Source organism: Martes martes, assembly GCF_963455335.1.
Source record: "Martes martes genome assembly, chromosome: 1".
In the NCBI taxonomy this organism is placed as follows: Eukaryota; Metazoa; Chordata; class Mammalia; order Carnivora; family Mustelidae; genus Martes; species Martes martes.
In genome coordinates, this window is record NC_137888.1 from 75,484,542 (window position 1) to 75,556,630 (window position 72,089).

Consider the following 72,089-nt stretch of genomic DNA (forward strand, 5'->3'; position numbering starts at 1 on the left):
GCTAGAGAGAAGGGCAGCAAGGGTGCCACACTGGACAGGACATATCCTCTTGTCAGCAGAAGCCTCTGTAACTCTAGGACTCAGGTAGCCCCACGCGCTTGTCCGGTGTAATGGAAACTCTGCCTTTGAGCTGCAGCGTGCCTCTTACTTGATATCACTGTCGCAGGGTCTGGAGGCAGTAACTGGAACAGTACTTAGGGCTTGTCTCTCAGGGAGCTGGAGATGGACAGTCTTCTCAGCGATGTTCAATAGCCGTCCCCTCTGTTCTACTTGATTCCGGTATTTTCCTGAGGGGTTTGTGACACCAAATCCTCAAGGGTCTCCCCCACCTTGGCAACCATCTTAGAAGTCCCATTTCTGGGCTCTGGTTCCTCATGTGGCAGTTGTTCGACGCAGGCCTGAGTCACACTCTCCTCTATCCAGATTATCTCCCCCGGTCTTCTTATCCCCTCACAACTTAAACACCATCCATATGGTGGTGGCCTCTGAAATGATACCTCCAGCCTGGCCTCCCCTCAGAACTCCAGACTTAAGCAACTGTCTGGGTGCTGCCTTCACCCATGTGCCTCTCTGGATTCTCCTTTAAACCAGCTCTTTCCCTGGTCTCGTTCACGTCAGCAACCAAAACTCACCTCGTTTCTAAGGGGAGAAACCTAGGAGTGATCACCTTTGGTTCTTCCCTTTTTCTTATTCCTATAACTACTATTCCACCCCATTTCCCCATTACCCCATCTAATGCTTTAGCAACCTCTGCCAACTCTACTTTTAAGACTCAGCCCAGGGGCGCCTGGGTGGCTCAGTGGGTTAAAGCCTCTGTCTTTGGCTCAGGTCGTGATCTCAGGGTCCTGGGATCGAGCGGGACCCTGCTCCCCCCACCCCTCTGTGCCTTTCTGCCCACTTGTGATCTCTCTCTGTCAAATAAATAAAGTCTTTAAAAAAAAAAAGACTCAGCCCAAATCTGGGGTGCGTGGGTAACTTAGTGGAGTGTTGGACTTTTGGTTTTGACTCTGGTCATGATCTCAGGGCTGTGGCATTGTGCTCAGAGGGGGAGTCTGCTTAGAATTGTTTCTCTCCCTCTGCACCTCCCCCTCAGTACACACACACTCTCTCTCAAATAAATGAATACATTAAAAAAAAAAATAAAACCCAGCCCAAATCTGCCCATTTCTGTTTAGCTCTCCTCTGCCCATCCTTGTCCAAGCCATAATTATGTCTCACAAGCACAAATGCAATAGCATCCTAAATGTGTGCCTTCTTGCTCACTGTAACCATTTTTCTTGCTGAGCAGCTAGAGCCAGTTTTAAAAATCTAAATCAGATCACTTATGCTCCTTAAAATTTTCCAATGGCTTTCCATTGCACCTGGAAAGAAATCTAAACCTCTAGCTTCAGCCTCACGAGGCAAGGATCTATCTTCTTACTGACCTGCCCTCAAACTGTCTCCCCTGTGACTACTGTGTTCCAGCCACACTGGCTGGTTCTACCACAGGCCTTCTGTACTTGCTGTTCTCTTCTTCCCTTGTGCTTCCCTCCAGGTGCTTTTTCCTTGGCCTTCTGTGGCTGCTCAGTGTGATACAGGCACCTGGTCATTTCTAGCACATCCCTCCATTTCTGTTGTCTGTAGAGCAGTTCTTACTCTCTACTATTTTCTTGTTTATTTTGTTATCTATTGTTCATCCCCTGACTTGAATGTTCATTCCTTGAAAACAGGCATGGGCCTGTTTTTGTATACTGCTTTATCCCCAAGACCTAGTATAGGGCCTAGCACACACTCGGTGCTATAGGGTCTGGAATTTGTTTGGTTTTACCCAATTTATAAGCTAGTAAGTTAGCCTTTTACTAGTCCCTGGATGCTGGAGGAGACATGAGACTCCAGGGTCAGAAACACAGGACTTTATTACTTCCAGGACAGCAAGCACCATAGTACCAGCATGCTTGCCTCAGGTTCCCTTGCCTCCAGTCCTCACGGGAGATGTCATGTAGGACAGATAGAGGCTGTCCGTGCAGTGAATTTGTGTCGCAGGTGCGGAACACCGAACTTGGGGAATTCATGACTTTTATAGTAAGCAGTAAGCAAGCCTACTCTTCGTCCCTGGGGAAGGCATTACTTCATCTCTCAAGGTTGCTTGCTGGCAACACAACCCTGAGAAAGGGCCCAGGTAAAGAGCAGTCAGGCCTTGTATCCCCGGTATACTGAATAAGGTAGGCAGGAGCATGAGAGCTCCTTAGAGGAGTATCTCCACAAGAGGTATGTCACAAATATTTGTTGACTGGATGAATGAATGAAAGAAACCTGGTCTCAGTGCCTAGGTACCAGGTATTGATGCCTGCCGGTGGACTCACCTGAGGTCAACACCTGCCTGGATCCCTGCCTATCACTTACTCTTCAATACCCTTCTACCATTGCTCTTCTCAGCCCTCATGATACCTCACTCCTACCTATACTACCTGAGGCGGAATGCTTGTTGAAATGGGTAGTTACTTCTGTGAATGCCTGAGCCTGATACCATCTGTGCTTGCTGGATGGGGCTTTCCCCCCATGTTTGTGACTGGGTCTGTCTCTTCAGAACCTGCCCTGGCCTACTACCACATTGCACTGCTGTTAAATGACGTAAGATTGGCCCTGTGTAACTACATGACCTGAGGAATATTCACAATGGTGCTCATAATGGCGTTTTCTGGAACCTATTGGGTATGTAAGACCGGAGGTGTCTGTTGTAGTCCTCCTGCTCCTCAGCCTAGAAAGTACTCCAAGGAAAGATGTTCAGTGGCCTTTCTCATAATCCAGAGTCCAGACTTACACATTTGGAAAGTTCAAACTGACATTATCCTGGGTTGACAGAATTTAGTGATGCTGACTGACGAACAGAGCTCTCAGAGAATGAAGACATATTTGAAAACCAATTAATTTAATTGGCAGAAAGGTTTAACTGTCAAGTAGTTGGAAATAATCTACCCAAAACATTCTCACGCTGTAAGCAAATTACATGGGAAGTTAAATTGTATTCAGAAAGCTGTCTGGCAGGCTCAGAATTAGACCCACACTACTGCAATGCTAGGTGATAGGGAGGTTTAATGACATCCTGCTTTGAAAGCCTGATGCGTCTGTCTTTATGTTAGAAACATACCTATCAGCTTGAGCCTTATTGTTTACCCTAAAGAGTTCTTGGTTCTGAGCCAATCTTTGCCTCTTGGGCTTTTCTTTTTCAATGTTTCTAGGTTGACAGTTCTCCCTTGTTGATCGATACATTCTTTTTTTCCCCCCTCTGGATTTTACTTCCAATTATTTTCTATTCATTTACTGCACAACTAATTTGCAAGTACATCTTATTGTGAAAGATTCAAGCAACATATACATATACAGAGAAAAAACACATGAAAGTTCTTATCCCTCCCTGCCACATCCCTCTGCCATTCTCCTCTCTTGTCCCACATTCAGTGGGACATCAGGGAAGTAAATGTATTGGTATCTGGAAGGAATTAGACAGGAAGACCTCAGTATGGATCAGTGATTATTTCTGGGAGAGGAGTTTGTTTTTGATTTTTTACTTTATTCTTTATATTTTTCAGTATTAAAAAGTTTTTTAAAAAATAATAACTCGAATAATCTATAATAAAATTTTTTAAAAGATTATTTATTTATTTATTTGACAGAGAGAGAGAGAGCACGAGTGAGAGAGCACAAGTAGGCAGAGGCACACAGGCAGAGGGAGAGGGAGAAATAGGTTCCTCGCAGAGCAGGGAGCCTGATGCAGGACTCCATCTCAGGACCCTGGGACCATGACCTGAGCTGAAGGCAGGTGCTTAACCAACTGAGCCACCCAGGCACCCAATAAAAAAATATTTCTTTTTAAAAAGGGGAAGAAAGCATGGCCTTCGGAATCCTGCAGATACAAGTATGAATGCTGGCCATAGTGCCTTCTGTCTCTGCGGCTATGTATATGCTAATCTGCCTCCTCGAGCCTCAGTTACCTAATCTGTAAAAAATGAATGTAATACCCCCTTCCTCCCTTATAGGCTGTTATGAATAAAGTATGTGAAAGCACCTGGCACATGCTTGTCATATAAATTTCCTTCTAATGAGAAGAAAAGGCATGTCGCCATGGGACCCCTCTACAGATCATTTCTAATTATATATGTGAAATGTTCCAAAGCCACAAAATCACAAAGATAGTGCGTATGCATATGTGTAGGTGTGTGCGAGAAGAAAAGGAAGGAAGTATATGGTTAAAACTGTTAGAAAGATGCAAAGTTATATGAATGTCCCTGATACCACTGAACTGTACCCTTAAAAATGGTTAACATGGTAATTTTATGTTAAGTATATTTTACCACAAAAAAAAGTTAGGGGAAAAAAAACAACAATAAAGCACTGCCAACACAGGAATGAGAACACCTTTCCTTTCCCACACTCTTTGAGCCCTGGACTTTCTCAGGTAGAGGTGCAAAGCCACATTTTGTGTTTTCTTAGTTTGCGTCACGGTAAAGGCATTTCTCCGGAGGGCCCATTTCCACTTGTGTTCATTTCCTGTGTAGTAAATACAGGTCAACATGCAGCATGGAAAGTGGTTTGTTTGTATGTTTGAAAAATACTGACTAAGTGAGGAGACATCTTTGACCGCTGGCACCAGCTGGCTGGAACAGACGGGGCGAGGGATGCAGGCTGGGGGTGTGGGGAACGCACGGAAGAGGATACCCCTTTTCACTTCCTTCCCTGTGGACTGGTTTTCAACTGCTTCTTCCCACACCTTTTCATCAGAGTCTTTTTTGTTTGTTTGTTTGTTTGTTTTTAAAGATTATTTATTTATTTATTTATTTGAGAGAGAGAGAGAGTACATGAGCAGTGGGAGAGGGAGAAGCAGAAGCTGACTCCCCACTGAGCAGGGAGCCCTACTCGGAATTCTACCCCAGGACCCTGGGATCATGACCTGAGCCGAAGGCAGATGCTTAACTGACTGAGCCACCCAGGTGCTGCATGTTCATCAGAATCTTAACCAAAGTCATATTAACACATTGGCTCCACACTTGGAGATGGCTCCGGAGGCAGGAATATCAATGGTGAAGCACTTTGCTCCTCGGACAGCCCACCTGACGGGCAGTCAGAGGACCCCCCGTTGGTCAAGGTCCTACTGTGCACACACGTCCTTGCCTCTGTGCCTTGCATGGGTGTTTCTCATAGTGACCCTCTAAGGTGGGTGTTAGCTCCATTTTATAAATGTGGAAGCTGAGGCCCAGGGAGGCTAGTGTTTTACCAAAAACCTCCCACTGCACATTGATGGCAGAATCTGGATCTCAGTGTTGATCTGCTTGGTCTCTGAAGTCCATACTCTTTTCCTTATCCTTGGTAGGTCACTTCGCTTATTTTAACTGCAGTGTACAAGGGAAAAATAAAAATAAGGTGGGTATTTGGACCAGATCAGTGGTTCTCAACTCTAACTGAATGTTGGACCCTCCTGGGAAGCTTTAAAAAGGCCACAGAAGCCTCCTGCTAGGGATTCTAACTCTGGTCCTCATATAGGCCCAAGTGGGTTGAGAACCCCTGGTCTTCCCCAGTGCGTCTCCAACTCAAATTGCATCCAAATCACCTGGAATTGTGTTAAAATACAGATTCGACTTGGTAGGTCAGGGGTGTGGCCAGAGATGCTTACATTTCTAACAAGCTCCCAGGTGATGCTGACGCTGCTGGTCCGGGACTACACTTTGAGTAGTGAGGGTCTGAATGCTCTTAGGTTACTGTCCCCGTCTAACATGCTGCGACAGTAGAGAAAGCAGTTTGAAAGCACAGGTGTACTCTATCCACTAAACATCTGCATCCCTACCTCCCATTCATCCCCCTCTGTTACAAACAAGCTGTATTCCTTTCGGTGGTCAAAATGCGTGAAAACCAAACATCAGTAACGATGCGTTGTGTAACACCGTGAAGGGCCACGGACTCTAGCCCCTGTTCCTATCCCGGTTCAATAGCTTACCGGCTGTGAGCTTAGGCAAGTTGCTTGAAGTCCCTGAACTTCAATTTCCTCCACTTCAAATTGAGGCAAATAAACCCTTATCCCCATTGGGATATGGGGAGGATTTAATGGGTTAATATAGACAAAGCACTTGGCACAAACAGGTGCCCGGTAAATGGCAACTGCTGTTATCTTGCTGAACTTCGCAAACTGATCCAATCTTATGATATAGTTCCCCGTAGGGTCAGAGGAACCTTCACCAGTGCCCTCTGCAAGAATCACCAGACACAGAGCAGAGTTTGCCTTGGATATGAAGGTCAGGTGACACTCTGACATAAGAAATTTCAGGGCATGAACTCTTCAGGCCAGCATTTCTGCCATTGCCTAGAGAATCACTGGGACAGAGAGACTATTTCCTCCCTTCACCGGGTTGTTCCATGTCCCCCTACCCCCACCCCCTGTCTCTGTTCCCTGCCTGCCTGAGGCAAATTCCCCAGTGATTTTTGATATAAAAACAGTTTTAACTCTTGAGGTGTTTCCTTTGTGCTGTCAGCAGACTAACATTGGTAGGGATTTATTCTGTCAGATATCCGTGGTGGGCCAGGTACCCAGGGATATGGGGATGAGCAAAAAAAGTCAGTCTATGTCACTCTGGAGTTTGTGGAGGGGAGGCAGACACTAAGCAAATAAAATATACAATTTTAACTGTGGAAAGTGCTATGAAGGAGAAGAACAGGGCACTCTGGAAGAAACTAGGGCTTGTGACACCACCAACTCTCATTTAAAAAGAGGCTCTGAGTTTCCATGTATAGAATGGATTGGAGCAGGACAAGACAGGGGACAAGCAGTGGGGAGCTCTTACAGCTGTCCAGACCTGGGTGGCATCAAGACTCGGAGCAAATACCCTTAATTTGTATTAATTATTATAAAATGTTAGCTTATAATTCTAATAGTTTTATAATTGCTCAATATAAAAGATACCATGTTGTCATCATGAAAAATTCTAACATGTGTGGCTTTCCTTCTGTACATCTTCTTCCTCCCTCCCCTCCCCTCCCCTTCCCTCTCTCTCTTTCTCTTTCTCCTTCCCTTCCCCTTCCTTCCCTCCTTTCTTTTCTTCCCCTTCCTTCCTCCTTCTTTCTTACCTTCCTTCCTTCCCCTATAAAATAGTGGTGGTGAGAGCAGGTGTTGGTATCAACAGGGTCTAACATTCTCCCTTGCTCTGTCATTTGGAGACTCCAATATAAATTAAAAGAATTCACAAATCCAAAATTTTAAGCTTCAACTTAGTAGCTGAAGCAGGTTGAACAATACAGAGAGTTAGATATCCTATTCTTTAAGAAGTCTTTCTTTCGGGCCAGCACAGGTCAGTGGAATTATAATCATACTTCAAGCACAGGCTGCATGAGTCAGGAAAGGTCAAGGCCACCAGCGTCTCAAGACAGAACTACAAAGCAAAAATGGTCTTTGTTCCCAGGCACCGTGCCTAGCTCTAGACTGTGGGAATCTGAGAGGCAGCTGGAGCATGAGTCACCAGCTAACACCGACTGACACATGCTGGGTCACAATTATCCCAAAATCACCTCATATAAAACCTGGTTGGCGTGATTTACACACCTCAACTTTAAATAGCTCAATTGTCTCATAGGAATTAATACTATAGTAGAAGCATTTAGAAAACAAACCTTCAAATGTTGCAAGTTAGGAAATGTGGCATCAGAGAGGTCAACTGACCAACCTCAGGTCACATTCCTGATATTTGGCAAGACCCCAGACCTGAAGTTAGGTATAGGCAAAATTTCCTTGGACGGTGTTGTAGGGAAGTTGCATGACTCTGCTGCTGAGACAGAGACACTCAGCCTTTCATCTGAATCTGCGGGTGGTTCCAGGTCCTACTTGATGATTGAACCCTCAGTGACCTCTCCTGTGAAATTCGTCATCATGTGCACTGAATAGTTCACTGTGGGCACATCACCCTCTTAATCCCCTAGATGTTAAGGAATCAGGGAAACCAAGACCTACTCCTGCTCACAGAAAGGCTGAGAATGCCTGATCTCAAGGTTAGTTGGTTTAAAAATTTTTTTGAAAGTATAGAATATAGAATAATACAAATACAAATGTAACATACACTCAGGTTTCTGAGTCCCAGAATGAACAACTATGGACATTTTTTCCCAAAGAATTTTGAGCATCTTTTTTCTTTAGGATGGCTCAGGCATCGGAAGACATGGCTTGAATCTACCATCTTGCTTGATCAGCCTGATTTCTATCAAATTACAATATAGAACTAGGACAGGAAAGGGAAAGAAATTGTTTGCTTTTTAAAAACAATATAGTACATAAGTGGACCATATGATGAGTTTTGACAAATGCCTGTCACTGTGTTTTAAATTGCCTTCGCAACCGGAACTACATAAAACTATGTTTTAATTTACATAATCTGTTTTGCTGTTTTCACTTCCTCTAAAACAGGGAATAACCTGGGGACTTTTGTTTGTTTGAGGGCTGAAAACGCTTAGTTTTTTAAAAGCCAGAGAGTAAAAGTTAAGCTTACAGATTTCCAGTGATAGAGACTAAAGGGAGCTAAATAACTCTGGAAAATAAAAGTTCAGAGTTTTGTTGCCTAAAACTTTACTTTCGTTTGTTGAGTTCTGGAAACACGTTTGAGCTGGGAGTGTGAATTCTAGAATCAGTGCCGCCACTAAGGCACTATATGGCTGCTGGCCCATCACTTTACTTCCTGGGGCTGAAAAGCTAAGACTTTATGCTTTAGGAATAACTTGATTCCATGATCTCCTTCTTCATGGGCTTTTGATTACAGCTTTCTTTACCTTCAGTACCTTGTCGACCAGCTGGTCCCGATTTTCCCCCATCACACAGAACAAGAGCGCTTGGCTAGGGATGTGAAGTAGTGACGACAAGCTAGGCTGGTTTATGCACAAAACACGTTGCCTGGGTGCTGTGTGCACACTGGACAGCCACATCTGGACCCGTTCTGGCTCTGAGGATCTAAATGCACCTGCTCCTGGATCCTAGTCTCACCTCCATAATACTCCCTTTGTCCTGGCTTGCGTGTGACTTCCTTGGTAACATGAGCTATAGTTCTCATTCATTTACGAACTCGTTATAAGCACCTTCTTTGGCTCACGGCACTATTTTTCACCTTTATTTGAAGAATAGATTAGAAGAGAAGTTATTTTAGCAATTCTTTAACCATGTCTGGTCTTTTCGCCATAAACATCTTTGCCACAGACAGCTTTGCCACAAGCATTTTTGCTGTGTAACTAATTGTCCATAAGGCAATTTTGCTGTAACAGATCAAATAACTGGTTTCATTTCTTCATTGACGAATCAACTGCCTTTGGCAGAGTTAATGCGTTGAAACTAGTTGTCTGTTTCACTTCTCCATTGACAGAGTTCCCATTTTTGTATGTTACAAATCTTAGCTAGCCCTCATAATGGTGTGTACAGGGACACATGGATGTGTTGGTCTTGAAATAGTGGGTCAAAATAAGTATGTAGATTGACTTAACCGAAAGTACGGTGATAAAAAACTTATGGGAAGTGTGAAATGAGTGTAAAGCCAGAGTACATTCTATACCAGAAAATGACAGCCCTTCATTGACAGCCCTTGATAACAAAGCTTAGTTACAGTGCATTATACCTTTAGCATTTCTTCCACGTTTCCCATACAACTTTAGAAGGTCTAGCAATGAACATGCCAAGAACAAACAGCAGCCTGGAGGTTTTCACAACATGATACAAAGCTCCATTACAAATATGAACCCTAGTATTGGGAAGCTGCTTCCTTTCTTAATGAAGGAAGAAATTTTAGCAAAAAAAGAAAAAAGACAATGCTGAACAAGGAACAACAAGCAAAAAGAAGTATAATACTATGAAGTAAAGACTTGAAGACCAGTGATTAGATATAATCCACCAAGGAAGATCGGTTATCTGTACAGTACTATGGTGAATGTACACACATTTTAAATGCATTAAAATATTTTGTATTCTGGGGTGCCTGGGTGGCTTAGTCAGTCAAACAACTGACTCTTGATTTCAGCTCAGCTCATGATCTCAGGGTTGTGAGATCAAGCCCCGTGTTGGGCTCCATTCTGGGCATGGAGCCTGCTTAAAATTCTCTCTCTCCTTTTACCTCTCCTTCTGCCCCTCTGTCCCCCCAGGACCCTGCTGGCACACTCTTAAAATATTTTGTATTCCACAATAGAGTCTTTTTAATTTTGTTATTTTTTATGTTTCATTATGTCCTTTTAAATGAGTGTCCAACTTTTATTTTTTGTGGTTTTTGTCTTTTATGGCAAAATTGCCTTATGGACAATTAGTTATGCAATGAAAAGTGTTTGTGGCAAAAATACTTGTGACAGAAATGTCTATGGCCTGTGTATAGCGAAACTTTCTAGAATCTTCCTTAATTGCCTACACTGTATCCTGGATAAAATCTCAACACTGCATCTCACCTAAAAAATAAAAACAACTCTAAAGTCATCCCTTCCTAGGGGGCTCGTCTAATGTCACTGGGCTCCTCAGTTAAGCACTCTCCTATCCCCACCAGGCTCATGGGACTATATTCTGAATTCCTTTGAGAGTCTGGGGCTGGGACGGTGAGAGTGGGTCACCTTGGGTGAAACCCGGGACTCCGGATAATAGCTCTAGCCATGACTCTTCCTTCTGATTCTGTTACACAGGGGAAATACTCTTCTTCCATTAGTGCTAGCACTTGAAAGAACATCTCCAAGGAAGAGACCAGTAACACCAAGGACAGTGCATGGTTCAGGGAAGTGAGTGTGGACCCCAGATCTAACACAGACCTGCATCAGGACCTTAAGACAAATGACTGTTTCTTCATGTGGAAATAGTGATAGTCCAAGGCCAAGGTAGTGGTGAGGTTTCATGCACCTGCACATGGTAGGCATCCAATAAATAAACATTATTCAACAGGGAAAAAGCAGCACGATATTCATTTTTGGAAAATATTTATTAAAAAACTAAAGTGAATGTGGCAAAAAACAACAACAATCCAACACATACCTTTAAATAGCAAGCATATGACACTGGTTATAAAGCTTTTCCAACTCTACTGATCTAGTCTTTCCCACCATCTACAGTCAAGGATGGCCTCTGAGGCAAGCCACATGTAAACAGGTCATCTGTACTAGTGATGAGCAAAAACTAATTATGTGACACCTATCAGTGGCCATACGATTCGCTTTCCTAGGCAATTCACCCCAAACACAAGAGAGTGACCAAATCTCAGGAGTGTGTTCCTGGGGATCTGCAGTTCTGGTTCTAATCTGGGCATGGTAGGTGGTGGGGGCATGAAATAGTAGAGAGACAAACAGTATCAGTAGAGGGCAATCGTAAAGCACCTTTAAAATCTGGACCCTTTCCACAATTTAACCCAGTAATTCTCAAACTTTATTGTCGAACAGAATCACCTGATAAGATGGTTAAATCCACAGGCTCCCCAGATCTGCATGTTTAAGATGAGCACTACAGGTGATTCTGTGCCTATTGGTTTGCCCTCCGGTTTGAGAAACACTGCTTAAAATGCATTTAAACAATTCCTATCCCCCCTAAAAACAAGGTAAAAGTTAAGGAACCTATCGACAGTCACTGTGCTTTTGTCAACTTGGAGGGACCAAGAGAGGGAGCCAGGCAGGAAGGAGCCTCCCATTCCTAACGTCCTGGTCTTCCGGAGCCCTGAGCCACCAGTCAAGTGCTGTTCAGGAAGTAAATAAAATGTAATAATAAAGTTGATTTTAGATCACAGAACAGACTCCACATGACTAACAGGCCAACCCCATTCATTTCTGTTTAATGAACTCTGCTGGGCTAATGCCAGATGGGAAGCTGCTTGTTTAAACAGAACATGGGGTAACTGGGGGTCTTGATCCGTGAAGACACAGTGAATAGAACACCTGTAAAAACCTTTATTCCCCATAGAGCACTGTGCCCAGATAATTGCAGCGCCTCACGGACAACACGTAGAAATGGTCACATTGATTCCAAGGTTGCCATTATCCGCAAACAGATGTGCTATGGCCGTGTCAAAAACAAGGCAGTCGCTGTTCATGATGGCCGCGGCCACACCGTCGTGGATGGACCGGGGCGTGGCCTCCCAGGTCAGTCTCCGCCGGTTCCCGTTCAGCTCCAGTCTGTAGGCAAAGTTCTCGGCTTGCTTGCGGGTGCCGATGAGCAGCACGATGGCGAAGAACTGCTGGTGGCCCTCATACTTCTCCTGCTTCTCCAGCACCAGCATGAAGTGGTGGCCGAAGCACGACTGCATCATCACCCAGTCGACGGCCCCCGGCAGGTTAATGTCCGTGGCCAGGAAGACGATGTCTTCTCCCTGCAGGGTGGTGATGCTTTTGTGGGCGTGCATGAGATGGGACATCACGGCTTCCAGGGACCCCTGCCACTTGCAGGAGGCCCCGGGGCAAGGGCAGGAGTAGGGACGGTATTCACAGATGTCTTCGTGTTCTGGCTTCTCCGTGTGGTGCAGGGTCAGGGAGCAGCCCGTGGTGGCGTACTGCAAGAAGGGAAAGAGACGCCGTGAGCCATCGCACCTGAGCCAAACTCCTACGGGGGCAGACCTCAGACAGGGGGTCACCCACGTGGCTTTCGGGGGCTTCGACTCTAGCCTCATTCCAACTCCACTTGCTGAAGGGGAGTTAACCAGGTAAGACTAAAGAGTCTCCGTTATTATTGGTCATCAGTACCGCCAATCCATAAAATCAGGGGAATTTTCTTAACGAGGAGCAGACTGCAAGCCATTCCAGCATTGCTGAAAACGTTCAAATGTAACATTGGAAACGTGAAGCTCTCTTACTATTAACTATTAACATCTCCAATACGACTGCTGAGCCATCTCTAGAAAACCTGGCCTGCCCCATTTTTTCTGTGATTTTAAAGAATTTTGTACAATTTACAATGGCTTAGGCAAATGGTTGGGCAAGGGATATGCTGCCTCTAGACTGGTTTTCACCTGAAGATAATTAGGAAAGCAGTATAGCTCCTCTTGGTTGTCCCCTGCCCCTTCTTCCTAGCTCAGATCGGTGACTGGCAGGAAGGCTGTGGGAAGGCTGCCCTTCAGGTCTCCGCTCTTGCCTGCTGGAGTGACCAGCCAGGGTAGAAGAGGGCTGGACTCCCTTCCCATTGCTGGAAACATTACCTCACTTTCTTCACCTTTTAATACCCCAATCCCAAGGGGCTTTGGACACTTTTGGGTACTAACTTGGGACCCTGTTGGTTAGTTTGGTTCCAGCCAGTGGAGGTTAAAATGAGAAGGGCCCAGACCGCTTCCTCAAGTCCCAGCACCCATCTTCATGACCACGTATGTCGGCCCTCATGACAGGCCCGGGAGGCAGGAGAACTGAAGTGGGTCCCAGGGTAGGCTCCCAGGCAGGGATTTTGATACAGTCAGTCCCTCAATGCTGCCATAATAGGGTAGGGACGAAACCTTTTTCTCCCTTGTTGAGATGACATTCCTGATGAATAAATCACACCTATCTTGGGAAAGGACCACACCGAAATGAATTAGACTCCTACTCCCAACCCTCACAAGAATGACAGTGTTAATTCCTAGATACCAGATGGGGAATCGGCCCACAAGTAGACACTTGTCCAGAAAACCACGCTGTTGTCTTACAAAGAATTAGAAGAGCTGAATCACCTTTTTTGGGTGAAACTAGGAGTCGGAGCACACAGTGGCAGGTGAAATGTCTGGGTTACCTCCCTTGGCTCCTACCCCTTCCTGAGACAGGAAGACAGCAAACGAGGGCAGGGCCGGGTCCAATGTCTAAGATGCTGTGACCACCTGCTCACAAAACAAAGCCTCACATCTGTTTTTGGTTGTCTCTATCTTGCCAAGGGAATAAACCCCTTATAAACTTTAAAGTCGGTCAAATTCTGACCTGTGCAGGTGAGCTCATGTAGCAACAAGCAGGCATCCAGTACCTTCTTCATACAGGACCCTAAGCTACAGTCACTAAGTGGAAGCTGAGAAGGCTGGCTCCATTCTTATGGAGATGTGTCTCCCCAACAAGGAAGAAGGGGGTGGCTTCAAGAAAGAAATGCAGCTGGCTCCTCCCCTGTTCCTCAACCTCAAGTCGATTATACCCACCTGTGGTAGATATTGGCAGAGGTAGTTCCCCATTAGGGACTTTGCCCCTAGGGAACGCTTACTCACCTTCCTGAACCTGAACCACGGACTGATTTTAAAAGCACGGGTATAAAAAACTTTAGCATCAGAAGGAGAAACAAATTTATTTATCCATATATATTTCTCCTTGGTGTTCCTAACAGGAAGGCCCTAAAACACCCCAATCCCTGTTACCTGTGTTTTAAATCTAGAGTGTGGCTAGAAATACACACCCTTCTGATGTTCTTCTGTGAGTGATGAGCGAGGCATCTGTGCCCACTTTAGACACACATATTCCATGCAATAAAAATAGCAGGAATTAGCCCAGAGCCCACCACATTTTCTGGTGAAATAAGCCCCTGATCTCTGGATCTGAAGAAGTTTCAGGATGGGCTGTTTACCACAGCTGCCCACAGAAAACTCTAGGAACGCAATGAACTCTGGCAAAGAGCGTACAGAAAAGTACCACTTGCATCTCTCCCCTGACCCAAAGCCCCAAAACCACTCCCCCTTCACGGACTCAGATGTATAACAAATATTTATCGTCCAGTGATTATTTTAGAACTTTTTCTTGTGGAGCTCAGGTAGGAATATTTATTTATATTCTGAATTATTTGGTTTGACTTACAAGCCACACACTCTTCCTTCAACCCAAATATAGAGAACAGGGTATCTGCCCCAATCGACATAAATAGAAAAGGCATTACTGAGCATTTGTGTGGACAATGACCTTACCAAAAAAAGGTCCTGCTACAGCCTCTATTAACTTAAATAAACATATTTTTAAAGTGTGAGGAGCTTACTCTGCTTTTTCTAAACAAGCTGAACTTTAAAGCCAATCTATTCCTTCTCTTTTCCATCATGGGTGAGGGTGTGTCTTCATGACCACTGGTGCCACTTTTATGATGACTGGGTAAGATATGATTTCTAAAAAGAAAAGATCTACACTTTAAATAGGCGTGCACTCACACGTGCATTAGATACACGCACTTTGACACCACACTGCATCCTTGTTACTGTCTCAGCATTGTTCTGGAATAGGGGCTCTCATCCAGGGGTCAGAGGGAGGGTTTGGGGTCCGTGAATTCCCTGATACTGCAGAACCGTCTAGGTGCCTCTGAGCAGCACACCCAAATTACCCTGGCGCCTGGCTTGGGTTTTCCTGACAGGTGCCCAGGGTTCCTAAGATCTGCCAATCTCTGTCCTAGAGCACACAGAGGGAATCAGCTGCAGATTCTCTCGTGGTGGTTCCTGTTGAGAAGGGCCATACCACTGAGCACCAACAAACAACTCAAAAATATCAAAAGTACAGACAGCTACATGAAGGGCGAAGGACGACCAGACCAAAGACGGTGACAGGTGATCTCCAAGTGGGGATGGGATGAAGAGTAGAGAAGGAAAGCTTCACTACGGGCAAAGTGGACGGTGGATGGAGCAGTTCCATCTGGTTCTAGCATGGGGTGGGCGGAGCAAAGAGTGGGGATAAAACCTAAATGAGAAGACAGGTCCAGATTCCTTCGGGGACTTGACTGACAATTCAGTTTATTTTCCAGGTTTCTCTACAGTAGCACTACAGGGTTTCCCCGATATATGAAAGTATAGTGCTCCCATGAAACCCTTTGGAAGACAAATGACAGAAGGCAAAGAAGCAACTACCATTAACTTATATGGAATATTTTTCAAGCATTCCTAGTCCCAGAAAATAACCCCTCTTGGGCTTTTCTGATACTTTAGGATACATCTTGCTAACAGATGCACAAAATCAATTGAGATAAAGCACAGATGCTCACAGATGCAGTTCAAAGTTACGGAGTCTTGATGCTGAGATGCTGAGTGTAGGTCCCAGGAAAGGAGCTTGGCGAGGCCACTCCTGCAGCTCAGGATGTGTACTGCAAATGAAATGCTGAGTGCTATTTTCCCTTTCTGCCTTTTTTTTTTTTTCCCTTTTTGGTAATAGTGAAAATCCTCTTCGGATTTCTTTTGGTTAACACAAACAGGTCTTCTGTAAAAGCAACGTCAAGTGACGTCAAGTGAACATTCAAAAAGTCGGGGGATGGCTGTACTGATGTTTTAGACCAGATAATCCTTTGTGGTGGGGGCTGTATTTGCACTGTAGGATGTTTAGCAGCATCCCTGGCCTCTATCCACTGGAGGCCAGTAGCACTCCTCCCCTCCCCCATTGTGACAAGCAGAAATGTCACAGGCATGGCCAAATGTCTGGGGAAGGGCAAAGCAGCCTGGGGTTGATTTTGATGGATGACAAAACCTGGCTGGGCAGCCACAGTGACAGCTGGGAGGAGGGGCCCACACCAGTAAGCAGGTCCAGCTGGTCACTGCCCCGCCCAGCGGGTGCTCCGCAGGAAGGCTCAGGAACGCCAGCTGAGACACAAGACTAGAACTTGGTGGTTTGCAAACCATGGAGGTAGGTTAAGGTGCTAGTCCTACCCGTTTTACAGCCTGACTGACTCATCCCGGCAAGGGGCCATTCACCACCACACTGCGGGCAGAGCCCTGCATGCCCCCCTCTTCCTCGAATGCTCTTTTGTGGTACCTGATCGCTGAGATGTCAAAGAATCAGCATTTGGAAGTAAAAGAAAGAATTCACATCTGCCTTGAGCTCCAGTCCCCAACTTACCCCACACAAAACCCAAGGCCCATGGACGAACTGCTTCTGGAAGCAGATTCTGATACTGACTTCTTCCCTGGGTTGCAAGGAGAAAGACAGCCCCGAGAGCGGAGCGCCTCTCCCTAAGGAAGGAGGAGTCGTGCCTCGCAAGTAAGTAACCAGTAATCGGGCCCTCCAGGCTTCCCTGGTACCTGGCAAGAAAGTGCTGAAGTTTCACTTCTCACACACTGGCTGGGGCTTTGGCCCACCACACAGGGAGGGTTCAAAGGATGCCACTTTCCTGGAGCTGCCTGGCTCTTCCTGCACTTTCTTCCTGAGACAAGGCACCTGGGCTGCCTGTGTGTCCTGGGAGCACATCCACAGCTATAAATGAGATTTCTCCACAGGGGAACAGCTGCTCCTTTCCCCCAAGGGTGGGGTGAGGAGGGAATTCGCTTTAAGTAAACCTCTTTCGGGGGAGGGGGGCCAGAGACACAACCAGGCACAGAAGCCCAAAGCTCAAGAAGACGGAGGGAGGGAGGGGAAAGATGACCCAGCAGAATGAGGAACAAATGTTGAAATACCATTTCGGGCTTCTCTTTAGAAACGCTTCAGGTGGTAGTGGCTCAAAAGTCTTGTGCAAACATGTTTTGCCACAGAGGGCAATGTGTGACCCGGTGCCTCCTTTTTAAGTCTTTGTAGAAAGTGGTGAATAGTGCCCATTCTTTTCCTGGGCATGGGGTATGAAGGTTGTATTTCAGTTTAATTTAAGGAGGGTTTTTCCTGTTTTGGCACAGAAACTCGTTTACACAGGAATGTGATGTGGTACGTTGGAGAACAAACACTAGACACCTGTTATTTACCTAATAAACACAGTCACATTGTATTTGTTTATGGAATGAGTAGATCAACAGAGTAACCTTGCTTCGCGGGGGCACTAGTGAAGGTCACGGATCTTGTGACTAGTTTAATTAAATGTGAGTCTGTGCAATGCAAGAACGATTTCCTGAGCTTCAACAACCAACAGTCTACTACAATGGCGGTGCCCTGAGCTCTGGGCGGAGGCAGTCCCTGCTCGGGGACCATGGGGTAACCGCCCTGCCTCCGCGTGCTCACCCCTCCTAGGAAACTGAAATTTATTAGCAAAGTTTCTGCCAGAGCCTCAAAGGACAGTGTCTCAGGAAAAACAAAGCACACTCAATATTCTGTTGTTGATGTCATAAACTTTTGAATTAAATGCAAGCAATGATCTTGTCTGAGGGTAACCACAAGCAAACTGTGCTTCTCTGTCCATCTCATGAGCTGTAATGATCACAAAAGGCACACATATGGCTGAATGTGATGCAGGACCCCGGACCGGGAAACCAAAACTGCCGCAGAGGGCGTTACTGGGGCAGCAACTGGAAGTCTGAATATGGACTGTGGATTCGATACTAGTATCTACCGCATGTCACATTTCCTGGTTTTGATAACTGGATCGTAATTATACAAGAAGATGTCCTTGTTTTTAGGAGAAACACAGTGCAGTTCTTAGGGGTAAAGGGGCAGGACGCCTGCATCTTACACTGAAATGGCTAAATAAATGTATGACTACAGAGCGCCCAAAATGATAAAGGCAAAAAGGAAGCAACTGGTGAATGTGGATAAAGGGTATATAAGAATAATTTTGTATTATTATGACTTGTGGAAATTTGAAATCATGTAAAAATAAAAACACGTTCAAGAATTCAGAGACTATGGGGTGCCTGGGTGGCTCAGTCATTTAAACGTCTGCCTTCGGCTCAGGTCGTGATCCTGGGTCCTGGGATGGAGTCCTGCATTGGGATCCCAATGCAGGATCCCTGCTCAGCGGAGAGCCCACTTTTCCCTCTCCCTCTTCTTCTCCCTACTTGTGTTCTCTATCAAAAAAAAAAAAAAAAAAAGGAATTCAAAGGCTAATTTGGCATATTTATCCTTTATGGCATAGAGATTCTTTTGGCAGAGTCCACTGAATGAATTAAGTTTTGAAATACTGTTTTTTTTTTTTAAGAAAATATACTTTTAAGTGTGTATCTATAGGTCAGCAGAAGGAGCCAATAGTTCTTCTTTTACTAGAAGCTCTTGGAACTCATTTTAGTGAACCAGTAACATTTTTCAATGAAGGAGACATCATTGTTATAATAACCAACACTTCTCTGACTTCCCTGCCCCCCATGGAAGATAAGCTTTCTCCATTGCTCCTCTGATCCTTTGAGTTTATGGGCACCTCACAAATCTGTGGGCCTGGGGGAAATAAATAAATAAATACACACACACACACACACACACACGTGCACGCGCGCATGCACACACGAATATATTTATATATTTACATATATATACGTGTGTGTGTGGGTGTGTGTATTCCCCCTGCCCCAGCCACTAAAGTTTCACTCTCCACCCCACTTAGTGGTCCACAGGAAACTCCTCTGTTTGACTCCAGACATGTCAGAAAGAGGCTCCAGGAATGAAGCTACCCATGTCCCCTTTAGCTCACACAGGTAAACCTCTTTTACTACTGCGGAGGTGAACCCATAGATGGAATGGGAGTTGTATGAGTTCAGCTAGAAGGATGTTCTCCTGGCGGTATAACTTACTATGTCTGACCAGCAGATAACTAGGGGACTATTGGTGGAAGTCTCTTATCCTCCACTCTTGAGACTTGTCCGAATGGGAGTTGTGGGTTAAGTCTCGTACAGAACCAAATCATGGTGAAACTTACATTTTTAAAATTAATTAATTAATTAATTTTAATAAACATATAATGTATTTTTATCCCCAGGGGTACAGGTCTGTGAATCGCCAGGTTTACACATTTCACAGCACTCATCATAGCACATACCCTCCCCAATGTCCATATCCCCATCACCCTCTCCCGTACCCCCTCCCCCCAGCAACCCTCAGTCTGTTTTTTGAGATTGAGTCTTTTATGGTTTGTCTGAAACTTACATTTTAACCAGAGGTTAAACTTAGATTTTACCACTTTTAAAAAGGACTTCTAGCAACTCAAACTAGCTCCTTCGTGACTAAAAGTGTATTAATCTGCTCTCAAAATATCAGTGGAGGATAATCCCACGTTATTTTCTCATTAACTTATGGGTCTACTCATTTTGTTTATTGATCTACTGATTTGTTGCCTGCTTCCCACCCACCTGATATGCATAGGTAAATGGATAAATATTAGATTTAACTGCAGAAGATGACTATTCTCCACTGCGTGTGTTAATTTTACTTTAATTAAAAGTCTTACTATGGAACTTAGAATTTTAAAAAATTCAATAGACCTTGAGATCATAGGAAGAGAAATGTTTCAGACTTCAGTCACTGTGGGTTCATTAGTTTTGATAAATGCTTTTCACATATTTTATTTACATAAACTATTTGGGGTGGGCATGTTTGAAGCTTTTCTGGAACCTCACATAGATGGACAAACAATGATACTGCTGTCATTCACATGGCTCTATATTCCTCTCGCCTAAAATGAGTTTACAACCACTGGTAGAATATAGTTAGAGCAGAGCGCCTGGGTGGCTCAGTGGGTTAACGTCTGCCTTTGGCTCAGGTCATGATCCCAGGGTCCTTGGGTCCACAGAACTGTCGACAGCTCATCCCTGGACTCTTATCAGGTTCAGATCTAGGCAGCAGGAGAAAGTGAACTCTCTTCTTGTGCCTTAATTGTGATGCTCACCCTGCATCTGTCTAGCATCCTTCTCTAAGAACCTTGGCGGATCTTCACTAACCCAGAGGGCAGATTCCTTACCTCCACTATGAGGTGGTGCAAAGAATTCTCAGCCAGTGAGGCCGTAAAGCTTCCGTGGATACTAATATGAGAAGACAATGTCACTCGGTACCAGGGCCCTCAAACAGTGTCAAGACTAAGAAAATACTGACATCTAACTTCACTAACTTTCTTCCAGAGGAGGTAATTCTAATTCAGATCTTGGGCTCAAAAATTCCTCCTCCTGCCTCAGGGAACCCTGACAAACCCCATGCTGCAGAGAGCTTTTTTATAGAAGGGGTAGAAGGCCCATTCTGGAGTTTCTGTCCCCGGAGCTTACAGACTACATGACTTCAGGCATATCTCTCCGAGAGGATACTGCGTCCTGTTTCCTTGACAAAGTAATTAGGAAACAAACGAGATCATATACCTAGTCCAGACAAGGTAAACAACATTCTGCATAAGCGGCTCCACCCGCCTCCTTATATGACCCCATCAGTATCTCCCATCCCTTCCTTATTCATGAACAAACTGTTGCTTGTCCTTCATAATGCAGACTTTCTCTTCTAAAAGCATAAAAGTATTAAAGAAATGAAAAAAGTTAGTCTTGTCACTGTAAAACCAATGCCAGGACCAATGTATTCAGCTATATGAAAATCTATATGATTGGGAGGAGGGAAGAGCCGCTCAGTGGGGGAATTAGTGGGAGAAAACAGAGTCTTTTTTTTCTTTTTCAAGTCTATGCCTGGACCTGACCTCAGACATTTGCCATTCGATTTCCGCTGGCTTCTAAATGTGCACATTTATGTAGTGTTTCTTCTGTGCTGGGCTGTGCTAGGCTCTTTGCATGAATTATTACCATGCTGGATCCTCACAGCAACCAAATCTGTACCCCATTTTACCAAGGACCCACTGAGGTTTGGAGAGGTCACCAAACCCGTGGTGTGGGGCTGGAGCAGGGATCTGGATGAGGAGGCTCAAATAGGGCCTCCCTCCAAAGTGCTAGAGGAAGAGGTAGCCTCGTGAAGGAATGACCCAGAGATAGTAACTTGTTGATTCAAAGTCTTAAAATAGGGCCCAGGCCGACACATTTAACACAGGTGTATCTTTCATCCATCTACAGTGTCTGTGGTTGAAAACTGGGGGTGGGTAACCTTTTTCTCACAGACACCATACAGTCTAAAAATCACTGCAGAAACTGGAAAGGAGAACCTTTTCTCAATTAAAAAAAAAAAAAAACTAATGGAGCATCTGGGGTAAAGCTGATGAAATTCTGCTAGTGAATTTTCAGTATCTCTCCTAAGCCTTTGAAAGTACACTCTCAGGTTTAATATAAAGATACATGTAATCAGGGAAACTTCTCAGTTTTCTTATTTTCTTTTCCAGGGTGTGCAGAGTGTTGTCACATTCTAATGCCCCATGTATGATCACGTCCTGCACAACTTGCCAGCAATACACAATGCCCCCGAAGGCCGGGCGTTCTCTTTAGCAAATGTGCACCTCTCTCAAGGAGTGGGGACCTTATGAGTTTGAATGAGAAACACCACTGTTCGCAAATTTTGTCAGGTGCACAGGTCTGGCTCTTTAGACACTTTATATGGAAGACTTACTGTAGTCGTATGTGGACAGCAGTTTGCATGGAGCTTCAATAAAGGGATCGAACACAGAACAGCAGAATCGATCTAATCTCAGGATGGGCATTTTACAGGCCACACCTGCTGTACCTTTTAGTTCTCCCTCTTTCTGGTCGTACCAAAGGTCAACTTCAAGTAACAATGATTAACTCCTAGCTGTAGGAAGTGACAACCTGTGAAAAGTGGCTGCCAATTATACAAAGAATTAGCATTAAATGTCAGTGCTCTGACATAGCATTCTAGTCCTTCTGTTTTTTGCTTTTTTAAGATTTTATTTATTTGACAGCACAAAGGGAGAAGCAGACTCCCTGTTAAGCAAAGAGCCCGATTCAGGACTCTATCCCAGGACGCTGGGATCATGACCTGAGCCGAAGGCAGATGCTTAGCCAACTAAGCCACCCAAGCGCTCTAGTGCTTCTGTTCTTAATTTTACACTGAAAAATTCTGTCAATTGTGTTCTAGAAAATCTTGTGCCTCACCACCAGTGTATGTGGACTGTGGTGCTTGCTAGCACTTGCTTTCATGAGTAAGCCTGTCCAGCTCCACGCAGTGAAGACCACAGGGACAATACCCAAAGTCAATGATTTTTGTCTTATGGGAAATTTTTAGATGAAGAGAAGGTCTCTGAAATGGTTCTGGTATCCTCTCAGACTTCTAGGTGACTGATCACCCATCACCTAGCAACCACCCTGCTACCACCCACCTTCCATTTGAAATGGTGAAGCAAAGACTTCCCAGCTCTAATCTGATCCCAGAGCACCCACCAGCTAGGTATTACCTCCACTCTTTTTAAATGATGAACAGACAAGCTCAGGGAAGTATGTACCTGGACCAAGGTCAAACCAAACAAGGATGGGGACCCAGTTCTTGCCTAGCGCTCTTTTTCCTGGAACAGTTTACTAGATTCTGAAATTTTAGGGCACAAAAAGATTAAAAAAAAAATTTTTTTTAAAGATTTTATTTGAGAGAGTGGGAGGGCGAGCAGAGAGAGAGAGAGTGAGTGTGCACATGGGAGGTGGGGAGGGACGGAGGGAAAGGGAGAAGCAGACTCCCTGCTGAGCAGGGAGCCCACCATGGGGCTTGATCCCAGGACCCTGAGATCAAGACCTGAGCTAAAGGCAGAATCTTAACCGACTTAGCCACCCAGGTGCCCCAAAACATTCTTGATATAATGGTTTAGTCTAGCTCTTTCTCTTAAAGACACTCAGGTCCAAAGAAACTCACCTGTTCAAAGTCAAAAATCTAGTCACTAGGACAATAGTTCAGGTTTCCCAGGGGCCCAGAATAGAATATTCTCTTGGCAAAATACAGATGAAAATAAGCTATAAAATCACCTACAGTTGGGACCTCTCAGAATTCCAAAGCTCACATACGGCAAGAGTAAAATGAGAACTTCCAGGCTCAGTGAACGCTTTCAGAGAGGGAACCAGATCAGAGGTCGCACACTGGCAGGCAGGATTTGGTTTGCAGACGTGGTGGGTTTGCCTTGCAAGTTCTGGCTTTAAATATGAATTTGGCCAATCTTAAGAAAATGGAGTGATCCACATTTTAAAAATTCAGCTTTCTGGCTTTTCTTGAAAACACCCAAAGGTCTGGCAGGCTGCATCCACCCTTCACCTCCCTGGTCCTCTTTAGAGGTGTGTTCTCTGGCTCCCGTCTCTGCTGCTCCTTGAGGTCTCCTGAACTCTGGGGCCATGTATCCGGTACCTCTCTCCCTCGAATCACCTGCCCCCGCTGGCCTTTAGGTTTGTCCACACTGAGGAGGCTTGGACTTTCCAATGGGTTATCTGACTTTTTATTTTAAGGAATAAGAACAACGCTGTCACGACCCAAACTCAGGGAAGACTTGTCTGGATGAGGCTTTCCAGCTCAATAATTATTTGGAGATGTACTACTGGAAACTTTTAGAGAAAACAAACAAAAAAAATGGAGAGAAAAATGTATCATAGTGTAAGTAGGCTGGAGTGGTTTAGCATTACCCACAGTTGTGGAGAGAAATACTTGGCTGATATTAAAATAAAATAAACTGTTGAGTGGGGGCACAGATGTGTCACCCTTCACTTCTCCCCCTACGCCCACACTCCACTGAGAAATGGTGGGTTTGAGATATGGGAACAGGATGTCAAAACTTCTCAGGTGTACAGCAAGCCATAGAATGGCCTAAAAATATCACAAGTGGAAGAGAGCCCTACTCTGACAGAGATCCTTTTCTTAGAAGGAGACTTGAGCTAATAATGCATGTGATGTCCTCTATCAAAGATGCTGGCAACACTCCAGCCATTAATTAAGTGGCCCCATACCTCTGTAAGGAACCTATTTGGCAACAAATCCATTTTTGGGCTAACTGAAGCATGGACAGTCCAGAGCTGGGATGACATGCCCCCCATATCAGGTTTGTAGGCTATTTCCCCCGGCTTTCCCATCATGCATGCCTTATAAAATTCCTGCCAGTGGAAGTCTGTAGCGAACATGTGTGCTGTCTCATTGGGATGCTCCCATCAGAGCCGGCAAATTCATCCAATTGGATGGTTTCTTTCATGAGTGGTGTCAACCGTAAGCTACAACATGGAGCCCTGGAATAAAGGCTCAGATGCAAAATCGCTACATAGCACACAGGATGCGCGCCTCTGGGACGCGGGCTCGTGACCTGGCCTACTGATCGTGACAAGTCACTTAATCTCTCTACAGGCATTTGTTTCTTCACCTGGAAAACGGAAAGGCAAACTAATAAACGGTGACCATTGCAAAGTAGCTGGCACACAGAAGCCACCCAGTAACCATTCCATATAGCCTACCTTGTTTCCATGGTATTCTAGAAGCTACGGGTCCTTAGACATCAAGCAGTTCAGTCCCTTTATTTATAGGTGAGGAAATCAAGGCCTGGGACAAGCGGTCTCTCAGGCAAACAATGGCAGCACCACGCTCCTCTTGAGACCTGGGCTCTGGTACTTCATCCAACGTTCTTTTTCTCACGTGAGGCAGACCACATGAGAGAGATTCTGAGAGTAGGCATAGTGACAGGGCAGTCCCTACGATTACTAGGAGCAAGCACAAGCCAAGGGCTAGCTAGCTACACAGACCTATTTGTTGAAGTCTGACATAGGTCTTACCACTCCCCATTTCCCTCAGCCCTCCTCAACTGACATATCTTTGGTGCTTGCTGTAGTTTATCAAAACTATCTGGCTGAGTGGTCCTGCTAATAATTCAAATGACTGGTCAACCAAAGTTGAGGGAAGCATTCTCCAGCGTCATAAATCTCGCATTCAGAAGTGACCCCAAGATCACTTTCTAAACTTGGCCCCTGGCCTGTAGGGGAGTGGTTGACCCTGTTTAATTTCAGCTTGCAAACTGATGGCTTTCCCCAATTGCATTCATACGGAATAGGGACTCGGAGAGTCACTGACATGGTCAGAAACACTGAGTACCCCTGATTCCCAAGAGAACTGTTCTTCGAGAACGGCCTCACTAGCATATGACACCTTAGGAGAAAACATGCTTCAGTGGAAACCAGAATCCTAGACCCCGAAAGTGAAATCACACTTTATGTAGCATAACTGTTTCCTTCCCTTCCTCCTGGGAGCAACAAAACGCTCTTATGAGACTGCTTTTTAAAAAATAAATTACGGAATACCGACTGATACGAAATGTTCATTTGTGAACTGTAATTCACCTAAAGCCATTTCTTCTATTAGTCACTGAAGGACTAGGAAAAAGTGAGTGGAAAAGACAGCTCCCCAGAAATCCTGTGGGGCACTCCTGACCGCTCCCAAGATACATCTCAAACATCCAATGCCCACTGATATGTCAACTATCACCAAATCTTCTCTTGATCACTAGGCTGCCACCTATTCCATGACCCTAAAAATTTATAGAAATATTTTATCCAGATTTCATGAGAAACAACTACTGGTCTGGGTAAATTAGTTAGCATTATAGGAGAAGTGGCTGAAAGCAGAGTTAATTTATTAAGGTTAACTGAAAACCCATAACCCAAACAGATTCAAACCTTTATTTGAATATGCTATTTTAAACTGGATTTGTGGCAGGGCACAGACCAAATTAAATCACTCATTTTACTGACTTCAGTCCCAAGCTTCAATTCTCTGGTGGACTATTTTTAATTTGAAAATAAGCTCTTGCCCTATAAAAATAAGCAGCACCAAGGAGAAATGCAAGACAGCTCAGATGGCCCAAGAGGCAGAACAGTTTCTTTTACAAAGAAAAAAGAAAAACAACTCAAAAGTATTAATGACATTATTTCCATTTCTAAGTTTAGAAAATGAACGTTAAGGTCTAGCTCTAAATTATAATGAGGTATAATAGAGAGGTATGTCTCTGAAACTACTCCTGAAGATTTTTAAGTGGTACATGTAAGTAAACAGATGCTAAAATATGATCACACAATGAAAAACTATGCAGCCGTTTAAAATACACTGAGGAAGAGCTAGGTTTCGGACATAGAAAAATATGTGTGATAATATGGCTTTAAAACAGCAATTTGCCCAGGTTATTTCTGGAGAATTTCGATCTACTGTGTGTGTTTATGAACCTTTTTGACACACACTGAATCCACGATTTTATATTCAGCTGTGAAAATGTATTTAAATATGGCTAGAAAAAAATCTATAAAGATACACAGTAAACCTAACAATGGTGGGAAAGGGGGCGAGAGGTCTTGGGTCTTTTCCTTGACTTTCCCGAAGACTTAGTGGTTTGCATTTTTTTGCAAGAGCACTGATAACTTTTTAAACTAAATAAAGTGGTGGGCTTCGAAGAATGGTAACAGTTCTCCCATGTCCTTCCAGTTAAATCCTGCTCAACTCTTGTTTTCACCCCCCACTTAGTACAAATTCACATCTTCCCAGTCCTTGGAAGGCTAGGAGAGGGAAAGGCGTGGCTTGCAGGGTTTTCTTGTTGCTGGAGGAAAACAGGCTGTAGGCGCCCTTTTTTTAGCTACACTCCTGAGGGCTCCCACGTGTCAGGCGCGCGCAGAGGGCAGGCGCGGGGCGCAGGACTCCAGTACCAATCCTTCCAAGCCGAGCGCTGGTAAAGGATGCGTACAGCTGGCCCAGTTCTTCCCTCCTCAATCCCCCACAGTCAGCTTCCCGGTCCAAGTTTCACTGGTGCAGCCTAGCCCTACCGAGCACACCAAGCACACTTCTGCAGGGTACGCAGGCACCCGGCGGCGAGAGCTGTGATGTGTTATAAAGCGATCGCGTGCCAATTAGTCCGGGGTCAGCGCTCAGACAACTGTCAGCTCAGAGTTACTCCCAAAGTGGACAGGTGGGCATGGGGGAGGGTGGACAAGTGTAAACATTTTTTTTTTTTTTTTTAAATAGGAGAGATATGCCACCTGCCTCTCAGCTCCTGTGAGTGGGCTGGAGGACACGGGAGTTCCGGGAGCTCGCCTGGAGGAGGTGCGCGGGTGGCACCTGGGCTTACCTTGCAGGGAAACAGGACCGCCGAGGCCACCTTCTCCATAGCCAAGTTCCTGATGCTGGGCGTCAGGGCGCCCCTGCACGTCGGGCAGCAGCTCAACTTCTGGCGGCATTGGTTACATACCAGGTGCCCGGCCTGGCACTGCAGGATGGGGGGCAGGACATAGTCAAAACAGACCGGGCACTCGAAGAGCGAGGTCAGCTCGTGGTGCTGCGGGGACACCGGGCCGGCCCCGCCGCCGCCGCCGGGGCCCGAGATTACCGCCGCCGCGGCGGGCACCGCGGACGAGCCGGGGCCCGCAGCCGAGATGGTGGCGGCGGCCGGGGGCGCAGCCGGGGACGGAGCGTGCTGGGGCTGCGGCGGCGGCTGCTTGCTGCAGGGTTTGTTAGCGCTGGGGCCGGTGGAGGACGGGCGGCTCATCGCGCTCCGAACCAACCATGGAACTGCGGGCGCCTGCCTGCCGCGGGGCCGCCGGGGTCAAGGCGGAGCACGCCCCGCGGGCGGCAGGCTCCGAGGCAACGCCACCGCGCCCAGCCCGGAACCGAGCAGCGGAGACTGCCAGCGCGGGGCAGGCCGGGGGCTGGGCTGCGCAGTCGATCCCCGCGGCCCCCGACGTTCCGAACACCCCTCCTCGCCCCCAGACTCCTCCTCCCGGCGGCGTCGCGGGCCCCGAACCCGAGCGGTGCGCAGAACCCCGGCCCACCAGCTTCTGGAGCGGCAGCTGACGCAAGCCCCGGGGGCGCGCGCGGACGTGACGCCTGGACACGTGTGCGGCCGCTCAGGCGCGCGGGGACTGGCAGAGCCACCCTGCGCTGGGGCGCCGGCTCCGCCCGAGTCCAGCTGGCAGCGCAGCGGGCTGCCTAGCGCGGGCCTCTCCTGCCCAGGCTGCGGGCCCGGCCCGCGCCAGTGAGCATGCCCGGCTCGCCGCGGCCGCGCGGGGGTCTGCCTTCCGGGTTGAGGAGGGGGCCGCCCTTTGGCAAGGCGTCGCCGAAGTCCTCTGGCCACACCCCGGGGAGCCACGCCGGCGTTTCCCCGGGCGCAAACCAGAAGGACAACTTAAGGCGGGCGGGGGCTTGGGTGGTGGGCGGGGCGGGACGCGGGGCCCCTGGACAGGTCGGAAAAAACCGTGAAGTTTCTTTTTCCCCGGGTTGAGTCACCCTCGCGCGAGGGGAGGAGTGCCGCCGCGACCGGCCGGGCTGGGTCTGGAGCGCTGGGTCAGGACGCGAAGCTTTGGGCGGGAGCAGGGCAAGGGGCTCGGGTTGGGTCGGCAGCGGGCACGGGACCTAGTGCTAGGCTGTTAAGGGTGGACGTGGACCACCCCTTAGTCTTGGTCCCTGGGGGAGCGGGGTGGGAGGTGGTGGGGAGGGAGGAGGTAAACTCTTTGATTTACCGGCTGACCTGGCGATGTTGATTTGAGCGCCTCTGACTTGATAGCAGGCCAGGGACAGAGATCATGGAAATCGTGGTTAAAAGGAGAATTCGAGATCACGCGGAGTGCCAGAAATGTGGGTTGGGTCTTGAGGCTTCAGGAAGGCTGGATGACCCTCCAATACAACGCGGTGCGTCCTCGTCTTTGAAATCCCGTGGAAGTCCAAGACAAGGTGTAGGCGCAGCGGAAGCCCTGGAGATGGTACATGATACTCCAGAGAGAACCACGCGTTAATTTAATGTATACTGTATGCGCCCAGTCTAATTGCTGTTCTGCCTAAAATGAACAACTGACGCTGGAATTGGGGAAAGGTGCTACCTAGATGGGAATCCGATATCTCGTTGTTGGACAGACCGTGCTAAGGAACAGAAGTCAGGACTGGGTGAAGAACGGTGCCTTGCCTTTGCCATCTGTGTGACTTTGCGCAAGGTCTTTAATGTCTCTGCAGTTCGGTTTCCTCATCTGTAAAAGTGGAATAAAAATAGCACCTACCTTATAAGTGGGACGGTGAGCATTAAATAAGTTTGATACATGCCAAAAACTTGGCCTATCCTAAGCACTTCTTCAATGTCAGGTATTTTTAAAAATATTATTAGTGAATATTTAATGAATAAAATCATGTAAGAAATAGGCTGTTAGAGCCCAGGAGAAATAAACTTTAATCTTGGGCACCCAGAAGGACTACATGCATAGAATTGGTGAAATTTGATCTTAAGCCTTGAAAAAAATTAATAGACATGATGTCATTCATCATTCAATAAATGTTTCCTGAACATTTATTATGTGCCAGCCATTGTGTGGGCTCTGAGAGTAGTTTTTGTCCAGTTTTCATTCTAGTAAGGGAGCAATGCCAATAACTACTCAAGAGGGAGGATTTCAGCTAAATAGGTGGGGTGGAATGGGAGTGAAGACGTTGTATCAGGAGCTAAAGGACAGGGAGAGAATGCTTTTGGGGATTTACTGAGACTTGGGGGAATTGGGATGGTGCGTGGGGCCTGGTAAGTCCTTTAAGTCTTTACCTACAAGAGAAGTGGTGACCACTACAGATTTTTAAGAATAGCACTATGACATGGCTGAATCTGAGTTTTTGGAAGGATACTCTGGGGGACTACAAACTAAAAACTAATATTTACTGAGTGCCCACTATGTGCCAGGCATGGATGGTTCTAAGGATTTTGTGACAGCGCTACATGATAGGTTACTGTTGTGTCTCCATTTTATAGTTGAGGAGACTGAGACACAGGGAGATTAATTTGCTCAAGATAAAACAGCTGATTATGTGGAAAACGCTCCAGAGGCCCCTTTTAACCACTAGTCTATAGCCCTTTCATTTGTACCCAACTCCTACTTACAGTCTAATTAAGGAGTTGAGATTAGCAGACTCAACACAATCAGAAAACAGTTGTAGAGCCTGTAATAAAGCACCGAATTTTGTGGGCACACTTTACATAAATTCTTTCCTTAGCTGATCTTGCGAGGAAAAAAAATGAAATTGTATTTATTTCATTTTTACCATTTCAGAGCATACAGAACATAATAGTGCCAACGATAGAACAAAAAAAATCACTCACAGTTTCACTTTTATTGGAGATAATATAATATTTTCTACTTTTAATTTAAAACCAAAGTGAGTAGAATTTATTACCAGAATTTATTTTCCTTCTCTCCACCTCTTGCCTCTCAGTGCAGGTACTCCACATTCCCAGGACTTATACAGGCTTTCAGTGGAGAAGCAGGCTTCCCACCCTGGCCATGTTGGCATGGGCTTCCAGTGTTCCAGCCAGCTAGGCCGTGGTGGTTTAAAAAGCAATTTGGTTTTGGAGACGTTGAAACAAAGAACAAGAAAAACAGTTCTCCGCAGAGACAATTGGTTTATTTTTCTAAAAATACAACTAACCCATCCACTCTTACCCTGTCAGATGCCTCCCATGGCATGAAGAAATTTCTTGTTTCCTCCTTTATGTCATTGCCTCTTGATGAGGTCGACCAGGGTAATTAAGGAAAAAAAAATCTCCTCTGAGCAGTTGCTGAGGGTAGGTGGGACAAGAGTGGATGGGCCTGCTGGTTGACCCACATCAGTGACCTCTCCATGTTGCCAGACTGGCCTTTCTGGTCCTGCTTCTTCCTTGTTCCTTCCTTGGGGCTTTTGAACCAGAGGAAGGTGGCCTTTGCACAGCGGCCACTGTGAGCGAGGACACTCTTTGCCATAAGGGGATGTGTGCTACGTAGAGTTGTGTGTATTTGCTCTTGGGAGTTGCTGTTGTCGCCAGGTTTGTTTTTATATGTGACCTTGGGGCCTCGGGAGGTGTTGGGGGTTCCCCCAGTCTTTCATGATCTCCTGATTCATGACTCACTTACCACATCTGCTGGATGACAGGTTGACCTCCTTCCCCCACCCACTGAGTCCAGATTGCACAAAGGGATACGTATGAAGCAGGGCACCTCTCCTTAACCCTTCTCCCCCTTTGTACTACTGTTTAAAGATGAGGGGTGTACTGAGTAGCCTTCTTTCTTTAAAATACGAGGATGGGTCTTGTTTTTTTTTTTTTTTTTTAAACAATTCCCAGGTGAGCCCCTAATCTCCCTTAAACTGCTGAGCACAGTGAAAAATGGTTCAGCTAGACAGGCAAGCTCTTGCTTTTCTTTCTGTAACTTACAAATTGTGTGGTTTTGCAAATTGGACAACTTCTGCACTCAGGGCAAATGGTGTGCATTTTCAAAGCGAAGTGTGGTTGGGCTTTTCTGTTGAGATTTGAAGATGACTCAGGAGTGCACTGAAGCTTGCTGCACAGAAATTTCTGATAAGGGGAAAGCTTGTGGGAAATTCTGGAGGTGACCGTAAGGCCTCCTGGCAATTATGGTAGGAACTTTTATAAAGTACTTTTGTTTCTGGGGTACTTTCTCATGCTCAAACTTGTGAGTAATTGTGCATATTTCTAGAACAACCATCACGGACTTAGGACTGTGTATTGAACAGTGTTATGTTATGCATTTTCACTGGTTTTGTATCCTGTGCCACTGTTCTAAGCGCTTTACATAGCTTAATTCTTTTAAACTTCACCATGACCTATAAGGTATATGTTTACAGATGATAAAACAGGTACAGAGAGTCCAAGATATTTGGCCCAAGTAGTCTTTAAGATGGCTCCAATGAGCCCTCCCCTTGGTGTCTGCACCCTATGTAATTCCCTCCCTTTGAGCGAGAGCTGGACCTCCGAACTCGCTTTAAATGACTAGAATATGGCCCAAGTGATAGAATGTCACTTCTGAGATGAGGTTTCAAAGAGACTAAGACTTCCATCTAGCTATCTATCTGTCTCTAAGTCCGCTCTGTGGGCAAGCCAGCCGCCATGCTGCAAAGAGCCCTATGAAAAGCCTCATACCACAAGGAACTGATGTCTCTGACCAACAGCCAGGGAAGATTCCAGGACTGGCTGACAATTGGATTGTACTTATAAAACCCTGAGCCAGAGGACCTAGCTAAGCTGATGTACAGAAATGGTGAGACAATAAATGTGTGTTGTTTTAAGCTACCAAGTTTGGGGTAATTTGTTACATAGCGTTATATGACTGACATACTTGTCCCAAGTCCAAAAGCTTGTCTGTAAAAAGAAATGCAAGGTATAGACCCAACTTTATCTTAAATTATTTTTATTATAATGCTGCTTAAGTATCTAGAACCAAATCAAGGAATGAAAGTTTTATGATTATTGTTGTAACAACTATAAAAACAAAAAATTAGAATATCAAAAAAATCAAGAACTCATGTTTTTGTTTCTTATTGAGATTTAAATTCATATTTTTATATGATAATTTCATATGACGGAAGATGTGCTGAAATGAAATCATCATTTAGTTTGTCCATCAGCAGGAAAACAGACTAGGTAAAGCCATCCTACAAAATCCTCTGCAGCTGGGACAAGGTCTCGAAGACAAATTGCTCTACAGAAAAAACAAGCTGCAAACAAGAAACCCCCAAAGAATCCCATTTGTGTATAAAGAACCAAGCCAAACAAAACTACTATTTCTTTGCATGCCTGAAAGGGCATAGAGAGCCCTAGAGGGAGACAGTGAACTGATCACAGTGATGGTTTCCAGGGAAGGGAGTTTGAAGGGATGTGGGGAAGCTTTTGCTTTGTATTTTCTATATTTCTGTCACTTCACCTTCTCTTTTGTCTTGATTTTTCTTTATTTGTTTCCTTTTTTTTGCAACAAGAATTTATTCATGTGTGATTTTTTTAAAAAGTGTTGTTCTTGTCTGTCTGTCCTTGCTTCCTGGCATAAGCCAAATTCAGTCCTGGGGCAAAGGTGAGGGTGGTGTTGTGAGCCAAGTCATTATGGCCACTGGTCAGCAGACTAAATGCAAAGATTTATTTAGTTTGGAGGCCAAGGCTAAAATCAGACCCAGGCTCGACTTCTCGGGGAGTGAGCAGCTCAAAAGGTGAATGATATTAGTGGTAGCTCCCTCTTACACCGTGCTAACTATATATCAGACACCCTTTCAAGAACCTAACATTTAATTCTTACAAGAACGCTATGATGCATGGACTGTTACCCCATTTTATAGGCGAAGAAAGTAAGGATCTTGGAGGTTTAGTATCTTGCGCCAGGTCACACAGCTGGCACATGGCAGAACTGGTACTTGGATCCAGGTGATTTTACCTCCAGTATCTGTGCTGCTGTTAATCACTTGGCTATGGTGCTGGTTATCTTTTCGAAACTCTGGAACAGTGAGATAAATGCCATAGTAGAGGTAGGAAAAGAGAGGAGGATGAAACTAGCGCTTCTTGGAGAAGTATGAGGAAGATAGTAAGAAAAGGGACATTATTTCAGTTGAGTGTTTTTTTTCTTTATAGATCTTTGTGAACTATAACTAGAAATGTACAGGATAGGGTGGTTTTGTTCATTTGAGTCTTGGAGCAGGAGTAGGAGTATGACAAGCAAAGAAGGGATACAGAATGCAGTCCAGGGAGAGGGAGCCGTGCGCATGAAAGTATGGAGCTTTTCAAACTTTGATTTACCGTGGGGAGGCTTCCACCCTTTCCCTTCACCTGCCGCCCCAAATCAGACCCCTGCTCTCTGCCTCTTTCTGAGCTAGCTGTTGAGCTAGAGTTGCATGTCAGCACTCTCCCTGGACTGTTTATTCTTGGATCTCTCTCTTAGTGAGACAAAACAGGTTTAGTCCTTAGTGAGAAGTGAAGAAAGGCAGAGGGGAGAGACAGTCCCGAATACCTTCCCCGTTCTCCCCGCCTCCCCAGCCTCATTTAGGATTCCCCAGAGAGCCTCCTTCACGTAGGGCCCGACACAGAATGTGGATCATCGAGAACCAGCAAAATTGACATAACCTTGAGGCCTCAAATAATACATTCCTCTCCTTCAACATCAATTTCATCAGATTAAAAATCCAATAACAGGCTGTCATTGAGTCTGAGAAAAGAGATGGTAATAAAAGGGAGAATCTGACTCCATAATGGAAAGCAGGTGATTTTTTAAAATTGGTTTCTCCAGCTGTCTGTGCTGTGTAAATTTAGAAAAGGTAGAAAAGCCTGTGCATCTCTCTTCTCCCCAGTCCTCCTCTCTTCCCTGCGGACATGCTCCTTGCCCTTCTGTATGGTCGAACCAGGTGAGTGGCCCCGTTATTGCCCCATTCACCCAGCTGGGCTGTGGGGAGCCTTCCTGCCTTCTCCCTGTTCTGCTTCCTCCGTCTTCCCCAGCGTGGCCCTCCGTGCTGTCCGTCCCTGCCGCCCTGCCTTTCCTGAGGCTCTGCCTGAGTCCGCTGGGGACTCTGCCTCTTGCCACCAGCCTCCCCCCACCTCTCAAGTGCAAACACAAATAACCTTGGTAAATGAACGGCTGGTACCGTGTAATGAGAGAGAACCTGCGAATCGTTGACCTTATTGCATTCACCAGCTGCAAAATTAAGTGCCCACTGCGTGCCCTGCCTTGGGTCAGGTCCGCCTGGGCCCTCTGAAGGCGGAAGATGGAACTTACTTCAGACTAATCTAGGGGGGTTCTCACGTGGGAAAAAAAGGGTAGGCAGTGCCAGCAGGTCTTGACACTGGAATCAGGAACTGGGGAACCTCCAGGATGAAGCAACTTGGGCTCTTTAATTCTTCCTCATAAAGAGGATATTTACTTTTCTTCCTCTTTCCCTGGACTGGCTGTCACTGTTTTCCAGACCACAGGGTCAGAGGTAGCCAGCCTGTACACTTTGAGTTTATGGTTCTCTCTCTTCCAGCTCCTTTCCCTAAAGAATGAAGCAGTGCCTGATCTTGGCTTTTTTTTTTTTTTTTTTTTCCTGATCTTGGCTTTTAAGTCCAGGTTGCAGATGAAAATCTGTTGGCGCAGCTTCGACCAGCTGGAAATGTCCTGTCCAATCACTAAGGCCAGACTGACAGTCTCCCTCAATGCAAACATAGCTGCTGGCTGCCCACTCTTGCTGCTGGTGGTGGGGGTGGGGGAGGTGGGGTAGAAAGAATTCTAAGAAGTGGAGTTTGGGGCCGGTTGGATGTTCTAAAAGCAGTCTCCGATGTGTTATAAGGAAAGCCGTGACCACTAGCTTCCTCCCATTGGGGAATTTGGTGAGTTGGGGTTCCTTAAAACCAACGTAAAATCTTTGCCTTTGTGGGAAGAAGTTGGAGTTTGTGATGGAAGTTTTGCTCTTGACTTTAAGGAAGCATAAGGCTTTGGGGTTTGGAGAGAATGGTTATTTCAAATGAGTAGAATAGAAGGATCATTGGTTCCTAGCAGGAATGCGTGAGAGCAGTAGAGAAGCGTTCCTGGGGTAGATTCAAATTTGAATGGCGAGGGTTCAGATTAGATGAATGGGGGCGGAGGAATATTCATTGGAGGGATTTGAACACCAAATAGGTTTATACTTGTCCTGTTAAGGACTGTGAACTGGGATGGTTCAATGGAAACTGGGCGTATTCTGGAATCAGACACCTGAGTCTGTCCCTTCTTACAGTTTTATGTGATTTAGACAGATTCCTCTGTATCCTCATCTAGAAACTAGCGAGACTGGTACTGGCTTCCAGTGAGCAGCTGTGGTTTTTGTCTGCCGGGCATCCATTCCCACTCCTGAGAAATGCTTCTCACTGTCCTTTTGGGTAGGATTGACCTCACCCCCCAGTTTGAGGACAGACACTTGACCACCAGGACTAACCATGCAGCACCCTCCTCAGGGCATTTTTAACTTCCATCTGTGGTAAAGTGCTGTAATTCATATACAGAACAATGGTATCTGGTAGGAATGGTGCCTCCTTACTTGTGGTGTTCTGTGTACTGCATAACTTGCCTAACCAAGCAGAGTTGCTCTGATCCTGGCCAACTAAAACAGTCTACCCCCTGGCCACAGATCAGGGAGAGGGGAGTGACCCAGGTCTGGCCAATGGGAGGTTATTGTACCACATAAAAGAGTCAGTCTGAGAGTAATGCCAACACAGCCCACAAAAGAGCTCTGACAGAGATAGAAGTATAAATGCATCATGTGAACTCCTTGATCCTGAAGCTATAGAATTACAGCTATAGAGGAATTTATCAGCTATATAACCTAATACATGCTGAGAGAGACTGTCCCCCATGGGTCCCTATTGCTACTGTACTTCATTATGGAGATATTAAAAGATACACAACAGTAGAGGAAAGAGTACAATAAACTCTCAGGGACCCATCACCCATCATGTCCACATTCTGTCATTTTTGTTTAACACGTTCCTACTTAAAAAAAAAAAAACTTTTCTGGGGGCGCCTGGGTGGCTCAGTGAGTTATAAGCCTCTGCCTTCCGCTCAGGTCATGATTCCAGGGTCCTGGGATCAAGCCCCACATGGGGCTCTCTGCTCAGCAGGGAGCCTGCTTCCCTTCCTCTCTCTCTGCCTGCCTCTCTCCTTACTTGTGATCTCTATCTGTCAAATAAATAAATTAAAAAAAAAAAACTTTTCTGGAATACTTTTTATCTATCTATCTACTCAATCTATCTATCTCTAGACCCGACATGGGGTTCAAACTTATGACCCTGCAGTCAAGAGTTAGATGCTGTACCAACTGAGCCAACCAGGTGCCCCTACTTTTCTGGACTATTTTAAAGCAAATTCTAGATATGATACAATTTTACACACGAAATACTTTAGTATGCATCTTTACAAGATAAGAACTTTTTCTTTAATATAACTACAATAATATTATCACATCCAACAGAATAATCATAATTTCATAGTATATAAAAGACAACATTTTGGGACACCTGGGTGGCTCTTTCGGTTAAGTGTCTGCCATCAGCTCAGGTCATGATCCCAAGATCCTGGAATCGAGTCCCACATCAGGCTCCCTGCTCAGTGGGGAGTTTGCTTCGCCCTCTCCCTGCTGCTCCCCCTGCTTGTGTGCTCTCTTTATCTGGCAAATAAATAAAATCTTAAAAAAAAAAAAAAGAGTCTCTTGTATTCAGTTTCCCCAAATGACTACAAAAGTATCTTTATACAGTTTTATTTTTCAGCTCAAAAATCAGACTCCAAAGATTGCATTTGGTTAGTACGTCTCTCAGGAATCCTTTAATCTGTACAACTTTGTCTTGCCTTTTATTTTCCCTTAGCATTTCTTTGCTGAAGAAACTGAGTCCTCCATGTAGAATTTCACAAATTGCAAATTAGGTGAATTGTATTCTTTGATGGAGAGAGGCATTGCTCTATTTCTCCTATTTCCATGAAACTCAAAGTTAGATCTAGAGCTAAACTGCGCATATGGCAACTACTAGCTACATGTGGTGATTGGACATTTTAAATGAGATTTGAATTGATACGTGCTGTAAGTGTAAAATACATACCAGATTTCAAAGACTATTAAAAATAGAATATTTTATTAATGTTTTTATATTCATTACATACTAAAATGATAATATTTTGGATGTATTAGCTAAACAGAATGTATTTTAAAACTAATTTCACCTCTCGGGGTGCCTGGGTGGCTCAGTTGGTTAGGCATCTGACTCCTGATTTCAGCTCAGGTCCTGATTCCAGGGTCATGGGATTGAGCCCTGTGTTGGGCTCTGTGCTGAGCGTGGAGCCTGCTTAAGATTTTCTCTCTCCCTCTGCTTGTATCTCCCCCAACCCTGCTCTTGTGCTCTCTCTGTCTCTCTCAAAATAAGAGTAATAGTGATGATAATTTCACTTTTTTATTGTTGCCTTTTCAAATGTAGCTATTAGAAAATTTAAAATCACATATGTAGCTTGTACTGTATTTCCACTGGATGGCGCTGGTTATAGCTTAATTAGATTTAGATTCAGGTTTTTTTATTTTTTGACAAGATAACACTGTAGACTGAGATAATGTGGTAAACCTCTTCTTGCATCACCTCTGACGACACATATTTTCCAGCTGCCCCAACTTTTAATGATGTTGAGATTGATCAGTGGGGAGAAAGAGAAAAGCAAGTTCTGTTGGCAGTGGGGACTGGTTGGCCCACACAGCTAAAACTTTGTGTTCTTCTCTGGAACATCAGCCATTTCACAGATTGGTATTATGTGAGACCCTCAAGACACTCTGTGACTATAAGGGGCAAGAGAAAAACACGAAAACTCCATAATCAGGTTTGAGGAGAAAGAAGAACATTGTTGGGGCACCTGGGTGGCTCAGTGGGTTAGGTGTCTGTTGGTTTCAGCTCAGTTCATGATGTCGGGGTCGTGGGAATGAGCCCTGCTTGGTGCTCTGGGCTCATCGGGGAGTCTGCTTGAGATTCTCTCTCCCTCTTCCCTCCCCGTGCTCGTGGTCTTTTCTCTCTGTGTCTCTCTAAAATAAACAAATCTTTAAAAAAAAAAGAAGAAGAAGAAGAACATTGTAAAACCACAAAACTCCCCCTTTATGGGATAATATGTGTGCTGTTGCTTTTTTTTTTTTTTAAATTATGTTATGTTAGTGACCATATGGTACGTCATTAGTGTTTGATGTAGTGTTCCAAGACTCGTTGTTAGGTGTCGCTTCGTTACCAGTTACAGCTTTAGATTCATTTTGTTCCTTCTGCCTTTTAGAGTAGAATTATTAAAATACCCAATAATAGAATCACCCTGCTTTCTGGCAGCCTCAATTAAGGGCAAAGTTCTGTTTCCTTGAACTATCCCCCAAGTCACTACCACGCCCCAATTTTTAAAAAATATTTATGTATTTATTTTAGAGAGAGCATGTGTGCACGTAAGCATGCAAGTGCAGGGGCAAAGACTCTCAAGCACACCGGCGTTGAGTGTGGAGCCTCATGTGGGGCTTGATCTCACGGCCCTGAGATCACAACCTAAGCCTGAATCAAGAGTTGTACACTCAACCAACTGAGCCACCCAGGGGCCCCCCTAGCCCAAGTCTCATAAGTCCTTTCTAACACCCTCTCATGGAGACCTCCCTGGCTCTCTTCAGTGTGCATTCTCCCTCACTTCAATGAGAAAATGGGTACAACTTTGTTTGACTGCAGGTGTGTTTCTGGAAGACTTTGGCTAGAGAGCACTGACTGTGGTTTTAGGGAGTGTCAACCTCATCCTGCCCCTATTAGATCTGCTGGGTAGATTTTTAAGCAGGGTACAACTTAATGCAATTACATGTTTGGGCATTCCACAGTTACGTACTCTTTGCAACCCTTGTGAAACTGGGCTTATCAACCCAAACAATTATTGAAGCCTTTTAACAAAGAGACCTATGCCTGTTTGGTCATTGTATTAATTTGCTAGGGGCTACTATAAAAAAAAGTACCAAACACAGGTTGGCTTAAACAACAGTGTCACAGTTGTCTCACAATTCTAGAGTCTTAAAGTCCAAGATCAAGGTTTGGGCAGGCCTGCTTCCTTCTGAGGACTGTGAGGCAGAATCCGTTCCAGGCCTTTCTCTTAGTTTCTGTTGGTTTGCTGGCGATCTTTGTATTTCTTGGTTTATAAACACATCACCCTGAGCTCTGCCTTCGTTTCACATGGGTTCTTTCTGCGCCTGTATCTGTCTCCAATCTTCCCTTTTTGTAAGGACACCAGTCATATTGGATTAGAGCCTACCCTAATGATTTCATTTTAATTTGATGACCTCTCTAAAGATCCTGTCTCCAAGTGAGGTCACACAGTGAGGTACTGGGAGTTGGGACTTCACCATGTGAATTTTTCAAGGATACAATTCAACGCCTAGTGGTCATTTGCAATTGTTAGACTCTTTCTGGTGTCAGTAGCTGTCAATCATAGGGGTAAGTACATTGGATACTTCCTGATAATCTCACTATTAACTAGTTTATACATAAAGTGAGTGTTCAGCCATATTCTACACACATATGGGCATTTATTTAACAAGCATGCATCAGTCAGTAGGCCCAGGAACAGTTTGCACAATCCATCCTGTAGTCTTAGGGAGTCCCAGTTCTCTTCGCTTTAGGGGCTCTAAGCTAACATCTTGGTTGAAGGATTCATCTGAGATACAGGCCCCAGGTACCGGCAGGATTTGGTTGTCCCTATGGTGGTATCAGGCAACAAGAATCTGAAATCCGGGCTGGACAGGGGACCATTTCTGTGTCTAGCCCTGGATGTGTAAAGGTGAAGCGTTCACCTTGATGGTGACAAGGTGAGGAATGTCTCTAAAACATTCTGTCTTGAACCTCAGCAGTTTTACCAGTGGCAGTCCATTTATAGTATCCATTATGCTAATAAATGAGTCACTAATTTCACCAATGGAAACCTATTAATAACATTTATTATAATTAGCGAAGCCTCTGGTGTTGATTGAAGGTAGCTGAAGCCTTGTGATACTCCTCTTTGGTGTGTGGCATTTTGATTAAGTGCTAGCTGTGAATTCTTGATTAGGGCAACTGACTGTCCCTAGAGTGTACACGGAGACTAAGAAACACACACGTTTATATCACACTGTCTGAGCTAAAGTATTTAAAAGTAAATTACAGATATCATAACCAGGCCACACTATTTTCAGACTTGTGCTTGGGAGAGTGCGTAGTAAATGGATGCACACTGGAGTGTAAAGAACATGGAACTGGGTCAAGTGTGCCCTTGATCAGCTGTCTTTGTGACCTTGAGCAAATCATTTAGGTGTCCTAGGTTTCAGTTTCTTCATCTATAAAATGAAAGGCCTGGATTAAATGATCCTTTAAGTTCCCTTTAGCACTCAAATTCTGCAATTCAATTCCAAGAGCTAATAATTCAACAAGTATGAAATCGTATAATACGGAGTGAATACACGACTGCTCAGAGGAAATGATACGAAGGTGGGATTGGATTAGTTCAGGAAGACTTCTGGGGGAGGCAAGGCAAAGCCAGTTACCAATGAGTTATTTCGTCTGACAATGTGTGTGTGTGTGTGTTTTATTTTATTTTTTATTTAAAGTTTTTTTATTTATCCATTTGAGAGAGACAGAGTGAGCAAGAGCATGAGCAAGAGGGAGGGGCAGAAGGAGAGGGAGAAGCAGGCTTCCTGCTGAGCAGAAAGTCCCACGCTGGGGCCTGATCCCAGGACCCTGGGATCATGACCTGAGCTGAAAGCAGACACTTAACCGACTGAGCTGCCCAGACGCCCCAATGTGTGTATATTTTAACCTATAAGCCCATTGACCTACATAGATCAGAATGAGTCTTAGTGCTCCAAGATTCTACTTAGGATATTAGATATTATATGAGGGGACCTTGTTAGCTTTTAGAATTTGTAGTTGGAGGGGAGGCAGAGTGTTGGTTTTGCTTGCTTGATGTCGATGAGCCCTTCAGTGGCTGATTGTGTGCCAGATACAAACTCAAAAGAATCCTGTGTCCCACCAGTTAAATTCTGTGCATCCTCTAGGAAGACATGGAGTAAAATGGCTATTTCCACAACAAAAGTCTGAACAAAGGTACACATTCCTTTCTGGTCAGGAAGCAAAGGGAAGAACATCCCAATTTCATATACCTTGATGAAAGTAGCATTCAAATTTTAAACACTGCCACAGGCACTTGATTAAATGAACCCCACAGGCAAGGTAGCTGGACTCTGAGGGTGCGTAGTTTGCCGTAGTTTGTGGACGTCCTGCACAGGGATAGCAGAGGAGAATCTAATAGCTGCCCTTGGTCTGGGTGGAAACACATGCTGGACAGAAGGGGGATGGGACAAACTGCAATGTCCACAGGAACCAGGCAAGTCGTCAGCAAATGAAGCCAGTCGATAGGAGTTCATAGGATAAGATGGGCAGCCCTGGTGCCATTAATGAGGGAAAGCCACCAACCAGCCCCTGGGGACCGTGCCAGTGGCAGCTGTGCATCCAAGGTGGCCAGCTTTGGCAGTGTGTCCAGGGTGCCCAGAAAGTATGATATTTGGTCTTCACCTAAAGTTGAAAATCCAGATTTTTATGTGACAATTATTGATTGTGGAATGTTTGTAATGAATACAACCTTGTGCAGCTTCATAGTCCGCACAAAACATCTCTCTGTGCACGGTGGACATTTAGGTCATTGATTTTTTTTGGGGGGGGGACAAAAAAAAACAAGGGCTGTAGACATACCTGGAAACAAAGTTCAGCAAAACCACCTACTGGCTATGTAACACTGGGTTGGTGTTTAAGATGTCTGCAGCTTATTTTTCTTATGTGTGCAAATGAGGGTATCTTTCCATGTTTGGTAGGGTTAGTGTGTGTTGAATGAGAAAAGGTATCTGACAAGGCATGCATACCTTGTCACCTGACTTTTAGTTCAATAAATGCAATATGTGTTTGTTCTTTTCCTATATACCCTTTGGACCAATAATTCATAAATTGGATGCCCACAGGTGAAATCCAGCCACAAGTCCTTTTTTAAAAGAAACTGAGATATAATCGACAGATAACATTATATTAGTTTTAGGTGTATAACATAGTGATTTGATATGCATGTATATTGTGAAAGGATGAACAGATTAAGTCTAGTTCACATCCATCCCCATACATAAATTTTTTTTTCTTCTGATGATTGCTTTTAGGACAAATCCTTTAAAAAACTTTTGGGTGGGGGATTTTATTTTTCTCCTGAGTTTTTTTCCCCCCAAAAAATTTACTCACTTATTTGAGAGAGAGAGAGAGAGAGAGAGAGAGAACGAGTGGGGATAAGGGGCAGAGGAGAAAGAGAAGTAGATGCCCTGCCAAGCACAGAGCCCGACTTGGGGCCTGATCCCAGGACCCTGAGATCATGACCAAAGCCGAACGCAGATGCTTAACCCCTGAGACACCAGGGTGCCCCTCCCCTGGGTTCTGGCATGCCCTTTACCTATCTGCTTACTGTTCATACTGACCATGATCAGGACTGCTTGTCCAGAGGAACTTCAGTCTTTTCTTCTTTGCTCACCATGATCTGGCTAGGCTGTCAACTCATTGTAACTATAGCTGCCCACTTGCCATGTGAAAGAAACTTAATAACAATAGACCATTTAGGACTCTACAAGCCATCTACTATGATAGCTACTGTAACAGGCATTGCCACTGGACCCTTTTAAGCCTGATGTCAGCATATTGAAGACTTACCCCTCTGTCTCCCTGCCTCCATGTAGGTAGGCTAACACTCTTGACCTTCTAAATCGTTTGTTACCCATCAAAGCCTCCAAGGGTCTCTGTCGAAAGAGCAGAAAGTTCCGTGGTAACTTTCATTTCTGTGTTACCAAATAACTATGGAGGGCGTGTACGCTTCACTGGTAAATGTGAGACTAGACAGTTTATAGTCAGTTTCAAAAAGTGGGTTTCAGTATCCCCAGTTCATTTGAATTTCAAAGCAACTTTAGGTCTGTCCCCCTTTGTGATGTCAAAAGTGATAAGGCAGTGGGGAAGCAAGACTTGCCTATGGTTGCAAAGTTCACAAATTCCCTTCCAGATTGGGCTCCAGTTTTCTGGAGAGGAACGTCAGCCTCCTCCCTTGATAGGAGACACGAAATCTTCAGTTGGCCATTGTCCCCATCAGTCTGCTACTTTCAGTTTTGCCTGATTCCTTAGTCGTCCAAATTTGTGACCCTAGCATATAGGATATTCACCTGACCCTGAAGGCAGTGTGGTGTATTTGCAATCCCTGCTGTATCAATCAGACTCTGTTCAGTGAAACGAAGCTTCGTGATGCTGACTGTAGAGAATCAAGAGAGACAGAATCACCTGTGTAGAGGCTAGCTGGTGCAATCAGGATCACAGTAAATTCAACAGGAGGGTCACGTCCCAGACTTCTCTGGCTTCTGCTTTCCGCGATATTTAAATAACCTAGTAGATTTATATGGCTTCCGTTGGTCGTGCACCAAAGCATAACTGCTCATTTTTCCCCTAGCATATTCTGTGCTTTCTGTGCTAAAAGCACGATATAAAAATCCAACAAGCAATGTTTCCTTATCAAATAATAATTAAAAGGTTATGTCTTAGGGGTTCTGGAAATATCATCGCTTCCCCAGGAAATAACTGTGGAGAGATTTCCCACTGTGGCTTGACAGTAGGTGGCATGGAAATGAGTGCAGCAGCCAGGAAAATATGCACAAGTCCCAGATTCTGGGCCTCAGTGAAATATAATGGGCAGCCGGTGGATCTTAACATTTTCCAGCCTGGAAAATTATGATTTGGGGAGTTGTAAGCAGTTTATGCTTCCTAGGGTTGAGTTTGCCAATTTGTCTTCAGGGCTCTATCAATCAGAGTCATTTGGTGCAAGCAACAGAAGCAGACCTCGGCTGATTTTAGCAAAAGGGGTTTTATTGGGACGATATGGCGTACCTCAGAGAACAGGAATAAAAATGGATGAACTGTGGTTTTTGATAGAACTATGGTTCAGATGGCGAGAGCTACCAGGCAGTCTCTTTGGGTCTGCTTTTAGGATGAATGATTTTTCATTTTCAACCTCAGAGTCCTTTAACTCAAGGTTCAGGTTCTAGGGAAGAATATTTGATTTGCTAACATGTCTCTTACTTTTGCCTGGGAGCAAGTGCATCTAAGTTGGCAGTCCCACCATGACTGCCTGCCACGGGGCTGGATAGTGAAAAATCAAACTCTCATGCTGATTCCAGAGATGGGGGAACAATGCCAAGAACACATCTGCCCTGAGCCAGACCTTCCCTTTGTTCCAGGAGCAACTGTCTTCCCAGACATATTGGCTAAGCACCTTTAAGACAAATATCTATTGCTTAGAGGACAAGACTCAACTGGACATGTGTCAGGTTTGCAGGGAAGGGCATCCCAGTGTCTAAGATCAGGTCAGACGTCCCCTCTTGGCCCAGAGTCACTGCTGGAAATAGCTTATTACCCAGAGAGGTAAAAGGAGTGCTTAAAAAGCTATATGCAAGGTAACCAGTAATAAACTGAGAGGCTGTTCAGTACTGGCAGAAACCCTGTTTCAATCTCCTGGAGGGGAGGAAACACGGACTCTGATTTCTGGGACTGAGAAGGAGCTAGGTGTGTTGAGTTCAGCTTCTCCTTTCTCCCTGGAGGGAAGCTATTGGCCCTCAGGAAGCCAAATGAATAGCAACACATTCTCATACAGAGGTTCTTAAAGTATGGTCTCCAGAACCCTAGGGGTTCCCAAGATCATCTCTGGGGGTCAGCAAGGTCAAAAGTGTTTTCATAACTATGCTAAGATGTTGTTTGACTTTTCTACTATGTTGACATTTGCACTGATGGAGTGAAAATGCTTGTGTCTTCCCATGAATCAGGGCAGGGTCACTATTCTCTCCTGACCCATACTCAGAAAAAAAGCCCAAGTCCAGAGTTTCTGAATATCTTTAACGGGGGTGCCTGCATGGTTCAGTGGGTTAAGCCTCTGCCTTCAGCTCAGGTCTTGATCTCAGGGTCCTGGGATTGAGCCCCACATTGTGGGGGGGGGTCCTCAGGTCAGCGGGGAGCCTGCTTCCCCACTCCCTCTCTCTGCCTGCCTTTCTGCCTACTTGTGATCTCTCTCTCTGTCAAATAAATAGATAAAATCTAAAAAAAAAAAAAAAAAAAAGAATGTCTTTAATGAATAGTTAATTTTATCACACCAGCCGTTGCCTGTCCTGCTGTGACATCCTGGAACATAGGTCTTGTCCAGGGGAAAAGGACTTGGGCTGTTGTTTGCACTGTGAGCTGAAGTAGATTTGCCCTCCAAACACCATTTTACCTACCAGCCACTGCTGACAAACAGCTATGGTTATTCAGACCGGGGCATTTGGCAGACATTTTCTCTAAGGAAGTGCCTGTCATTTCAAGGTAACTGATAGTACTTGTTGCTAATAATACAATTTTTGCTTCTAAGCAAAAAATTAGAAGTTTCGAAAACTTGTATGTACCACCATAGGCTTGAGAGCTTTCTAATACTTAAAGACCTTTCTGATGATGTTGGTGGCAGAGTTAATGAATGTGGTTTGGGAGTACTGTGTACTGAAGTGAGGCAACATTTGGAAGGTCTGCTTAACCCAGTTAACCAAAACTTCCTAAATATTCAATGTGTGATGTGACCAACAACCATTCAAACTGCAAGCTTGGTCAGAGAATTATAATATAAGAGAGTCTGAAAAGTTCACTGATGTGGTTTTATGTTACATTACAATTTTACATTGCAATTAAAGAAGCTACTACTTGTTGAGTTTTGGTGTAGTATCAAAACAGAATATCCACAATTATCTGAAAATATTAAAATATTCCTCTTTTACCCCACTATATATCTCTGTGAGGCTGAGTTCTCTTGATATACTTCCACATACTTCAAAAAAAAAAAAAAACCATATTGTGGGGTGCCTGGGTGGCTAGTCAGTTGAGTGAAGACTCTTGGTTTCAACTCAGGTCATGATCTCAGGGTTGGGCTCCATGCTCAACACAGTCTGCTGGAGATTCTCTCTCTTTCTCCCTCTGCTCTCCCCCCTGCTCTCTTTCGCTCCATGTCTCTGGAAGTAAATAAATAAATCTTAAGAAAAACCTATTGCAAAACAGGCTAATTGCAGAAGCAGCTATGAGAATCCGACTATCTTCTATTAAGCCGGACATTAAGGTTGTAAAAATATATAACAATTATACTCTAACTTTTTTTAATTTTAGAAAATATAATTATTTATTTTTAAAAGATTTATTTATTTATTTGACGGGTGGGGGGAGGTGGGCACAAGCAGGGGGAGCTGCAGGCAGAGAGAGAAGAAGGATCCCTGCTGAGCATGAAGCCCGACACAGGACTCATCCCAGGACCTGGGGATCATGACCTGAGCTGAAGGAAGACACTTAACTGATGAAGGCACCCAGGCATCCCAAAATATAATTATTTCTGACAAAACAAGTTATTTATGTTAATATTTGATGGATATATTGTTATTTTTAAATGAATTAATAGATTGATATTAAAAAATTTATTAGTTTTAACTCCTACTATGTTACTGTGGTAAATAGCTATTAGTATAACCTAGATAATTAAAGACTTTTTGGAATCCTCAATAATTTTAAAGAATTTAAAGGGGTCTTGAGACCAAAAACTTTGAGAGCTGCTATTCTAGTGGAATTCCTTTCACATGGAAGGAAATATCACAAGTAGGGAAAAAAGGTTTTTCTCTTTAACAAAAAGAAACTATCTCAGAAGTTGTTTTGGAAGATGCTGTTGACTGGCTTCCTTCAACCACTGGGAATTATTCTCACTTTAGAATAGAGGCTGAAAAAACAAATACTTTGCAAACCTCTACTGTATCCAGAAACAGCCATGTGACCTAGTTTTGGAACATGAAATTGTAGAAGATGCTGTTGGTGGCCTGTCCTGCTCTCCCTACCGGGACAATGTGCCTATCCCCCAGCTGCTGTGAATGGTCTTCAGCGAAAGGTAGCCTCCTTGCTGCGAAATACAATGACTAGAAGGCTATGCTGCATACCCTAGGCTGAGGTGAAATTTCAGCAGAATCCATGTTTTTGCCTGGCTCCTTCCCTCTGCTTTACACTACTTTCTTTACTCCCTTCTAAGTTTTACTGAAAACACTCCCTCAATCAGTCACTCACATAAGAACCTTCACATTTCAAACTCTGGAGAACCCAGTCTAAGACAGACCTAGGCAGAAGTCAGTGGGAGTGACTTTCTGGAAAAGCATTTGCTTTCTTGATGAACAAAAGGGAAAGGGGAACATATCCAGTGGCCGCCTTGCCACATCGCATCGTGATGTCTGATCTAGGGCTCCTACCCTGTGGCTAAGAGGCGATAGACATAAAGGAAAGGCCAGAGAGTCCTAGAGCCAGTGCCAGCAGCTCCTACTTCCAGACTTTTATATGTGAGAAAAATTAATTCTATTTCCTTAACTCAATGTTTCTCTTAATTGCAATTGAACACATTACTATCTGATATAGTTGCTGTGAGAATATAATGAGAAAATAAAGGACATAGCATATAGCAAGCACTCAAAAACTTGTCATGTCCCCTCATCTCTTTCTAAATTAATTTTCTTGGTTGGAGTTTATGAAAAGCCAGATGAAATAATACAATACCTTTGTGTATTATAGGTCAACATTACCCCTTTCTGAGCTACTTATATTTTTGAACCAATGCCTTAATTAAGAGAAGAATAACTAAGGGTACCTGGTTGGCTCAGTCAGTTAAACTTCTGACTCTTGGTTTAAGCTCAGGTCATGATTTCAGGGTTGTGGGATCGAACCCCGTGGGGGCTTTGCACTTATCATGGAGTCTGCTTAAAATGCTCTTTCTCCTTCTGCTTCTGCCCCTCCCCCCTGCTCTCTCTCTCTATCAAAATAAATAAAATCTTTTAAAAAAGAGAGAGGAAGAGAGAGGGAAAGATAGCTAAATGATAGGGAGGAACAGTGAATTTTGTCTCTCCTTACATTTCAGCAGAGAATGATGGCCTTATGTGCTGGGAGGGTTGACCCAGCTCATTGCTTTAATATCTCTTAAAAGAAAAATACTTTGCATCTTACAAAAACATGTTATTATTAGGCTGGTGTTGGCTAACCCTTCAAGTCTTTAATAATAGCACCAAAAATATTTGTACCAAAGCAGAAGAGTACGGTTGAGGGGCTTGGGTATCGGGAACAGCAGGGTCTTTGTGTGGATTGTGGTCCTATGTATGTATCATGACATCTTGCTGTTTTTATTGGGGGGGTCCCTTGCTTTGTGCCTATGCATCTTATTATTTATGGAAACAAAGCTTGTCCTTGGAGTAATGAGTCTGCTGGTGACAGGGACACATTGTTTGAAATGCACTGAATGCCTCAGGTTTATGTGCTGTTAAATAATGCAATTCAACCCAGTTTAGCAAATGTTTATTGAACGCCCACTGTGCGCCAGACACGGTGAGGCTTGAGGGGCTAAGTCAGTCCTGGCTCGCCTCTGTGGACCCAAGATCCATGGGGGCGGCCGCAGACGTACAGGCATGTCACTTGCACACAGGGTTGGTGCTGAGATAAAGATTCTGAGAGACTTTGGAGGGAGGGAAAGAGAGATTCATTCCTCTTTGGGTGTTGAATAGAGGCATCTAGATGTCCGTCAGAAGAGAAGACGCTCTCTGCGCCTGCTATCTTCTGTCACCTAATTATATCTTATGCTGTTAAAACAGAAAGTCCTTGTCTGTAGTCTGACTTAACTGAACCCTTACACCACGCCCACGGGGTGGGTTTGTCACGTAAATTTACACATGAAATGTAAACTGAGGCTCGGCAGAGTTTAAAGCGCTCATGTGACTTTACATGATGAAGGAGCAGGTATTCTAACACCAGATTTACTTCTTTCTCGGTTTGGTTTGTTTGTTTTTGTTTTTTTACAGTATTTTTTACAGTCCATAGCAGTGGTTCACAAGCTAGGTTGGATGTTAGAATGTGCCGGAAGGTTTTAAAAATCCCCGTGCCCAGGCTGTACTCCAATTAAATACTCTGTACTCTGTACTCTCCGGGGGGTGGGGCCCAGGCATCCGTGTTCTGGTTCTTAAAAATTATTATTTCTTAATTTGTTTTAAATTGAGGTAAACTACACATAACATAAAATTTACTGTCTTGGCCATTGTTAAATATAAAATGCAGTGTCATAAGGCATGTTGACTTGCTGGGCCACCATCACTGCCATCCACCCACAGAACCCTTTCCATCTTGCAAAAGCGAACTGTATACCCACTGAAGAGTAACTCCCCATTACCTCCTTCCTCCAGCCCTTGGCAGTCTCCATTCTGCTTTCTGCCTCGATGAATCTGACTTCACATACCTTACATAATTAGAATCATGCAGCGATTGTCCTTTTGTGACTAGGTTTTTCCACTTCCATCATGCCCTGAAGGTTTGCCATGTGTCAGACCTTCATTCCTTTTTAAGACCGAATAATACACCCTTGTAGTTTTATGCCGCACTTTGTTTATACATTCGTTGTCGACGACCACTTGGGTTGCTAACACCTTTTGGCTATTGCAACTAATGCTGCTATGAACATGGGATACCCAGTTCCTTTGGGTATATACCCAGAGATGGAAACCTGCTGGATTGTATGATAATTTTATTTTTAATTTTTTGAGAAACCACTGTATGGTTTTCTGTAGTGGTTGTACCATTTTACGTTCCCAAAAATAGAGTCTCTGTATTTTCTAAAAGCTCCCTGGTGATTTCAGCAGCCAATCAAGATTGGGAACCCCTGTAAGAGACTGACTTCCTCAAGGACAAAACTCAACCTTACTCACTTTTTGTAGCCATAGCCCTCTGCACCAAGCCTTACAAACTGTGTCACTGCATTCGTGTTGAGTGGAATTCCTCCATGTTGTGTTCATTTTATCTCCCACATAGTTTTTGTGACTCTGTAGCTAAAGCAGCTTTCTCTGTGGTGCACATATAGCAATAGACCTCTTAAGTTTTCCTCCTTTTTTTTTTTAATTTATTTATTTGACAGACAGAAATCACAAGTAGGCAGAGAGGCAGACAGAGAGAAAGGGGGAAGCAGGCTCCCCGCTGAGCAGAGAGCCTGATGCGGGGCCCGATCCCAGGACCCTGGGATCATGACCTGAGCCGAAGGCAGAGGCTTTAACCCACTGAGCCACCCAGGTGCCCCTCCTCTGTTTTGAACATATATTTCTGCCCTAGTCGGATTTACTCTTTGGTGGTAGAGGCACCAAGCATACAGTAGAAAATGTTGCTTCTACACCAAATAGAACAGGAAAAATAAAATAAGAGAAAGGCGGCTACCAAGTTTTCTTCAGGTCTAAAGCACATGGACCCACCAATTTCCATGACTGACTGAAGATCTTCTAGATGTGACTTCTCAATTAATCTTTTTTTAAAAAAGATTTTACTTATTTATTTGACAGAGAGAGAGATCACAAGTAGGCAGAGAGACAGGCAGAGAGAGAGGGGGAAGCAGGCTCCCCGCCGAGCAGAGAGCACCATGCCAAGCTGGATCCCAGGACCCTGAGACTGTGACCTGAGTCGAAGGCAGAGGCTTAACCCACTGAGCTACCCAGGCGTCCTGTGACTTCTCAATCAATCTTGTTCACCAGCCTCTTCCCTATTCCTTCTTACTGTAAACTGAGGAGGAACTTTTACTGTTTAGTTTGTGTTTTCCTTGGTGGAAATAGCTAAAGCCAAGAAAAGAGAAAACTTGTGGTCTTGCTCATAATCATCTCAATCTAAGAGAACCATCAGCCCCTATACACATTAAGAATGAGAGTCTCTGAGTTTGTACAGGGACAGACACAGGAAGAGAAACACAGAAATGGGAGGGGAGGCCAAAAGTCATTGCATTTGGTGTCTCTGTTTTCTCTTTGGCTTCTTATCAAGAACAATTTATGTAATCATCTTGATTTAGAAGACTTTTAGTGTCAGCGAGCGGTCTCTTTTATTACTTCTGTCTTCTGCTGGCCTTTCCTGGGCCTCTTATATTTCCATCAAGCTATTGACATTCTGTCTGAATCAATAGCAGGCAAAGGTCTTTTTCTTGGATATGCAACACAGTATATTCTATCTGGAATCAGAAATGAAGAATTATAGTTGTTTAGAATCAGGAGAGACTTTGAGAAATGTCTGACCCGACCTCATTTTTATTTTGACCTATAGGTACTCTGACGTAGCTGATTAGTAGCAGAGTTGAGACAGGGACGCGGTGTTCTCTTACTGAGTACATTACTTTTGCCACATTCTTTGTTTGCATTCATTCATTTCTTCCTTCAGTATTTATTTATCATCTATTACATTTTAGACACAGTGCTGGGCATTGGGGGAACAGCAGTGTAGACCTGTTTCCCATTCTATGAGCTCTGCTGGCGGAGACACCTAATTGGTCATACAGGGCAGTATAAGGAAAGGCATCAACCCCCTTGGAGAGGAAGATCAGACAGGAATTCCTGGATGAAGTGATGTTTAATCTAAAAACTAATGAGCTAGTAGGAGTTTGCTAGGGGAGACTAGAGGGTGTCCCAGGAAGAGCAAAGAATACAAAGAATATGTGCAAAGGCCCCAGACAGAGGAGAGTGGTACATTTGAAGAACTGAGAAAAATTCAGAGAAACAGGGCTTAGATCAGGTTGGCCCTTGTTGGCCATACTGAAGAATGTGGACTTCATTCTGAGGGCAGTGGGGATCTGCTGGAAAGTTCAAGCAGGATTTTAGCATGACCAAAATTGCATTGGAGAAAGTTTACTCTTCCTGCCACCTAGAGGATGGGTTTGAGGTTGGCAAAACGGGGGGCAGAGAGAGCAATTAAGAGTCCCTTGTGATAATCCAGATGAAAGAGGATGATGGCTTAGACCTAGTTTGTTGTAGAAGGGGTAGGGAGAAGTGAGCAGATTTCAGAGGTGTGCCTGTGATGGCTGGGCCATGGGAGGTGGCAAGGCACGTGGGTGCCATATCTTGGGAAGGCACCAGAGACAAAAGTTGAGGTCTGAGGAGTAAGGATGGGGATGATGGTGGACATGTTGGTGTGGAAGAGCCTTTTGGACTCACACACATCTTAAATTGACATACCAAATGATGCCTGTTTTGGGCTGAGTTCATTCTCTCCAGATTCACATGTGGAAGTACTAACTGCTAGTACCTCAGAATAAGACTGTATTTGGAAATAGGACCTTTAAAGAGGTGATTAAATTAAAAGGAGGCTTTTAGGTTGTGCCCTAATCCAGTTTGGCTGGTATTCTTATGAGAAGAGGAAATCTGGACCCACAAAGAGATACACATGTTTATCTTGGTGACACCTTGATGTCGAACTTCCAGCCTCCAATGCCATAAGATACTAAATTTGCATTGTTGAAGCCACCTATTCTGTGGAAGCAGACTAATACATCAGACCAGTTCAGGGGCACCTGCGGGGCACAGACGTTAAGCGTCTGTCTTCGGCTGAGGTCATGATCCCAGGGTCCTGGGATCGAGCCCAAAGGTGGGCTCCTTTCTCTGTGGGGAGCCTGCTTCTCCTTCTGCCCCTGCTTGTGTTCCCCCCTCCTCAGTCAAATAAATAAATAAAATCTTTAAAAAAAAAAAGACAAGTTCATAATTTCCTTCCCTTTTCACTAACTCTTTTTTAAATGAAGATATCCATAGGCAGTTAGACACAGGGTCTGCAGAGAGGACCTAAAGTTAAGGGTTGGAAGTCCTCAGCACACAGACATCATTGGGGCCACGAGAGGAGGGTCACCCACACCGTGTGGCTGGAGGAGAGAGGAGCACTAGGGCCCAAATGCTAAGAAAGCACTAGTCAGAGAGGCAGAGGAGTCCCGATCCCTCATCCCTCGTGCCCCAGGAGCCGGGGAAGGGAGTGATACTTGTGTCTGAGGCTAAGAGGTAAGTGAGCGCATGAGCTTGGAGAGCACCTACAAGGAAGTGACCGGAAGGAAGCCAGGCTGCTGCCCTTGAGAAGCTGGAGGTGGTGGGACAGACATGGCCTACAAGAAACTTGGCTGGATGGGAAGACATATTAAGAGCAGAACCTAGAGAGGGGCTGAGGAAGAATCTTTTTTAAAAAAGAAAACACATGAGACACTTGAGCAAGCCTGAGAGCTGAGGAGAAAGGGGCAGGCTCACTGTTCAAGTGAGAGGGGATCAGCAGTAGAGCCCAGTCTCCAAGGTCACAGCTGAGGCCTCCACCACCCTTGTCCAAAGCTGGGCCTTATCCAGGAGGAGGGAAGGCAAGGACCAGCTGCAGAGTCAGGAGGCAGAGGGAGCTGTCTTCTGGTGGCTTCCTTCCTCTGAGAGCAAGGAGAGGCTATCAACAGACAGTACCGGGATGCCATGGGCAGGGGGCCTCTTACACAGATGTGAGGACTATGGGGACAATCTCCTTGAGTTCTGCCAACTGTGGAGGGAAGGCAGACCTCATGACGAGCTATACCGCTCCAGGTATGTTACAAACACCATGCAAAATCTGATGGATGAAATTATACCTGTTCTGCAGGTGAGAGATTAGGGATCCAGAAGTCAAAATTCTGCCCGTACTCACATGCCTTATAAGTTCCCCAAGCAAGATTTAAACCCAGAGTCCTCAAAGCCTTGGCCTGTGCCCTCAATTTCATGCCCTCCCTACCCCGGGCTGGATCAAACTAGTGGTTACCTTGGTGGGCTAATCATTTGCCTACCCTTAAAACCTATACATGTTTGCAATTTGCTCCAAGTTAATTTGGAGAAGGATCAAGTTCTGTGCGCAGGAATTGCAGAGAAGAACCCAGTAGTCCCCAGCCTGCATGTCTTCTCAGTACAACGAAAGGCCTTGGGTCAACTGGACCCACTGTTCCTGAGGATGCAGTTCACAGGTCACTTGTGGAATTTGAATGCCTGCTTGGCTGGGGGTGGGGAGGTGGGGGTGGATTTTGAGGGTGGGAGGAAGTGGGGGGCCTCTACACCTTCCTAAGCTGGTAGCTTACCAAATTGCAGACACTTCTTTATTTACAGATGGCTTAGGTTCAAAAGTTGGTTCCTAAATGGTTCCTAAATTCATGTATAGGACCAAGGAGGCAGCCATTAGACAAGCCACCAACACACCAGGGGTGATTGTCCTCTGACATGTAGCTTTGTTTTGGTCCATCTAGGAAAGATTTAGAGGTGAGTAGCATTTGTAATTTCTTCTGGCCACGTCCTGTGACCTCCCTAGGAGGAACTCTAGATTCTGTCTTTTCTCTACCTGGTTATATTTCCAATGACATTTTCGTGCCTTTGTGATATTTAGCACTGCAGATATGTCCTAGACAGTTGTCCGGCTGAGCTGCTGTCCAGGCCAGCTCTCTGGCCATACCGTGCCTCAGTTTCTCACAGTATGTCAAATAATAGACCTGACTTGTTCTGGGTGTATAGGTGACTCATTGCTGAAATCACGTAAGTCATACAGCCCTCATGCTGTGAGAGCCCATCAGAGCTGCTGTAACCTGTGTTTCTATGAATTACTCATGATTTGTCAACCCCCAGAAGGTTTAACTTCGGAAATGTTGAGGTGTTGCCTTGACTGGGTCTGAGAAAGTGGTCTTTTCTCACCAGGGAGATTTCCACTGAAGTAAAATCCTTACTGTGTCTTGCTGGTTTTTTAGGTCAGTTTTGGGAAATTATAAGTGTTTCAGGCTCAAAAGAAAGCAGGCAACAGATAACCAAAAACCTCAGAAAGGGAACTCTAGGGTAGCTTATTAATGCCATCTTCGTGCCTCAGAGGAATCTGTATTGTGGAGGGGCTGGAGCAGCATGGGGAGACCAACCATCTTGTTTTGCCATGACTGAGGGGTTCCAGGGGTGTCAGAACTTTGGGACTGAAACTGGGTAAGTTGTGGGCAAACCAGGAGGTGATGCTCATCTTACTTTTTTTTTAAATAAACTTTTTATTATAGACTACTTTAGGATTTAAAGAAAAATTGCAAAGATGGAACGGAGTTCCCATATACCCCCAAACCAGTTTCCCCTGCTATTAATAGCTTGTATGAATATGCAACCCTTGTCACTATTAATAGACCAATATTAACACATAATTATTAACTAAACTCCATCTTTTATTTAGATCTTCTCGATTTTTATCTAATGTCCTTTTTCTGGCCCAGGATCCTACTCAGGATACCCCATGACAACGAGTTGTGCCTCCTTAGGCTCCTCTTGGCCGTGACAGTCTCTCAAACTTTCCTCGTTTTTGATGACTTTGACAAATTTGAGGAGGTCAGGTATTTTGTAGAATGACACTCAACTTGGATTTGTCTGAAGGTTTTCTCATGATGAGCCTGGGTTTATGAGTTTTGGGGAGTAAGATCACAGAGGAAAAGTGCCATACTCATCATATCTTATCAAGGACACATGCTATCAATTTGTCACTGCTGACGTTAACCTTAATCACCTGCTTTAGGCAGTGTCTGTGGGGTTTCTCAACTGTAACGTTACAGATCCTTTCTTACTTTCCATGCCACATTCTTGGGAAGGAATTCACTGTGGGCAGCTCACACTTAAGGAGCGGGAGACTGTGCTCTACCTCTTTAATCAACAAGTGTTGACATAAATTATTTGGAATTCTTTGTCATGGGAAGTTTGTATGTTGCCCCTAATTTATTGATCTGTTGTGTTACAATTCTCTAATGACAGATGATCTTTTCAGATACTTATTTGCCATCATATATTTTCTTTGGTCAGGTGTCTGTTCAAATCTTTCCTACTTCTGAGAGCAATCTGGGACTTGGGACTGTGTGTGTGTGTGTGTGTGTGTGTGTGTGTGTGTGTGTGTAAAAAACCTGCCAACCATAGGCTTCTTCAGTGGTGGCTTCTGATACTCTTCTGGAGGCTCAGCCCACCCAATTCTGGGTCAGATCTGACCGGAGCAGGGTGGAGTTGGGAGGTAGTCTCTGGACTAGTCCTAGATGTGGTTCGGTGGAAACGGTTTGCCTCGGTTTTCAACTCACTTATAACCTCTGTCAAATACTTCTTTTTTTTTTTTTTCCAATTTTTTATTTATTTTCAGTGTAACAGTATTCATTGTTTTTTCACCACACCCAGTGCTCCATGCAATCTGTGCCCTCCCTAATACCCACCACCTGGTTCCCCCACCCTCCCACCCCGCCCCTTCAAAACCCTCAGGTTGTTTTTCAGAGTCCATAGTCTCTCATGGTTCACCTCCCCTTCCAATTTCCCTCAACTCCCTTCTCCTCTCCATCTACCTTTGTCCTCTATATTATTTGTTATGCTCCACCAATAAGTGAAACCATATGATACTTGACTTTCTCTGTTTGACTTATTTCACTCAGCATAATCTCTTCCAGTCCTGTCCATGTTGCTACAAAAGTTGGGTATTCGTCCTTTCTGATGGAGGCATAATACTCCATAGTGTATATGGACCACATCTTCCTTATCCATTCATCCGTTGAAGGGCATCTTGGTTCTTTCCACAGTTTGGCGACCGTGGCCATTGCTGCTATAAACATTGGGGTACAGATGGCCCTTCTTTTCACTACATCTGTATCTTTGGGGTAAATACCCAGCAGTGCAATTGCAGGGTCATAGGGAAGCTCTATTTTTAATTTCCTGAGGAAACTCCACACTGTTCTCCAAAGTGGCTGCACCAGTTTGCATTCCCACCAACAGTGTAAGAGGGTTCCCCTTTCTCAACATCCTCTCCAACACACGTTGTTTCCTGTCTTGCTAATTTTGGCCATTCTAACTGGTGTAAGGTGGTATCTCAATGTGGTTTTGATTTGAATCTCCCTGATGGCTAGTGATGATGAACATTTTTTCATGTGTCTGGTAGCCATTTGTATGTCTTCATTGGAGAAGTGTCTGTTCATATCTTCTGCCCATTTTTTAATATGATTATCTGTTTTGTGTGTGTTGAGTTTGAGGAGTTCTTTATAGATCCTGGATATCAACCTTTTATCTGTACTGTCATTTGCAAATATCTTCTCCCATTCCGTGGGTTGCCTCTTTGTTTTGATGACTGTTTCTTTTGCTGTGCAGAAGCTTTTTATCTTGATGAAGTCCCAGAAGTTCATCTTTGCCTTTGTTTCCTTCGCCTTTGGAGACATATCTTGAAAGAAGTTGCTGTGGCTGATATCAAAGAGGTTACTCCCTATGTTCTCCTCGAGGATTCTGATGGATTCCTGTCTCACGTTGAGGTCTTTTATCCATTTCGAGTTTATCTTTGTGTACGGTGTAAGAGAATGGTCAAGTTTCATTCTTCTACATATAGCTGTCCAGTTTTCCCAGCACCATTTACTGAAGAGACTGTCTTTTTTCCACTGGATATTTTTTCCTGTTTTGTCAAAGATTATTTGACCATAGAGTTGAGGGTCCATATCTGGGCTCTCTACTCTGTTCCACTGGTCCATGTGTCTGTTTTTATGCCAGTACCATGCTGTCTTGGTGATCACAGCTTTGTAGTAAAGCTTGAAATCAGGTAACGTGATGCCACCAGTTTTATTTTTGTTTTTCAACATTTCCTTAGCAATTCGGGGTCTCTTCTGATTCCATACAAATTTTAGTATTATTTGCTCCAGCTCTTTGAAAAATACTGGTGGAATTTTGATTGGAATGGCATTAAAAGTATAGATTGCTCTGGGCAGTATAGACATTTTAACGATGTTTATTCTTCCCATCCAAGAGCATGGAATGGTCTTCCATCTTTTTGTGTCTTCTTCAATTTCTTTTAGGAGTGTTCTGTAGTTCCTCGAGTACAGATCTTTAACCTCTTTGGTTAGGTTTATTCCGAGGTATCTTATGGTTTTTGGTGCTATAGTAAATGGAATCGATTCTCTAATTTGCCTTTCTGTATTTTCATTGTTAGTGTATAAGAAAGCCACTGATTTCTGGACATTGACTTTGTATCCTGCTACATTACTGAATTGCTGTATGAGTTCTAGTAGTTTGGAGGTGGAGTCTTTCGGGTTTTCCATATAAAGAATCATGTCATCTGCGAAGAGAGAGAGTTTGACTTCTTCCTTGCCAATTTGGATACCTTTTATTTCTCTTTGTTGTCTGATTGCTGTTGCTAGGACTTCTAATACTATGTTGAACAAGAGTGGTGAGAGTGGGCATCCTTGTCGTGTTCCTGATCTCAATGGGAAGGCTGCAAGCTTTTTCCCATTGAGGATGATATTTGCTGTGGGTTTTTCATAGATAGATTTGATGAAGTTCAGGAATGTTCCCTCTATCCCTATACTTTGAAGCGTTTTAATCAGGAACAGATGCTGGATTTTGTCAAAAGCTTTTTCTGCATCAATGGAGAGGATCATGTGGTTCTTCTCTCTTCTCTTATTGATTTGTTCTATCACATTGATTGATTTGCGAATGTTGAACCATCCTTGTAACCCAGGGATGAATCCTACCTGGTCATGGTGGATAATCTTTTTAATGTGCTGTTGGATCCTGTTTGCTAGGATCTTGTTGAGAATCTTAGCATCCATATTCATCAGTGATATCGGTCTGAAATTCTCCTTTTTGGTAGGGTCTTTGCCTGGTTTGGGGATCAGGGTGATGCTGGCTTCATAAAAAGAGTCTGGAAGTTTTCCTTCTGCTTCAATTTTTTGAAACAGCTTCAGGAGAATAGGTATTATTTCTTCTTTGAAAGTTTGATAGAATTCCCCAGGGAATCCGTCAGGTCCTGGGCTCTTGTTTTTTGGGAGGTTTTTGATTGATTCTTTCAAAAAACCAGCTTCTAGTTTCGTTGATACGTTCTACTGTATCTCTGGTTTCTACCTCGTTGATCTCTGCTCTAATCTTGATTATTTCCCTTCTTACGTGTGGAGTTGGTTTGATTTGTTGTTGATTCTCCAGTTCTTTAAGGTGTAGAGACAGCTGGTGTATTCTGGATTTTTCAATTTTTTTGAGGGAGGCTTGGATGGCTATGAATTTCCCCCTTAGGACCGCCTTTGCTGTATCCCATAGGTTTTGGAGTGAAGTGTCTTCGTTCTCATTGGTTTCCATAAATTGTTTAAGTTCTTCTTTGATCTCCTGGTTGATCCAAGCATTCTTAAGCAAGGTGGTCTTTAGCTTCCAGGTATTTGAGTTCCTTCTGAACTTTTCCTTGTGATTGAGCTCCAGTTTCAAAGCATTGTGATCTGAGAATATGCAGGGAATCATCTCAGTCTTTTGGTATCGGTTGAGCCCTGATTTGTGACCCAGTATGTGGTCTATTCTGGAGAAGGTTCCATGTGCACTTGAGAAGAATGAGTATTCTGTTGTTTTAGGGTGGAATGTTCTGTATATATCTATGAGGTCCATCTGGTCCAATGTGTCATTCAATGCTCTTATTTCTTTATTGATTTTCTGCTTCGATGATCTGTCTATTTCTGAGAGAGGCGTGTTAAGATCTCCTACTATTAATGTATTCATATCAATATGACTCTTTATCTTGATTAATAGTTTTCTTATGTAATTGGCTGCTCCCATATTGGGGGCATAGATATTTACAATTGTTAGATCATCTTGGTGGATAGTCCCTTTAAGAATGATGTAGTGTCCTTCTGTATCCCTGACTACCGTCTTTAGTTTAAAATCTAATTTATCTGATATGAGAATCGCTACCCTGGCCTTCTTTTGAGGCCCATTGGCGTGAAAGATGCTTCTCCATCCCTTCACTTTCAGTCTGGGTGTATCTTTAGGTTCAAAATGGGTCTCTTGTAGACAACATATGGATGGGTCCTGTCGTTTTATCCAATCTGCAACCCTGTGTCGTTTTATGGGTGCATTTAGGCCATTCACATTGAGAGTGATTATTGAGAGATACGTTTTTATTGACATTGTGTTACCTTTGAAGTCTTTCTTTCTGTCGATTGTCTCTATATTTCTGTTCAATGCTATTCTTAGGATTTTTCCTCTTTTATAGAACCCCCCTTAATATTTCCTGCAGTGTCGGCTTGGTGGTTGCATAGTCTTTCAAGCCTTGCCGGTCTTGGAAACTCTTTATCTCTCCATCCATTCTGAATGTCAGTCTTGCTGGATAAAGTATTCTTGGCTGCATGTTCTTCTCATTTAGTGCCCTGAATATATCTTGCCAGCCCTTTCTGGCTTGCCAGGTCTCTGTGGACAGGTCTGACGTTATTCTGATGGGCTTTCCTCTGTATGTAAGGAGCTTCTTTGTCCTAGCGGCTTTCAAGAGATTGTATCTACAATTATGATTCCTCAATTTTACTATGAGGTGCCTGGATTTTTTTTTGAATTTATAATCTTGGGGGGGGACCTTTCTACTTCTAGTACATGAACACTTGTTCCATTCACAAGATTGGGAAAATTTTCATGAAAAATTTGTTCCACTATATCTTCTAGACTTCTTTCTTTCTCCTCCCCTTCAGGGATTCCAATAATTCTGACGTTGGAACGTTTCATGGCATCATTTATTTCCCTGATTCTGTTTTCGTGGCTTCTAAGCTGTTTGTTCCAGGCTTCCTCCTGATCCTTTCTCTCTATTTGTTTGTCCTCCAGATCACTAATTCTATCTTCTGTCTCAGTTACCCTAGCTTTTAGAGAATTTAGATTAGATTGGAACTCATTGAGAGCGTTGTGAACCTCATCCCTGGTGGCCTTCAGCTCTGCCCTAACATTATGAACCTCCTCTCTGGTCGCTTTCAATTCTGCCCTAATCAATTCTGTTTGGTCATCCATGGCTTTCTCCAACCTAGCTATTGCCTGGATAATTGTTAGCCTGAATTCTCTTTCTGACATATTGTCTATGTTGATAGCCGTTAGCTCTGTTGCAGAAGGCCCATCCTCTGTATTTTTCTTCTGTTGGGGATTCCTCCTCCTAGTCATTTTGGTGAGAGATGACTGGACAGATGTAGCTGGATGTATTGACCGTGGTGTAGTCAAGGTGCACCCTGGAACGCTTCTGAGCACTCAGGATTCCCCACCCAAATGAGAGAAAAAAGAAAAGAAAAAGAAAAAAGAGGGAGAGAGAGAGACAGGAAAAAAAGGGAAGATAAAAGTGAAGGTTCAGCCCAAATGGGCCCCAGGGTAAGGTTTATGATGTATACAAACAAAAACAGACAAACAAAAAGACTGATAAAAGTATATGACGAGAGAAAAAAAATATATATATAAGCAAAAAAAAGGAGGAGCCTCGTCAAGAAGAACCCCAAGTATAAGATTTATATACTATCCAGACAAACATAAATACACAGAGACACTGGCAGAAGAAAAAGATGGGAGCATGGTTATAGATTCTCGGTGTGGGCGAGGAAGGTTATTTTGATTCTTCCTGGATGTATCTTGATATCTTTGTTAAAGGACTCAACTTTCCTAAGAAAAAGGGGGATTAAAAATTGGTTCACCTATAGGGGTAGCATTGCTTGGAGAAAGGGGGTTACCTTGAAGTTTAACTCTATATGAATATTAGAAAATAAAAATAAAAAAGGAATAAACTGGACTAAACTAAATTAAAAATTTTTTTAAAAATTAAGAAAATAGAAAAGCAAAAGAAAAACACATGTGTATGTATCAAAAAAATTCAGGTTAGAAGTTTATCATGGAATTTGATGTACTGGACATCTCACTGTGATGGTAAATAGGTTAAAAAATTATCTATATAAAAAAAGAAAAAAAAATGAACCAGAATAGTGGGAAAGAATTAAAAATAAAAGTTGTATCTATGAAGTAGTGGTGGTTGTTCTCTTGTAGTCTTTTTTTTTTTTTTCCTGATTTGTTTTCTGGGGGAGGGGGCTGCCACGTGGGTTTTCAGTCAATGATGTTCCCTGAGTTAAGTCCTCCCGACCCCCTCAAGGGGGTGGGCTCTGAGAAAAACGTTTTTTTCAGGTTTTTGTTCTCTGGAGGTTTTTATGTTTGTTCACTTCTTTTCTCTCGCGTTGACAGCTTTTGATGGTTTTTGGAGGTTTAGAGGAAAGAAAACTGCACCCCAACCTCCCTCTAAGAGAGAAGCCTCAGTCTGCTCCCCTGCAGGTGCTGCAGCCGCTGGGCCGCTGGCAGAGCAGGTTCTGAGTCACGGTCCCTGGGGACGCAGGATCTCCTGCTTGTACGCAAAACCAAGGCAGCTGTGGCTGTCTGGGCAGCTCCAGACCGCCAGAGAGGTTCCAAGCAGCAATCGCACACTGAGATTTTCCCGCTGGCTGGGGCTGAGAGCTCAGGGCTTGCGCGCACCTCTCCCAGGGGATGGTTTGGGGCGCGGCGCCTCCAGCTCTATCGGCTCTATCGCCGCGTGGGTCTATCACCGCGTGGGTCCCAGAACACCAGGCTGGGCGTTCGTGCACCTCTCTCAGGGGAGGTTGAGGCACGTGCGCATCTCCAGTAAGGTGCGCGTTCTGCCGTCTGGTGTGGCTCCCAGCCCCTCACGGGAGCCGGACTCCACCCGTTCTCGGGCGCACTGGCAGCTCCGGGACAAAGACCAGGTTTCTCCGCCGCACTCTCCGGCTCAGCGCCAGGGGATGCTGCCCTGGGTCTGGGGACTTAAGCCCCTATCCCTATCCGCCCCGATTCCCACAATTTCCCCGCGCGAGTCTTTGCTCTTTTGAGTGCTTTCAACAAGACTCCAAGTTAATGCTGGTCCCCAGATGCCGGGCACTCTCGTATTGGGATATTATTTTCCAGTCGGTCGCCTCTGGTGGCTCCCTCCCCCTTTTGTTTATCTTCCGATATCAGTCCGACGTTCCCACTCCACTTTACCTGCCCACTGGCGTCTTCTGGCCCCCGTAGAGATCCAGACGTGTATAATTCTGATCTCAGGCTGATTTCATGGGTGATCGGAGTTCTTTGGTAGGTAATCAGCTCACTTTAGGGTGCAGGTTGAAAAGGCGCCTCCTCCTACTTCCCCGCCATCTTGTCTCCCCCTGTCAAATACTTCTTGAAATAGATTAGGATCTAAAATATTTCATGATCTCACAAATATCCATCCCCACCATTAGAACTAATTTAGGCAGCATCAGCCACAACACACATAAGCTTTGCAGGACTGTGGAAACATTCTGGTTTCTAGGCACTCTTATTTCACAAAGAGCCGGGAGCAAGGTGGGTTTGGAGGGATGTCTGGACACGTGAACAATTCCTTATCTTGAATGCAATTATTTACTCCTTTTAAAAAAGACAGACCTTAAGGGTTTGGAACCTGAGTTTACAGTTATGGGAGAAAATCAATTCAGGAGAAATGCCATGTAGCACTGTCACACACAAAGGGTTGCTTGTGTTCTTTGAAGTTTAGACCTCTCTGGTAGTTTCTCTGAGTTTACTAGATATAAAGACCCTCTTAAAGGCGAAGACCCATTGCTTTCACAACTCACAGACATCGGTGTTTCAAGGGAAATGTTGCTTACCTGTCAGCGGATTAGGATTTTGACAAGCCATCCAATAAAGGAAGCTCATCTGGAGCAGCTGGAGGCAGTGTGACCACTAGGGGTCAGGTGATGTCCTGATAAAGGAGGCAGAGTCTGGGGAGAAAGGAGGGGTGAGGGGGAAGCCTCTGGCCAGCTTGCATTTTCAGAGAGAGGGGTTCACCGTTCCTGGATCGAACTGAAATGTAGCCATTCCAAGCTTTAGCACTAAGACTTTTTGTTTGTTTCGTTTTTCTGTCTCGAAAGCTAATTCTCTGAAGAGAACCACAAATCTGTCATTTTGCCTACAATTTCTCTTGTCTGCAGATTTTCAAATGTCGTTATATTTCTCTCTGACCAGCCATGTCTGGCCATTCCCAACCGATTTAGGGTGTAGCAAATCTCAAGTTTCTACTTCCCACAACATCTTTATTCAGGTGAATTCTGAATAAAATGAAAAAGGGACCAAGAAGGGAGGGTGGCGGGTGGGGAGAGGAAAACTGGTAGGATTAAGCTGATTTCTCTAGCCTCAGTGAGGAGGAGGGAGGAGCGGGTGGGTGATAAGGGTGATATCTTTCCTCCTACCCAGATCGAAGAAACTTTGAGCCCCAAGTGCCAGTCTCACTCTCTTCCCACCTGGGGACAATAACAGGGTTCCCCTCCTGGGATATTGCCCCTCCGGATTCTCGTGCCTGTGACAGACATTACTACTCACTCTCTTTTCTACTGAGCCCTGATCAGCCCCAGAATGCTTCTCAACCCACTGCTTCAGGCAGTCACTGTAAACATCACCTCTCTTCCAGGTTGGGCAATGTCTGGGTATCAACGAGTTTATGTTGAACTTGACATTCATCTCTCTTGCCTGTGAGGGGGGTGGTCATTGTTTGTAGTGTTGATGTCTCTGGAACTTTTGAGAGTCTTCCTTAAAATGTGGTTGAGGTGTTATTGCATAATGGCCAAACCATGGATTAATTTCAGGTACTGATTGGTTTCTGGCTATGATGGAGTTCCTGATAAGTTACAGGTCATGTTCTAGAGACTTCACCAGTATCTCCATTTTTGTCATGAGCATATTGTTTGTACAGAGTAAAAGTTAGATCTATTAACTGAAGTTTACTGAAGAGATGAATCACCTTACCAAGCACTAAGAAATGCAAATTAACATGAGATACCCACTTTTTCCTCATTAGGTGGCAAAAATTAAAAAGGCTAAGAACATACATGCTGGTGGGGAGTGGAAAAACAAGCCTCCTCCCACATTGTAGTGAGAATGTAAACTATTACTATTTAGGGGATGATATTATAACAAGTTCTATTAAAGTAGAAAATACATATTTTGGGCACCTGAGTGGGTTAGGCCTTCTTGAAATAGACTAGGATCGAGCCCCGCATCAGGCTCTCTGCTCAGCAGGGAGCCTGCTTCCCCCTCTCTCTCTCTGCCTGCCTCTCTGCCTACTTGTGATCTCCCTCTCTCTCTGTCAAATAAATAAAAATTTAAAAAAAAAGAAAATACATATTTTTGCCTCAAATCTCATGTTGGGAATATATTCTTCAGAGATGGAAATCTAAGAACGTAAAAATAAACAATCAAGGATGCTTGTTGCTTACTCTTTAGTAGCGAAACAAAACCTACTTGAGATATCACCTAAATGGGGTATACTTTGGTATAAGTATTTTGGTATGTTCACAATTTTTCAATTTAAGTGAGTGTAAATGAATGAATTAGATCTATATGAATTGTTCTAGAGGCTATCCATGATGAATTTAATGAAAAAAGGAAACTGTGGAGTCTTAAATATAGTATGGTGCAGTTTTTGTGAGAGCAAAAAAATCACAGTCTCTTTATAGGAATAAACATACACAGCAGGATGAAAGGTATAGGAGGGTGTCTACTAAGCTTTTAAGCTTTGGGTTATATGTGTGTGTGTGTGTGTGTATGTGTGTGCATTAGGTGGGAATATTATACATTATATATTAATGCATTTAAAAAACAAGATTCATATAAATATTTTTTAAAAATATTTTATTTATTTGACAGAGAGAGACACAGCAAGAGAGGAAACACAAGCAGAGTGATTAGGAGAGAGAGAAGCAGGCTTCCCGCCGAGCAGGGAACTTAATGTGGGTCTCGATCCTAGGACCCTGGGATCATGAACTGAGCTGAAGGCAGACGCTTAATGACTGAGCCACCCAGGTGCCCCTCATGTAAATACTTTTATAAAAAATTAAATAAGAAATCACGGTCTCTACAAGGTTAAGGTCATTGACCAAAGTCTTAACAACTGGCTAATGGCCAAGCAGGAGCTACAGTCTGGGTCTGCTGAGCCCAGGTTCTCTGTGTTCAATCCCCCACCCAGGTTGCCAGTAAAAAAAATATAACTGGCAAAACTCATTATTGCTTCTGTTTGATGTTTTCACCCCTCCCCTCCCTTCTCTATTGAGTAGCCAAGCTAAGAGAATGAGAGCTTTTCTTTGTAGCCGGATCCTCTGATGTTCTGTTCTCAGGCAGACACTTTCCTTTTGACTGGATAAGTTAATTTTCATGACTAGGTTAGCGATGAATGGCAATTCCCAGAGTTGCAAGGATTGAGGAGGTGTCTGAAGAGTTATATATTTTCTCATTGTCCGGTCAAGATGTTCTCCTTGATCTGACAATTTTTCAGAAGCCAGCACTTTATTTCATTTCCAGCCTGACATAAAAGTGATTGTGTCCTTGGGGTTATAAGAAATATAATCTCACCTGTGACCTCCCTTTCATACTGCAAGCTCTCCAAAGACTTCATGGAACCTACACAGTTTAATTTGGACTTTGCTCAGGCTTCTTTTGGTTAAAGTTAGCCTGTGATCTCTTTTGAAATAGTTCATCATTTAATCCAGGAGCAGATTGTCACCCATCAAATGGAACACATTGCCATAGCCACTTAATTTTTTTTTTTTATTCCTAGGAAATAATTTTTTTTCCTGACGTTCTTGAACTCTATCAACAGTTTGGAAATATACAATCACAAAGTGTGAATCTGAGCTTGAAGAAATAATGAGACATTATGGGAGACAGAATCATGTCTTCCCAAAGCAGTCCCTATCGAATCCCTGGAACATGGGACTGTATTATCCAAAGTGGCAAAGGGGACTTTGCAGATGGGGAGTTTATCCTTTATGGGAGTGGGCCCAATCCCATCACATGAGTCTTTAAAAGCAGAAACACTTTCCTGGCTGGCGTAGTCAGAAGGAGATGGGACTATGGAAGAGGGGTCAGAGATGTGCAACATGGCCAGGCTTGGAGACGGAGGAAGGGGCCCCGAGCTTAGGAACGCAGGAAGCCTCTAGACGCTGGGAAAGGAAAGAAATCAGATTCTCCTCTAGAAGAAATGCAGCTCTGCCAAACATCTTCAGACCTATGTCAGATTTGAAGTGGTGCGGTAAACCGCATGGGCTACTGTGAGGGTTCTGACTCTATTCTGACTCTATTTCCCACCATTCTCTTGACTTGTCCTGCCTTCATGTGGAAGGGTCTTCATGCTGACTTTCTTCCGTGGTGGCAAAAGGATAATCAGCAGCACTGGGCAATAAGCTTCCTTGTTTATATCCATAGGACAGAAAAGAAAACCTGTCCCGGGGCACCTGGGTGGCTCAGTCAGTTAAGCATTTGCCTTCAGCTCAGGTCATGATCCCAGGGTCCTGGGATCAAGTCCCAAATTGGGCTCCCTGCTCCCCAGAGAATCTACTTCTCCTTCTGCCTCCCCTCCCCAATCTGTCTCTCATGAATAAAGAAAATCTTAAAGAAAGAAAGAAAGAAAAGGAGCCCACAAGCGAAAAGGACTTAAAAAAAGAAAAGAAAAGAAAACCTGTCCCTCAGGCATAAAATAAGGTACCTCCTGCAGTCTGGTTAGGCCGGTCAGATCACATGCCCACCCCTGGACCAGCCCAGGGATTGCCAGGTTGATGGGTTGGTTAAGCCTGGGTTTCTAAACCAGTAGCCCGCAGTGGGGCTGAGGTGAGCTGAGATGGGCATGCAGAGAAGAGGGAAGAGCCAACAGAAGAGTGGGAAGTAGAGTTAGATACTTCACTGCAGCACACTGGGCTCACCCTGCCTCCCAAAGTCTTGTTAGGTGAAATAATACAGTTCAGGAGTATTTGATCCAGGTGAGTTGGGTTTCTCTATTACTTGCTGTCCAGAACACTAGCCGTGTACTGTCCACGTGGAGACACACAGGGCCCTCCTGCTCACTTTTTCTCTCTCGTGGTACCTGACTGGCTCCTGCAGGCCTTTCAGTTGATAATTCTAAACCTGACTATATCTGGTAAGAACAGCTTTCCTCCTGAGAACTGGCTCCTGGGCACTGGGCCAGCCATGTATATTGCCTGCCCGGTGCCTCTCCCCGCTCCTCCACCCACAGCTGGCAATGCTAATCGATCATGGCACTCCTTCTTGCAGAGTCCACATGTGGTCTCATGATGTCCGACACTGTACTCCAGGCAGCCATGATTGGCTGATTGGACCTGGCACAGGGGATGGACCCAATTTGGCATATTAGTGTCACTAGAAAGATTTTTTTTTTCCTTTTTAAGTAGTTGCTTTGCCTTGTCAGTTTGTATTGAAATAAAGACTAATTACAACTCTCAGACCTCCCTCACTTGTCTGTCTCCACATTTCCCTGAGCCTGGGCTTGGCACAGCCTCTTGGTGGCCAGCCAGAGGTACCAGGACCTAGAGTTAGCGTTCACACATGAACCTCTGCTGCTCTGTCATCTCAGTTTGAAATATTCTTTAGGGTTAATTTCCCTACTAAAATACTTTACAGTTTTGGGGCGCCTGGGTGGCTCAGTTGGTTAAGTGTCTGCCTTCGGCTCAGGTCATGATCTCAGGGTCCTGGGATAGAGTCCTGCATCTGGCTCCCTGCTTAGTGGGGAGTCTGCTTTTCCCTCTCCCTCTGCCCATCCCACAGTTATGCTTGCTCTCTCTCTTTCTCAAAAATAAATAAAATCTTAAAAAAAAAACTTTATAGTTCTGTGGTATCATTTACATTTTTTTTTCATTTACATTTTATAAAGGGAATATAATTGACTACAATTCCAGATTGGTGGAGTATTTCTTCCTTTGAGAAAAAGTATCAGGAGCCACATGGCAGAGTGGTGACTTATCAAGCTGTATAGTTTTGGAAAGAAGGGTACGTCAGAGAAGGCGGAAACAGAAGAGCAGACTTGGTGTTGTGGGAACCTAGTGGAGAAGGACTGTGATGGTAGTCCTAACAGCTGCTTTGAGGTGGGCTTTTTGGCAGGGAGATGCATCAAAAGAGGGCTCTTAGGGGCGCCTGGGTGGCTCAGTGGGTTAAGCCGCTGCCTTTGGCTCAGGTCATGATCTCAGGGTCCTGGGATCAAGCCCCACATCGGGCTCTCTGCTCAGCAGGGAGCCTGCTTCCTCCCCTCTCTCTCTGTGCCTGCCTCTCTGCCTACTTGTGATCTTTGCCTGTCAAATAAATAAATAAAATCTTTTAAAAATTTAAAAAAAAAAAAGAGGGCTCTTCGACACTGATCCTGCTGTCCCGCGCCCTAGAATTCCTCTTTCCTTGCATCTTCACAAGACCTGTGGCCGTGACTTCCACATTTCTCTCACTCCACCTCAAAGTCAACTTGGGTTTCTCCTGGATGCAACTCCATGCTATTCTGCCGTAAGGCTGGGACATGGAGGCCCAATTTTATGCAGGTTACCATTTGTTTTATGGTGTTCATCTTTTATGTATTTGAGACTTTTTATTCTATTTGTGTCTTAATAGTCATGGCTTGCTTTTTAAGGATACCAGAATATGCCACCCAAAAATATGCCTAAGAGTTATTTTGAGCTGAAGGCAATTGAGAAGAAGCAGATACAAGAAAAGCTCTCTGCCCTCCACCATTTGCCTAGAAACCACACCAGACGAACCTACATAGCAACCTTACTAAGCAGCCTTATCTTCCATTTGCTCTCCTATACCCTTACCTTCCTGCATGTGCCACCCTAGAAACTCAAACTTTTCCTTTGTTGGGGGGAGGAGTCAAGATGGCGGAGAAGTAGCAGGCTGAGACGACATCGGGTAGCAGGAGATCAGCTAGATAGCTTATCTAACCATTGTGAACACCTACAAATCCAACGGGAAATCAAAGAGAAGAAGAGCAACAATCCTAGAAACAGAAAATCGATCACTTTCTGAAAGGTAGGACCTGCGGAGAAGTGAATCCAAAGCGACGGGAAGATAGACCCCGGGGGGAGGGGCCGGCACCCGGCAAGCAGCGGAGCGACGGAGCACAAAATCGGGACTTTTAAAAGTCGGCTCCACTGGGAGACATCGCTCCAGAGGCTAAACTGGGGGGAAACCCAGGCGGGGTCAGCATAACCCCAGGACCCGCGGGGTCACAGAAGGACTGGGGGTGTCTGAGTGCCGCAGAGCTCGCAGGTATTGGAGCGGGGAAGCCGGCTATAGCGACAAAGCCGAGGAGTGAGCTCTAAGCCCAGGGTTACCTTGTGCCGGTCGCAGGCTGGGTGGGCTCGGAGCGCGGCCGGAGGCCACAGAGACAAAAGCGACCCGGCGCTTTTCTCCAGCTCCAACAATTGACTGCTTTCCTCGAGGCGCGACCGCAAGCCAGGGAGGCGGGACTGTTGGGCGCTTTGCTCTGAGAGCGCACTGAGGAGCGGAACCCCAAGCTCTCGGCTCCTCCGGGCCGAGAGATTGGGAGGCCGCCATCTTCATTCCCGTCCTCCGGAACTCTACGGAAAGCGCTCAGGGAACAAAAGCTCCCGAAAGCAAACCCGAGCGGATTCCTTAGCCCGGCCCCTGGCAAGGGCGGTGCAATTCCGCCTGCGGCAAGGACACTTGAAAATCACTACAACAGGCCCCTCCCCCAGAAGATCAACAAGAAACCGATCCAAAACCAACTTCAGTCACCAAGAACAGCGGAATTCCACAGCAGGAGAAAGCAAATCCTACCTGGACAAAATGACAAGGCGGAAAAACTCACCTCAAAAAAAAGAACAAGAGGCCGTACCGAAGGCTGGAGACCTAATCAATACAGACATAGGTAGCATGACAGATCTAGAGTTCAGAATGACAATTCTCAAGGTTCTAGCCGGGCTCGAAAAAGGCATAGAAGATATTAGAGAAACCCTCTCCGGAGAGATAAAAGCCCTTTCTGGAGAAATAAAAGAACTAAAATCTAACCAAGTTGAAATCAAAAAAGCTATTCATGAGGTGCAATCAAAAATGGAAGCTCTCACTGCCAGGATAAATGAGGCAGAAGAAAGAATTAGTGACATAGAAGACCAAATGACAGAGAATAAAGAAGCTGAGCAAAAGAGAAACTTTTCCTTTGTCTTGTTACCTCTTTAAAAATTTATTTTCCTTTGTTTTTATAAGATGTTATGTAAGCTCAATTTCTAATCACTGTTTTGAGTTATTCAGTGCTGAGTACTCCCCTGTGTATGTACAAGGCACGTTCATACACTTCTCTTTGTTTTTCTCTTATTAATCTGTCTTTTGTCAGACTCATTTTAAGGGTCTAGCCAGAGAAACTAGGATGATGGAGGAAAAAATTTACATTTCCCTCCCTTATACATTTTTTATTTTATAGGAAATTCTTTTAGCTCACTCTGACATTTCCTTAGCTTATATTTATTTTGTCTCTTTCTCTCATTGTTTTACTTCAGTTTTCCCCCTCTGTTTTATTGTAGTTTTTTTTAATGATTTTTAACTATCTTTTACATTTCTCTTATTTACTACTTTTTAGAATTTTTTAATTGTCAAGTTTCAACTGTCTTCGCTTAGTGGCAAGCAGGAAGGGGTAGCCTTAAGGCGTCTTGACCCTGAATAATACTCAAATTCCTTCTGACAGTCTTCTTCTTTTTTTTTTTTTCCGGAAGATTTTTATTTATTTATTTGACAGACAGAGATCGCAAGCAGGCAGACAGGCAGGCAGAGAGAGAGGAGGAAGCAGTCTCCTCGCTGAGCGGAGAGCCCAATGCGGGGCTCGATCCCAGGACCCTGGGACCAAGACCTGAGCCGACAGCAGAGGTTTTAACCCACTGAGC

General features: G+C 44.5%; 1 protein-coding gene across 1 annotated transcript; it reads right to left on the reverse strand.

Moving 5' to 3' along the window:
• Nucleotides 1-10,933: 10,933 nt before the first annotated feature.
• SIAH2 (siah E3 ubiquitin protein ligase 2) lies at nucleotides 10,934-28,566 on the reverse strand. Its single transcript, XM_080798630.1, has 2 exons — nucleotides 27,527-28,566; nucleotides 10,934-12,497 (listed from the first exon to the last, which is right to left on the reverse strand). The coding sequence occupies exons 1-2, from the start codon at nucleotides 27,941-27,943 to the stop codon at nucleotides 11,940-11,942; spliced, it is 975 nt and encodes a 324-aa protein (XP_080654756.1). The 5' UTR covers nucleotides 27,944-28,566; the 3' UTR covers nucleotides 10,934-11,939.
• Between the last annotated feature and the right edge of the window lie 43,523 nt (nucleotides 28,567-72,089).

Bases quoted from the DNA above. Each gene is read 5' to 3' on its own strand.
- SIAH2 (XM_080798630.1), bottom strand. From the start codon at position 27,943: ATGAGCCGCCCGTCCTCCACCGGCCCCAGCGCTAACAAACCCTGCAGC. The intron at 12,498-27,526 runs GTAAGCCCAGGT...CCCTTCTTGCAG, and splicing joins CGGTCCTGTTTCCCTGCAAG to TACGCCACCACGGGCTGCTC.